Source organism: Equus przewalskii, chromosome 9, assembly GCF_037783145.1.
Source record: "Equus przewalskii isolate Varuska chromosome 9, EquPr2, whole genome shotgun sequence".
In the NCBI taxonomy this organism is placed as follows: domain Eukaryota; kingdom Metazoa; phylum Chordata; class Mammalia; order Perissodactyla; family Equidae; genus Equus; species Equus przewalskii.
Genome location: NC_091839.1, coordinates 37,860,037 through 37,932,125, shown reverse-complemented (window position 1 = coordinate 37,932,125; position 72,089 = coordinate 37,860,037). Strand labels below are relative to the sequence as shown.

Below are 72,089 nucleotides of genomic sequence, written 5' to 3'. Positions count from 1 at the left end.
TATACTTTTAATGCTGCTTATGTATATGTCAATCCTTTAAACTTAATAAAAGGAATAACATTTCTTTCCAAAACATATTTTCCCAAGTAGGGTGATATTACTCTTTACCCATGCACGATTTTAGGTATATCGGCCTAAACTGCATTTTATAGTATTTCTTCTGGCTGAGCTTCTGTTTTTCTCATTCCACCATAGAGTAAGTTATCAGATCTAATTTTGAAATACGAAAGCTATTATCCAAAATGCACCCATATTTCCAGGTGCATTTTATGGAAGTGTAGAACTATTTCTCAGAAGCATAAAACAGTTGTTGAAAAATGCTTTAAAATGCTAACAAGTTGGAAGTCTTATGAGTGGAGCAGGGTCAAGCTCAGGGGAGTGGAACCCGAGGTCCATTTGCCCCGGGCTCACAGGCACGATGGGCCTCAAATCTAGACCTTTGACAGTCTACAGTAAAAAGAACATAATACATTTTATTTTGAGGGTTAAAAGCTTTATTTTATTCCACATAAACATTTAAAATATACCACCTTATTTTAACCACATTTGGCATTTCTTCACTGTTTAATATACTGTAAGCCTCAGAAATAGCCCAGACTCTCTCACACTTAGAGCTGGAGGAGAAGAAAGATCTTCAGGCAGCCTTTATATTCCAATACACTCGATCTGCAGAGCTTCAAGCGGGAACATCAGTGACGAAATAAGTTCTCTAGTGATCAGACTTTTGGAAAACTCACTCACGTGGCTGAAAGTCGTGAGACTGATTGATGGCAGAATCTCAGCTTAACGATTTACTAGTAGGAGTCTGGGTTCCAGCTGATGCACAGGGCATCAGTGAGTTTAGACAAAGGACAGGAGGGAGGTTAGGAAGCCTGCTGAGGGAATCCCATCGTGCACAGAAAGCAGTTTGCTGATTTTATATATTTTATTTCTTTAACCAGCATTTGTTGAATACATAAAATATTCTGGGTTAAACGCCAGGTGCTGTTCAGAAAAGGTAAAATAAAATAAAACAATTGTTTCAATTTATGGAGTATTTATACCATGTCAAATATTTTGCAAACACAATCTCATCATATCCTTTAATTATTATAAAAACATGAAAGATTACAAGGTCCACTTTAACAAACGAGAAAATTGAGGCTCAGAGAAATAAAGCAAATGGCACAATCACACAGCAGTAAGTGACAGAATTAAGAATCAAATCCAGATCTATTTTTCTGCAAAACGCTAGCTCTTTCCATCACATCATGCTGCTTTAATTTAACACAGGGGTCAGCACTCCAAGGCCTATGTTACAAAATCCTGCCTTTGTAAATAAAGTTTTATTGGAATATAGCCATGTTCATTTGTTTACAGATTATCTGTGTCTGCTTTCTCACTACAGCAGCAGAGTCAAGCAGTTGCAACAGAGACCATACGGCCTACAAAGCCAAAAAATATTATCTGACCATTTCACAGAATAAGTTTGCTGAACCCTGATTTAAGATACGATCTTTGCTCTTAGAAATATCAATCTAAAATGGAAGAGAGACAGGAAAACAAATCATTAAAATACAATTGAAAAACATTCCTATTACACATGGCTACCTTAGCCTGGTTCTCAGGAAAACAGACCCAAGGCAGTTTATGTGCTAATACTTTATCAGCAAGTGCAATTCCAGGCTAGCAAGAGTGAGAGGGAAGGGGAAGAAAGGCAGGGAAAAGGGGAGGCAAACACTAAGTAGTGCATTACCAAGACCAGCCACAGGGTCTGAAGAAAATGCAGCTGGTTGTCAGTCAACGTGGGATGTCTCTAAAGTTGCTGTTTGGAGCAACTGTCTCTCGGAACAGCCCTCAGGGGAAGCTGTGGCAATCAGTGGTATTATAAGATAAAGTGAAACAGCAGCAGCTGGGGCTTTATGACCGTGACTGCCCAGGCTAGGAATCGAGGTAACACCTGAGAGCTAGGGGACAGAAAATGTCAAACAAATAGGGACTGGTGCATTAACCGGTCTAGCACTGCCCACCCTTGCACCTCTCAGATCTTCTCTGACCCTTCTATGATAACCAGATCTCACACAAGAACAAGACGTCCTCACTTCCCTCCTGAGAGAACAGATGCAAGTCTCATCCTTGAAAATAATGGCCACTTGCAATCTCCTAGAAAGACGACAATAGGGTTATCAATCTAAGCTATAATGCTGAGGCTACAGCAGTTGCTCTTGGAACCATACCTGGTAGTTATCATCTCCCTCCTCTGCCTCATCCTAGACTTCCCTCACTTTTGGTCAGCATTGTGCTGACTTAGCAGAATTAGACAGACTATCATTCCCAAGCGGTCTAAGCCTCAAATTGTCTTGCTATGTTTGATGGAGTTGTTCACTCACACTTATCACTGGCCACAGAAGCACCGATAGACAATCCAGTGACTTCCTTGGGTAACCGACATAGTTATTCTAGACCCTCAATTTTGTAGACCTAACCCAAGTTCCTCACGGTAATTAGGGTTAACTATCCCAGGCTTTGTTGGTTCACTGTTACACTTGATACAAAATGGCCAAGTGGCAATCGCAGCTTCCAGTTCAGTGGATCTTACTTTGTCTCCTATAGGAAGCACCCCACCATCTATGACCAAGGAACTTTAATTTAACAGAGCATCAGGTTGGAGGAAGGAGAATCAGCAATTCCATAAATGGGTGACTGGGAATGATGTCAGAAAGGATCAATCTTACTCCCACCTTACGTTAGTTTGGATCATCCAAGAAATGTCCCCCTCCAAAATGGGATTATTTGTACAATTTATTTATTGGGGGAAAAGCCTGTGATGGATAGTGGGAAAAGGAACTGGAATAGGCAGTGAGAGTGAGTGCAATGCAGGTCTGATATCTATGAAAGGAGACAGGGAAGGCATGATGCTATCCTTGCTACATAAATGCAAATTGCTTTTGATTCTTCCTACGGCCGGGAATCAAAGGAAAGCATTCCCCAAATTAACAGCTGCATTCCAAGTGTCAGAGTCATGTTGATGCTATGGCAGCTGAGAGAGAAGCCACCAATGCCCCCATCACTACTACACAGGCACATTAAGTTTACAATAGACCACCTTCATGGACTGTGATCCATCTGGCTTTTGCAGAGGTCTGGTAGGTAAATTGAATGGAGACATGATGAGACCACACTTGGCATCTTTTAAGTGATAGTGGTGCTAATTTCTTCAGTACCTCTTAGGATGTTGTAATGTTTGTGATATGTTTATCCTGGCCAAGGAGAGCCAGGGATTGGTTACAGGAGCTTTCAATTGGTCCTTCTGTTCAAGAATTCTATCAGCTGCTAAGTATATAGTTGGAGTACAACTACAGGTTGGATCTGTGAGCCCACTGGACTCGTGATGAAAACACTTGGGTTAAAAGTCCATATGTTATCTGACCTTCATAAATCCCCGCTCTAACCAGAGAACCAGCATGGTATTTCAGGTCTCCAAGTTTCAGCCCTTATATCTTACGGTACTCAAAATGTCTGGGTATTCCACAGAGCACAATTACCTTGAACACAGGGCCATTAAGGGAAGGACCAGTGTATATTTATCACATGTACTTGAGGCGGCATTTCAGGTTCTTTTTCAAGAGGACTGGCCTCTTGTTCAACAGCCTCTGGTTCTGTGAACTATCCTATATCTGGAAACTGGGTAAGGTACCATAATTTTTCTGTTGCTACAAGTGACATCTGCATTCTACTTGCTGAGTATCAATTGTTTTTATTATACAAATTAAGTAACACTCCAGTCAACTTCCCCTCTATCTTAGCGCTAAGAAATCTGTAATCTATTAGCCATCATCATAGGTCTATGGGTCAAGGCTCACTGGTTGCCATTCTTGTCTTGCTGTCCATTACAATAATTATGTCCCCTTACCTCTGATAATTAGTGCTGTCACCAGCCTCTGTTATGAAATCCCATCATCCTCACTGACATCGAGGATCCAAGTTCCATGGCAGAATCTCTCATTGTCGCAGCCAAGCTCCTCAAAGATATTTGGGGTCCCCTTCACCAATGCATTTCTTATTGCTTTAGAGAAAGAATTGCTCTCTGTTGCTTTCAGGGAACACAGTGAGGTGCCCCACATAGTAAATCCATCCACTCTAAGATTTCCACCACATTGAGCCTTCTGACCATTTCTTTAATCCTCTGACAAGAAAGTTCCAGAATCAATACCTCATTTACTATATGCCATTGCCATGCCCAAGCTTTAAGGAGCCATCTCAGTGAATTAAGGCCAGCTATAGACATACTTGGTAGAACACACAAGACTCAAAGAATCCTGAGTCATGTGTGAGATCTCCATGACAATGAATTTATATGTCCCCAAGACAATGAAGTGCACTTAGACACTGCAGCTTCCCCTAGTTCACCCCCTCAATATTTTCATGTATTCCCATGTATCTGCTTGCACATGTGCATGTCCCAGTTCTGCAATTCTTTCGGTATGTAACTGCTTCTTCTGGAATCAGCCTTGCACTTCTCTGCTCCTGGTGTATTGAGATCTGACCCAGGTTATTGTCTGGAGGCAATAAAATATGGTGCAGGGCAGACCATGATGACAGCAAGCATCATCTTCTGAGGTGCCTCCTTTAAGGTGAGGTCATACACACTCTCCAGGTAAGGGAGGCTGCTTGCCTCTGGCAAGGAGTAAGGACCTTACTTCTGATGGCTAGGGGATTCAGAGAAATTGGGGGTTCATGGTTCTCAAGCTCATTCACACAAATGTTCTTATCCTAGTTCTCAGGATCCCAACTCTTTCCCTGTCAGAGTTCCGATTCAGACATATAAGAATGATTGAGGCAATATATTTAGTTTTCTTTGCAGATTTGTCTCCCTTATACTCAGATCAAAGGCCTGAATTTCAGCCTAGTCAGCCCCATAGCTGCAGGAGATGAAAGTTTTTCTAAAGCTGCCACAGGTCCTCTGGCTCTTACAACATGACAGAGGTTAAAAGTTGTCTTTAGCCTATAATTCTTTTTTTTGCAAGGCTTCTGATGATGTCAAAAGCAGCCACACAACAGCACAATCCTTATAATTATCATCATTCCCGTAATGTTAAAGTGCAGGAGACACAATGTTCTAATGCTCTGTCATCCACCTGTACCTCAGCCCAATTAATAAGAGGTGAAAGCTTCAGTAAGTGCAAGGCCACAGCACACCAGGGGTGCTACCACAATGCCTCTCATATCAGTTTCTTTTTTTTTTTTTAAAGATTGGCACCTGGGCTAACAACTGTTGCCAATCTTCCTCTTTTTTTTTTTTTTTAAGAATTGGCACCTGGGCTGAACAACTGTTGCCAATCTTTTTTTTTTTCTTTTCTGCTTTATCTCCCCAAACCTCCCCGTACACAGTTGTATATCTTAGTTGCAGGTCCTGCTAGTTGTGGGATGTAGGACACCGCCTCAGCGTGGCCTGACGAGTGGTGCCATGTCCGCACCCAGGATCTGAACCCTGGGCCACCACAGTGGAGCGCACGAACTTAACCACTCGGCCACGGAGCCGGCCCCCAGTTTCTTTATCCTGTGCTTTCTACAGCTTTTTGACTCAAAATCTGATCCATGGACCAGCAGTTGGCATCACTTGGGAGCTTGTTAGAAATGCAGAATCTGAGACCCCAACCCAAGAATATTGAAGAAGAATCTGCATTTTATTGAATTCTCTGGGCAATTCTTATGAATATTAACATGTGAGGAGTTTTGCTCTAGCCTAAAAGAGATCCTGAAACGAAACGAATATGCTGCCACTTTTTTGGAGAATACAACCTCAAGAGACACCAGAAAGGGGAGGAGGAAACAGGCAGGGGGAAAAAAGGAAGCAAATGCCAGAAGGTGCGTTGGCAATTCATCACAGCCTCTCAAGACAGCACAGGCTGGACAACTGGTCACGTGGCTTCTCTCCAGAGAGTCTACATGGAACCATAACAGCTTGGAACTGTCTGTTTTGGGGAGGGAAGAGGAGGCAAAGTGAGCAATTGATTTGCTGGTTCATTTCTATTTTCAGTCTTCTGCTGGTCAAAGACTGACCCAACAGGCGTTAACTGCCCAGCACTTCTGAATATAGTACCAGGCTCCTCCAAGCAGCTACTAGGAAAGCCAGAGCTTCTCCATGAGACCATGTCTGGGTGCTGGAGCAATCAAGGACTCCAGACACACAGGAAAAGATTCTATTATGAAAAATCCTGTCTTAGTGTGCTCAGCCTGCCATAACAAAATACCATAGCCTGGGTGACTTAAAAAATAGAAATTTTTTCTCATAGTTCTGGAGGCTGGGAAGTCCAAGATCAGGGTGCTGGCCAGTTCAGTTCCTGGGGAGAGCTCTCTTCCCACTTTGCAGACAGCCACCTTCTGTGTCCTCACGTGGTAGACAGAGAAAGTGAACTCTCTGGTGTCTCCTGTTATAAGGACAGCAATCCTGTTGGATTAGGGCCCCACCCTTATGACCTCATTTAACTTTAATTATCTAATAGCTCTATCTCCAAAGATAGTTGGGGGTTAAGACTTCAACACATGAATTTTAGGGGGACACAATTCAGTGCATAGCAGATGTAAATCCATGAAAAAAATCAGCATCTTAGAGGAAACAGTGTAGTCAGATGAAAACTTTCTAAAAAATCTGTTATTAATAGTCACAGAGAGGATAGCTATTATTACAATGAGATGAGAGATAGGAGATGACCGTGCATTCATAAAGCAAGACAGAATTATTTTTAAGTGAAATATTTAGAGAAAATATAGAGAACTTGGCAATTAAAATATGATAGCAGAAATGAAAAAATTTATAGAAGAGATGGAGGATAACATTGAGGAAATTTCCAAGAAAGTCAAGCCTAAGGAGAAGTACATGAGGCAAAATAGGAGAGAAAAGGTAAAAACAATTAACAGGTCAGTTCAGCAGCTTCAAAAGTCCAGCAAAAGGAATTTGAGAAAATGAGAAGAAAAGACATAAAGATAAGGGGAAAGTTCACAAAGTAATCCAAGAAAATTCTTCATATCTGAAGGACTTGAGTTTCTAGATTGAAAGGGCCCATCCAATGTTCAACATAATAAATTAAAAAAGATCTACACCAAGGCACATCACCGTGAACATTGGGAACAAAGAAATTACAGAATTTCCAGTGGGAAAAGCAGCTTACATACAGAGGATCAAGGATCAGAAAACTACATCTATCAACAGCAACATGGAAGAGAGAAGAAAATGACTATAACGTATATAATAAATTTCAAGGAAAATTTATTTTCATTCTGAAATATATTCAGCAAAACTATCAGTCAAATGAAGGAGTAAAGCAAATGCATTTCAAACATTCTCTGACAAATTTTACCCTGTATGTTGTTCTTTATCAGGAAGCTATGGAAGGAAGCGTTCCCCCAAATCAAGGCAGTACAGCAAGAAATAGGAAACATGCAGTCCAATCAATGCAAGATCCAGTAACAGAGACAGGAAAAGGGAATCTCCAGGATTCCTTTGATCCTAGAAGCAGAACTGCACATAGAGAGTAACCAGTACATATTGGAAGAGGTCGCAAGGCTCAGGAATATAAATCTGGCAGAAAGTCCTTTTAATGTGTTAAAAGGAGGATTTGACATTTGGGTAACAGATAAGCTTACCCGTAATAGCATTTCTGTAATGATATTATAAATACTGAATACAAGTATAACTAAAATTATGATATAAGTATGTTCCAAGGAGCAGAGACAGGAAGTGGGCAAGTGAGTGGTGAGGGAGAGAAGGGAGAGGTGTGAGAGAGGCCTAAGTTTTCATCTTTCATCTTGAAAGCCAATAGATAATGCCTTAATAATAAAAAAAATTAAGAATTAGCAGGATAAACATGAAATTTGGAGATATGAAGGCAAATCTGAAATAATCAGCAATAAAAATAGAAAATTATTTCCACTGGGAACTTAGAAATAGCAGAGACAGTGAACTCCTGTTTTCATAACGTCTTGTAGAACTATTGCATCTTTAAATCATGTGCTTCTATAACTTTTATAAAAATTAAAGCTAAATACAAAAACTGAAATCTGAAAAGCATGTAACGTAATAAGCTATGAACAAAGAGCTAAGGAGTGAACAGTGAATAACTCTTGTGACGGGAGCGGGGCAGCAGTGACATTCATAGGAAACCAGCATTTGATATCAATATTTAAAGATAAATACAAGCCTGACAGGTAAAAAGTAAGTGGAGGGATATTTGAGTTAAAGGGAATAGCATGTGCGACAGAAACAGAGGCTTAAACGAGCCCAATCTTTCCGAGAATGTGTGAAGTTTGCGTGTGACAGCGATACAGGCACTTGTGAGGAAGTGATGAGGTATTTGCGTGGAGATGCAGGGAGGCTTGTAACACTGACATAGACCACAATTTGGACTTCATTCTGCAGACACCGGGAAGCCCCTACAGGATTGTCAGCACGTCGGGACGTGTCTTAACTGTGCTGATCCAGGTGATCCACGTATAATGAAATGGAAGAGGGACTGGAAGACACACTAAGAGGCAGGGAAGAGCCCACAAGGATCAGATTTTTCCTCATCAACCCATTAGATGCTCCAGGCACCTTGACCCTTTACCCATGCGAAGAACACACCATTCAAAATTCTCCTTACGCTACCCTTTCAATTTATCATGTCCAAGCTTATACCCAAACTTCCCTCATTGCTTCAAGACCAGAACCTCCAGAAGGTGCTAACCTCTTTGTTTACAACAAAAGAAGGCACAACTATCTTCCTTCCATGGGTATTAGCTCTTACATGGCAGCAAAACCAAGCTCTGAGTCCAGTTTCTGTCCTCAAAGGAGAGATAGGGGACAGCAAATCTTTGCTTCAGAATCCAATTTCTAAGCCCTAAATATTCTAAGTTTCTAAGTTTGACCTGCAGGTTTACCAGGCTTTTCAACCTTGAAAAGCCTAGGGCTTTGGTCTTAGCATTCTGAGTCCTGACCTCCTTGTTCTGATCCATCTGTATGTGCTGGATTGCTTGTTAATCCTTTCCTCCTCTGCCTGGATATCTGACCTGCTGTCCTATCTGACCGAGTGTAACTGCTGGTCCTTGACGACTGTACCTGTTTTGCTTGTTCCATCCTTACCAGGAATCCCTCCGACCAACTGTCATTGGCCCCCTCATCATAAAGCAAGGACTCTCTATTCTTCAACCAATACTTTTTAAAACATAAAGGAAGTAGTAATGAGGACAGATGACAAAATTCTAACAAGCAAAGTAAAAGTTAGAATTTACTATCATTAAAAAAATATCTTTCTGTTGTTGACTTCTAGTTCAATTCTGTACGGTCTGAGAATATACTTTGTCTAATTTCAATTTTATTACATTTCTTTAAGGTTTGATTTATGGTCCAGAATAGTCATTCTTGATAAACATTCTAAGAGTACTTGACTACATATTTTTCTGACGTTGATGGAGTGTTTTATAAAAGTCAATTAGGTCAATTTTGTCTTCAGTATTGTTTGGATCTTCTATATTCTTACTGATTTTCTATCTACATCTTAAATCAATTAATGAAAGAGGTGTCAATTCTTCAACTATACTTGTAAATCTGTTGATATCTTCTTTCAAGCAAAGTTTTTGCTTTATGGATTTTGAAGCTCTATTATTAAGTACACAAACGTTTATCATTATTATATCCTCTTAATGAATTGACCCCTTTATCATTAAGAAATGTTTCTCTTTATCACTGGTGATATTGTTCTTCAATCTGCTTTGATGTTAATATGGCTACTCCAGCTTTCTTTTGATTAGAGTTTGTGTGGTATATCTTTTTTCATTCTTTCAACCTGTCTATGTTTTCTGTTTAGAGGAGGATTCTTTTAGACTGCATAGAATTGAGTCTCACTTTTTATACAATCTGAGAATCCCTATATTTTAATTGGTATGATTAGATGACTTATATTTAATATAATCTTTGATATGGTTAAAGTCTGCCATGTTACCAGCTGCTTTTTATTTGTTCCATTTATTCTTTGCTGTTTCCTCTTTTTTCTGTTCCTTTATATTAATTGAGCATTTTTTATTATTCTCTTTTATCTCCACTGTTATTATTTATACCCCTGTTTAAAATGCTTCAATGGTTTCCACAGCGTTTAAAATTTAGATACTTAGCTAATCAGAGTTCACTCTCAACTGGTATTATTAGTCTTGCACTCCTATACTTTGTGTTCTTTTTGTGATATGTTTTATTTTTATATAATACATTTACATAATACATTTTACACAGTACATTCTCACTGTTCTTGCTTTTTTTTCTTTTTAATTTTGGGTGAGGAAGATTGGCCCTAAGCTAACATCTGTTGCCAATCTTCCTCTTTTTGCTTGAGGAAGATTGTCGCTGAGCTAACATCTGTGACAATCTTCCTCTATTTTGTATGTGGGACACCACTACAGCACAGCTTGATGAGTGGTATGTAGGTCTGCGCCCAGGATCCAAACCCATGAACGCCAGGGCGGTGAAGAGGAGCGTGCCAACTTGACCACTATGCCACTGGGCTCGCCCTCACTGTTCTTGCTTTAGACCATTATTTATCTCTTAGAGGAATTAAAATTAAGAAAAAATGAATTATATTTTTCGCCCTTTAGTTTATTTCCAGCACTCTTCTTTTCTTTATGTATATTCAAATGTTGGTCTGGTGCCACATTCCTTCTGCCTGCATAGCACTCCTCAGGATTCGTTGCAGCACAGATCTTCTGGCAATACATTTTCTTATTTTTTGCTTTTTGGAGTCATTACATCTTATTCATATCTGAAAGCTATTTTTGTGTGTATAGAATTCTGATAGGGTTTTTTTTCTTTTTTGGCATTTTAAAGGTGTGGCCCTTTTTTGTCTTCTTGTTTGCATTATTTCTGGTAAGAAATCTAGTGTTATTCTTTGATTCGTTCCTCTGTTAGTAATTTGTCTTTTGTTTCTCTGACTGCCTGAAAGATTCCCCTTTGTCCTAGGTTTCCAGTAGTTTGAATATGTGTTTATATTTGGTTATTTTGTATGTTTGTTTTTATCCTGCTTGATATCCTCTGAGCTTCTTGGATCTGTCACTTGGAATCTTTGATTAATTTGGGAAAATTCTCACCCATTATTTCTTCAAACATTTTTCTGCCCCATTCACTCTCTTCTCTTCTGGGATTCCAATTACATATGTGTTGTATATACATATGTTCCAATAACATATGTTAGACTTTTGATATTGTCCCACAGATCTTGAATGTTCTGTTCTGTTTCCCCTTCTCCTCCTTTTTCGGTTTGGGTGATTTTTATCAATCCATCTTCAAGTACACTGATTTTTCCCTTGGCTGGATTGACTCTACGGATGACTCAAGTAGGCAGTAGAGTCATTCTTCATCTTTCTTTTGCTTTTTTGATTGGCACCTGAGCTAACAACTGTTGCCAATCTTCTTTTTTTTCTTTCTGCTTTTTCTCCCCAAACCACAACCCCCCCAGTACATAGTTGCATATTTTAGTTATGGGTCCTTCTAGTTATGGCATGTGGGACGCCGCCTCAGCATGGCCTGATAAGTTGTGCCATGTCCACGCCCAGGATCTGAACCAGCAAAACCCTGGGCCACTGAAGCAGAGTGTGTGAACTTAACCACTAGGCCACGGGGCCGGCCCCCTCTTCATCTCTCCTAAAGTGATTTTTTCCTAATATTTCCATTTGATTCTTTCTTATACTTTCCATCTCTCTTCCGATATTATCCATCTAATCATGCATATTGTCCACCTTTTCCACTAGATTCATTGACATAGTAATCATTTAAATTTCCTGTCTGATAGTTCCAACATCTGTGTTATGTCTGAGTCCAGTCTGTTGACTGCTTTGTCTCTTGAAATTGTGTTGTATTTGTTTTTGCTTCTTTGTATACCTTGTAATTTTTGTTGAAAGCTAGACATCTTATGCAATACAGTAGAGACCAAGATAAATAGATTTTATGCATGGAAATGGGCATACGTTTTCTTCTAGGCCTTTAGTATCGGGGGTTGAGTCAGTTTTGTCAGGAGTCTAAATGGGTATGGAGGATGTTGCTGCTAATGTTACTCTCAGTGAACCATATGTTTCAAATTCCCATAGAACTACTTTGTGTTTAGGGTGGTGGCTGGTTTGCCAGAGGGTTTTCCTCAATATCTGTCCCATCCTCAGCTTTAGGTCTTTCCTTTGTTCCTTGCCTCAGATGGGTCTCTCTACACACCCTTGCCCCTCTGCAAGCAGTAGTCTGCTATTAGCTGTTGAAGATTCTTAGTCTGTGTTTTAAGGGAGTTGGGGAAATGCTTATTCTCTTGCTCTCATTACGCCTCAGTTTTAGGCAGGAACTGTGTCTTTGGGTTGTAGGGATGGGGTCTTCTTGGTAATCCTGCCCTGCCCCAGCTGTAGAACACATCTAATGGTCTAGGACCAGAGTTCTTGCTCCTCCCTCAGAGGTAAGGATTTCTCTGTTCTCTTCCACCAGCTGCAACGGGTCTTCACCAATACCCCAAGTGCACCAAGGGTTGCTGCCCTTTCCCTAGCAGCTTAAGGCCTTTGTTCCTTAGAAAAAAATATAGAAGGACCCAGGCAGGCATTCCTGACCCTCCTACTGTGGCTGCTCTTCCCCTTCCCCAGATCCTAGGATGGCTTTCTCAGGACTCTAACCCTGCCCTCACTGTTTTTAGTGAGAGCTTCTTGAGGTCTGTGAAGCAGAGCCTGAAAGCGATGCTATCTCCCCTTTTGTCTACTGCTTTCAGGCATTCTGTATTCTCACGCTATCCCACACTTGGCCTTCAGCAATTTGTTGAAGTTTTTAGCAGACTTTTTCATATCAGCTTGTGCAGCGTCTGGTAAGATCAGCCCCAGGTAATCCCTAATTGCTCCTGCCCTTGGAGGTACCTGTGTTTCCTTAGATTTTGGATTAATTGGTGGTCCTGTGATCTCAGATTTCTGATGGCTTCATTTTTTGTGGCTGTTGTAAGTTGAGAGCGATGCTCTTTCCAGCATTCTACATACTAAGCAGCATGAAGATTTAAAAATCATCTCAGATGATTATGAAGCAGGATGTCTGCTTCTGGCTTTCTTGCACTTGCTCTTATTTCTGGGTCCACCCAACTTTGGCACTTTCAGTTTTACATCTCTCTGGTCCCATCTCCCAGCTTGATGAGCTCAGCATTCATGCACGGCTTTATCCACTTCAGTTTTTATGTTCCATCTTCCTCTCTTCTCATGCAGGAACTCCTCATTTCACATACAAGTGAGATCATACAGTATTTTTCTTTCTCTGGCTTATTTCACTTAGCATATCACCCTCCAGGTACATTCATGTTGTCACAAATGGCAGGATTTTCTTCTCTTTTATGGCTAAATGATATTCCATTGTGTGTGTGTATCTATCTACACCACATTTTCTTTATCACTTCATCCCTTGATAGGCATTTATGTTGTTTCTATGTCTCAGCTATTGTGAGTAACACTGCAGTGAACATGGGAGTGCAAATATCTCTTTGAGATACTGATTTAAAAATGTGTGTAGCATTTTATTTGGCATGTTTTGGTAATCATCAACATGATCGCAGTCTCCTTTCAGACACATTTTCTGTATTCACGTTAGCTTCAAGCATGCTTTTAGTAATTAAATCCTTCAAATTAAATGCATTGGATACGTATTCAGTATTATGCTTTCCCTTATTAACATTTCTATTCGATTCATGCATACTGTGCACCTCAACACATGGAGGCATTATATTGTAGTGGTTATGTGGGGGGAAAGGGGGAGCTCTGGAGCTAGAGAGCCTGGATTCTAACACTGGCTCCATTACTTACTAGTTATGTTACTTGGGACGTTATTCACCTCACGAAGGCTTAATTCCCCTCATCTGTAAAAGGAGGCTAATGATATTCTCTATTACACGGTGATTAAACTAGACTAAGGTAGTAATGGCTTGACTATAACTTCAGACAAAAATAAGAATAGCTATTTTGTTTATTATTGCTATTATTATTATACTTACTCAGTTCCAAGTAATCTAAAGATTTTATGTATATTATTTAATTTTCAGAACAATTATATTAGATCAATATTATCACAGATAATATTTTACTTCTCTTAATATGCAGACACAATTTTAAAATGTTGTTATTATATAACCATAAAAAATACATTCAGTAACTACGCCCTGCCTAAATATAATTACTGGATTAGAATATTTGTAAGATATATTTAAATTTTATTTCTCAAAATGCTGATTTGATTACTTAGTCTTGTAGATGCATTATTTAAACATAGCATAACTTAAAGGAAGACTTCATTTGTTTAATAAAGAATATTGACAGTGTTTGTTTTGGCTTCCAATTAAATTCTTTAGCTAACATTCACATTTTTTATTTTAATAGATTTTTGTAGTCTTTCCTCAAACACGTTCTAGTGATTTATATTCACTCATCACATTAATGAAATAAATGTTAAATGATTAACTTAAGTGTTTATTTTAAAAAGTGACCACAGGAAAATATTTCAGGAGACAAATTTTGGAATGGTACCTATTCAAAGAGAAAGAAGGAAAAAGCTTTGTGGTATGTAGTATTAAATTCCACTGTCCCTGAAAACAGTCATCAAGCCTTTTATATTTGCTCAATTTATAATTTATAGATGTCACTGGAGTGCCAACTATAAAAACATATTTTGGAGGGCTGCTGGAAGTTCGTACAGGCAGTTTTTATTATTGCCGGATACATTAATTTACGTACAGGCGTACAGGCTATTTGCCTTTGGATAAATAATATGTATGCTCTGAGTCAATAATCATTTATTTGAGGACGAAACACTGAGGTGAATGCTGCTATACCATTGGTATGTTATTTCATTAACTCCTAAGAGCAATGCACAGAAGTTGGCTTTATTATTACTCCTATTTATACAGAACAGGAAACAGAAGTTCAAAGAGGTTGCATATCTTGACAAAAGCTCTTCAGCTTCAAATACTGAAGAAAAATCTGTTCTGTTGCTTCTGCATCAGGAGGCGATGAAGTCTTAACCAGTGAGTAGAGTGGTAGAGTGGGCCCTTTGTTGTTGTTGTTCTTTCCAGCAATTCTTCCTTTAGAAAACTCTCTCTCTTCCATCCCCAAATGATCCCACTGTCTTCTCTCTCTGATGTTCTATAGCATGGTTCTCCAAGTATGGTCCTGGACCAGCAACAATAGAATTACATGGGAACGTGTTAAAAATGCAAATATCCTACACCTCCTGAATTAGAATTGGGGCTGAGGCGGGTGTGGCCCAGAACTCTGTTTGACAAGCCCTCCAGAGGGTTCCGATGCACACTGAGGTTTGAGAATCACCACTCCACAGAAATTGCTCTCTAAATGATCACTGTCAGTCTTAATTCTAGATCCATTGACCTTAATCCTTGAGAAACTTTCCTCCTTGGTGGCATTTAATAGAATTTACCACTGACCTCAATCTTAAAACTGTCTTATGTTGTTTTCTAGAACACATTATTATCTGATCATCCCTTTTGAGACATCCTCACCAGCTCTCCTCTTCATTCTTAAATAAGATTTTCTAAAGTTCCTACATCCTCTTTTCACCTCTGCACGTGCTTTTGACTGTTCGTTTCATCAACTCCCACAGCCGCAAGCATCACACAGCTAACTGCTGACTTGCAAATCCCCATCGCTTCCCTAGACCTTTCTATTAGTTGAATTATTTAGACATTAACTCAACATATGTTTGTTACTGTGCAGCAGGCACCATCGAGTGTCATTTATTGAGGATACCCCAGGAAAAAAGATAAACATGGTCCCTGCCCTCAGGAGCAGATAAGTGAAATTTGTAAATGTCTGTAGACTATTAAACCTTGACGCTCTGAAGGCATTATCTCAAGATGCTCTGATTTAATAAAATCACCTTTCTCCCGCAAATTGATATTCCTTTTGAGTCAGATGTCAGTTAAAAGTATTATTACCCACATTGAAACTATCTGACTCCTCACTTTCCTTCATCCTAAATTTACAACCAATCCCCCCAAGTCTCCTTGCTTCTTTGAAAACATCTCTCACAAGCATCTCTGCCCCTCATGGCCAATGTCTTGCGTCCTGTTCTCATCTATACTGTAGGAGATTGTGGTCTATACTATACTGCAGTAGATTCTCACTTTTTTCTATTCTTTTTCCCATTCAATATACTTTTCACAGTGTGGTATATTTTCCTAAGATTAGAGATCTTGACATATCTTTGTCCTGCTTAGAAATTCACAAATAAACAACACACTCTAATGGCTCCTAACTAACTACAAAGACCAAACTCTTAACTAAAACATTTAAAGTCCTTCCAAATGTGGCTTCAACTTCCTTTTCCAGTCACGTGTGCCAGCCTCCCTGAGCTCCTTCCCCAATACACCACCCACTCTCTCCGCTATGGCTCTCCTGAGTAAAGTCACCATGTGGGGACTGACCTTATCAACACTTTTTCTCCGGTGGTACCCCACATCAGGACCCAGCTCCAACGTCATCTTTTCCGTGAAATCTTTCCCACTTCTCCTAACAATCCTCCTCCAAAACCAGACAAATAATAGCTCCCTCTTTCACTCTCCTAGAATATTTTGTTGATGTCACTAACAATGCCCCACTGGATTTTAAACAACTGGAGAGCAAGGATTATACTGATTCATTTGTGTATGCCTGGTATCTTGCTCAGTGCTTGGCACATTAGTAGGTGTTTAATAATAGAGGGAGAATTGATCTAACTCAGCTTTCATATGTTTGATTTCCATGTTGCAGCCACCTGGAAGCAGAAGAATTTTAAAGGAAGACAGTTCTATCTTCTGGATGCAGGCACACTGAAAGTTGGAAGAGGTGGAGCTGACAAAGAAAACAGTCTTGTTAGCACAGTCCTCACAGGCAGGGAGTTGTGGTCTCCTAGATGACAGCACATATAATCATAGTGCTTTATGGGGACGCCTGTTAATCACAAAAATGTTAAATCACATTTTATATTTTCTGTTTAAAGAGTAGGGAAATCAGCTATGTTTTGTTAAATAAGTATTTCAATAAAAATATCAGGACTTTTAAATTGCACTTATATCACTTAGGATTGGGTTCAGCAAATAAATGAAATACCAAAATAATATTGGCTTTAAACTATGGAATCTCATTTCTTTCCCACATACCTGTTCTCATATTGCAGCCTGGCATGGCACACTGAGTCCACGGTGAAGTGGACTGAGATTCGTCTGTCCTGTTGCTGGGCTTCTCAGGGCCTTCCCTCTCAAGGCAGCTAAGCATATCGATGATGGAGCCCCAGCAATTATGTCCATGTCCCAGTTCTTTCTCTTTCAGGCTTTCCAGAAGTTGTCACACCACCTCTGCTTACATTCTATTGACTACAAGTTAGCAAACGACCACACCCAGCTGCAAGGAGGCTGGGAAACGTAGTTTCTATTTCAGGGTTCATGACTCCATCTAAAGCTTGTGGGTTCCAATACTAAGCAAGAAGGAGAAATGGTGGTTTGAAGACAACCAGCATCTTCTTAACCAGTACTTTAAGCTTCTATTTTCAGAAGCATTCCCCATTATGTAGTTTCACAATCTCATTCTCCAACAACCCACAAAGGAAGCATCACCTGTGAATGACTAGTGCCCCTCCCACATCTGCATTGATAAAGTGTCACGGTACAAAACAACTTTCAGAATATCTACTCCAGCGACAGTCTTTAAACTGTTTATTAATCTATAAAGAGGTAAGACCAAAAATTGAGAAAAAAAACACTTAAAGATTCATAGTAGTTTGACATTCTGTGACATGCAAGCCCATGATCAGTATACTCATCTCACTGAACTGAGTGTAGACCAGTTCAATTGTCATTTAATTCACTTCGTCAGTCACATGCGGCACAAGCTGAGTGATGTCACGTACACCAAGGTCACATGTCAGTCCAAAATGGATTAGAAATTTTAAAAAATACTCCTTCACAGAAAGTTTGAGAAGCACTGGTCTACACCAATTTAAGGGAAGTGCTGGGGCCAGAACCTGGGGTTCCTGACTTCTGGTCCAGCATCAGCTGCCTTGGTCCTTCTCTGCTCTCACATGCTGGCACTGATGCCATCAACCCACATCTCTGACCACCTAGCGAGCTCCGAGCCATTCCTAATCGGAGCTCTAAACCCACTGAGGGTGCTTCTGAAATCTGCTTGGCCTGTGTCTGGACTCCAGTGTTTATGCGGTGGGCCCTGTGCAACTGGGTTCTCTGGGCCATTTCACCCCCAGCATTTGCCTTTACTCCCTCCTATCTTATCTTCAACGCCATTCTGGATCCTGCTCCAACCTGCATAAACTATAGAAAACTATGACCCTAATTCTAACTCTCACTCAGTGTTGAAAATGTTCATTACCTAAATGCCACCACTGCAGTGCTCCCCATTCCTCAAAACACACACACACAGACACAGATGGGAAAAACAGTTTAGACCCAACTCACTTTCATTTGAATCAATGGTCACCCTTTATTGGTCCGACCAAGTGGTTGAATTCTCTGAGTTTTTGTTGAATTTTCTCAAAAGTTTAGTTTTGGTGATTGTTCACATGAGTAGTTTTTACAGACGATTTGATAGGGCAGCTCGGTTATCAAGTTCCCACGGAATTCACATTTCAGACGCTGAAGCAATTCTCCAGGACTCAACATTTAAGATGGGAATGGGTGAGCTTTCCTTTAACACACTTTACAGCCTTCTCTACTTCTGCAGGTGTCTGCCCTGCCCCTGCCTCAACCTCTGCTGGTGAGCAGGCTCTCACAAACTCTCCTCGACCCGGTAAAAGATAAGCGCCTGATGGTTTCCTGCAAGTGCTAATTTGGCAAACACTTTTAGAGAACTGATCTAGAACCACCACCAAGTGCCACATCCTACTATAGTTAAATTATGTTTCCATCCACACAGTAAATGACTTTAGCAGCTGGAAGCAAACTTTGGCCGGGGGGTGGGGGGCTAGATCTCCACCAAAATTCCTGTTTTCACATATACTTATGGTGCCAAATAGCACACCAAAAAACATCACCTCCACACCACCTCCACCCAAAAGCCACCTCCACCCAAAAGAGTTGTTTCCTGTTGGATTCTTTCCTCATGCTGCAGTGCAGAACCACGCAGTTCCTGTGTGGATGTGGGGTGGGGAGCAGATACAGGAGAAAGCAGAGAGGAGAGAGTACAAAATCAGGGCCTCTCTGCCTTGACCATTATGTTATGTAGCACTTCACCATTTTAAAGCACTTTCAAATATACTGTCTCATCGGATCCACACAATCAGTTAATGTATTTGCCAGGGTCTGCATTACTTTATTTTTCAGTTGAGGAAATGGAGCCTCATAAAAGTTAAAGAACTTCCCCAAAGTCACACAGTCGGGAAGTGAAAGGATCTGCACCAGAACAACCTCTCAGCTCCGACTCCTTTGCTTGGCCCTGACTCCTACTTGGACATTTTTTGACATTTCTGTCTAAAAGAATATCAGTCAAATATTTTTACCTACATTTCCTTTGGGTATTATCCTTGGTTCGTCTCTGAGCATGCTTTCCATGCCCTGTTAATACAGCTAATTTATTTTTGATTTTTCACACAGTTCATTTGGCTATAAACACTGGAAGGTGTAGGCCGGGTCTTCTCTGTGGTCAGCACAGTTCACAGCATATGTCTCCTGGCACTCGATGGATCCCCATGTAGTTCCCCTCTTTGGCTACAGCCCTCCTTGGGTGCTCTGAATATGGCCAGTGAACATTAACCAATCAAACAGTTTCTAAGGGTCTGGCAGGCCTTCTACTCCCGCACAAGTTCAGGAATGAGAACAGTATGTCAGGCTATTTTCAACAATAAATTCAACTGTTCTAAGACCGGACAACACAAAGGTTTCTCTAGACTCTTTAGACTAGAAATGCAGATCAACATGCAATGTCCATCATCTCTGCTGGAAATGGAAGATTTCGAGTTTTCTTCTCTTAACTATACTTCTCATCTGGAAAATTTGAGAGTACTGGTGTTGACCCAACTATCCTAAATGGTATTACAATATACTGTTCGGTGAGAAGGTAACATGCAAGAGAGTGTTGGGAAAAGAACTTAACAAGAAGGCTGCAACCACTTTAGAAGTGTAAAACGCCATCCACAGGGGAGTTGGGACGCTAAAACTTCCATCAAAGCACATGAAAATGACATCAGCGGTCTGTTATCCCCTCATAAATGAACCAGACCTGGGCAAAGATGTTCGAGCAACGTCAGCCCTTGTCAAACCCATAACAAAGTCTGACATCTGTTAAATCATTAAAGATACAAATAAAATGTTAACCAAGACAGAGAAGGAAGGGAGAGTGCTGATAGCATGTATTAGGATTAAAAGTAAAAGGCCAGAAAAGACATGATTAATTCCTGGGTTCGGAAAAATCACTATAGCTTGTTGGCTAAACCTCCCGAAGTTCCAAGTCACTGGAAACTACTCTGGTAATAAAAACACTATGGAAATCTGTAATAGATGGATTTAGGGCTTTTAACACTTCTGTGGCTGTTTCCACAATAAGTGGATATCCTTTGGCTCTTCACATCCTCATCTTCCTCCAGACACCTCATTTCAATTCCACGGAATGTAATTCTCTCTGACCTCAGAGGGAACCTTGTCCTTGAACCAGCTCTGTAAGAGCAAAAACCGAATATTGGCCCACAGTACTCATGCTAGTTTTTATACCTGATTAAACAACGGATTCTAACTTCTCAGTCCTTTGAGTCTGGGGCATCCCAGCTTTGGAAGTTCCCCTGTACAGAAAGGAGAGGAGCTTCCCTTCAAAACTTGTGATGGAGAAAAAGCTAGGTAATCATTTAATTGTCTTATTTCCATTTTCCTGGGAAAAAAAGAAATACTACATTTCCCAGATTGCTCTGCAGCTATGTGGGGCTTTGGGATTGATTTCTGGTCAAGAGAATGTGAGCAGAAGTCACAAGTGTCACTTCCCGGCTGAGGAAATTAAGAACGGGTACACTCTCCCCATATGCTCTCTCCCTTCCACAGCAAACATGGAAGTCCAGATGGCACAGCTACAAGAAGGGGTCAGCCTGGGTTCCTGTGTCACCAATTGGAGGAAAGATGCCACCTGACCCACACAGGGTTCTCATTTAAGTGAGAAGTAAACTAGTACTGGGTTATTTCACTGTCATTCAGGGATTTGATCCTGCGATTAGTGTTAATTTCCATGACTAATAAATAACTTCTAGAATGTTAGAATTTTCTGAAATAAATAAGCCAGAGAATTATAAGATAAATGCACCATAAATGGATGGGGATGAATATGCATCCAACTGAGCTCAAGAAAATCTAACTGGTCTGAAGGGGAACGGAGACCAGCCTTCCTATGTGCGTGCATAGGGACTTCCTGCAGCTCTGAGAAGAGGTGCAAAGGAAGTGCCACTCCACACCCTTGGGCCTGCCAGTGAAGGAGGGGACCTTCAGAAGGGATGGCCAAAGTGCATTAGCTCACTAAAAGGGACTTTCCCTGCTATGTGGGGGTGGGGCTGGGGAAAGGAGAAGCAGGAGAGTGCACAGCAGGAGGAAAAGGCAAGTAATTTGGACCACCCTAGCCCAACTCCACACAGGCAAGAAGGGAGCACTTCAGCAGAGCCTCTAACATGCAAGACCCAAGCATGTACTCAAGCCCGGCATTGGGAAGTTGGGGTGACCATGGAGATAGTACCAGCAACCAAGGCAACAGGCAAGTTCAGCAACTTGGTGGCAGCCAGCAATAGCAGCTCCAGAAGCACTAGAAACTCCAGAGGCACCAGTCTTCCAGAGAAGGAGTGCAGGAATGCTGTGCCAGCTGGCCCAGACTGAGGCTCTGGCTGGGCCACAGCAAGAAGGGATGCTTGGGTGAGCTCCAGCTTAAGGTGAGCAGAGGGGACTGAGGGAGGGACAGGGCTGCAGACCCCGTAACCCAACTGGTAGAGGAAGCAAGGAAATCCCTTTTTGTGAGAATTTACTGTATCTTTCTCCCACCAGGGCTATTCTAGAAAACAGTCTACTGGTTCTGCCTGTAGCCCTATTCTGGAACCCATTAAAGCCAAGAGAAGAATCCACATGCATACACTTTAATGAAGTATAGCTGTCTTCTCACTTTCCTCCTACCTCCTTTTCCCTGCAAGAGCTCCAGGGAGTTGGCAAATGTGGCCAAGAAAACCATGCCACAGGAAAAGGCAGGCCTCTGTGAAGCCCTTTCCCAGGACGAGGTGGACCCCGTTGCTTGTTGCACACCACACTGCTCGACACCCACTATCTACTCTCATTAGGTGGGGAAAATTCCTTCACGAAAAGCCATCAGAAAGCCTGCTTCCCTTCTGCCATATTTTGTGAATTTGCTAAGGAAAGGAGCTGGAAATTTGTTCTGGATCATTCGGCCTGTAGCCCACAACCAACAAGCACAAGCGTGACTGTGTGCACCCTGGCTGACATGGAGACACAGCAGGACTTGACAGAGAGGGGGGCCCATGTGCACCAGTCCCCCAAAAGTTTAGTGGCCTCTGCCACACAATGGAAGAGTGTTAGCCTGCACTATTTTTACATCAAATTAGTGGATGCTACGAATAAAGGGTCAAATTTTATTTGCTCAAAAATGTTCATTGGGTACAGTGGTGCAGAACACTGGGCTAGCTCTTTTAGGAACGCTGTTGTAGATAACGTTCCTACACTCACGGGGCTTATGATCTAATAGAGGAAATAAGAAATACTTTTCAACAATTTTAATGTGAGGTAGGATGCGTTACATGCCTAAATGACAGAAAAAGAAAATGCCATGGGGGCTAATTCAGAGCAGGATGCGATTACTCTCAGCTGGCAAGTGGGCTCGGGACCATAAAATGTTGGTGCAACACGGCAACATTGGGATCATCTCATCTAAATGCGTCAGGTAGAAGCCAAAGGTTATAGACCAAGTCTCCAAGTCTTTGCCCACCCTGTATGTCATGCTGCTTCTCGGCAGCTTAAGCATAGAGCTGCCTCAACCTGAAACACACTGTCTGCTTTCTAAATTCAGTCAATCATTGCATAAACATCATGAAGACTATGACCTTGGGAAGCTTACAATCTAGTAGAACAGGTCAAACATGCACATACACATCTCCATACCTTTCTAAGATACAACTAACATTGGAAAATATAATATAGAAACTTAGATACACTAGACTGATATTTAACCCATGATCAACCTGCAAGATTTAGCAGGAGAAGGGTGAAAGTTTAATGGGTACTGAACAGGTAAAAGAGGGAAGAAGGAAGAGAGACAAAAAGAGAAGACCTCTGGGAGGCCAATCGCCCGACAGTCTTAGGTGGCGGATCCAGGACAGAGAACTTGTCTCCACAAAACCTAGAACCACTGTTGGGTCCTCAGCAAGTACTCAGTTTAAATGCTCTACACAGGGAGAGGGATGACAGGGGCAGGAGAGTGTCACCTTGTATTTAGCTCTTGCCCCAAACCCTCAATATTTAGGAGAATACTGACTCTCTGTAGTGACCTGCCAAACTGGAGTGCTCCAGTCCCCTCCAAAATAACCCTCAGAGATTTGTCCACCTCCTCTGGAGCTCATTCATGCTGTAACTCATCCCGTATCAGGGGGATCCAGACAGCTGCCATCCCCTCAGGTGACTAGGAGTGTCCATTGGGGACCTGTAGCCTCAGGGACCAACCCACTCATACCCTTGCTGGTTCAAGGCTAGGCCCATCTCACCAACACTCTCTTCTCTCTCCAGAAATTTAACCACTACGGGCAAGCAGGGAGGGTAAGGGAGCTCAGAGACCTTGCTCGCCTAACTGTACAGACGGGTCTTCAAGTCCGAACTTTCGCCTTCTCATTTGCTCTGAGGTCCAAAAGTAGAAGTGCCCTTGAATGCTGTGTAGCTGAGGAAAGAGAGAAAGGAAACTAACGTTTGTGTCATGTTAATGACAATAAAAACAGCAATAACAGCCTAACACTTATAAAAAGTTTCTTGGTGTCAGGCTCTGGAATATCCTCTCTTAAGCCTATGGGATAGATCGTCTCCATTTTATAAAGAAAACTGGGTCTCACAGAGAACGATAAAGTGCCTTGCCAAGGGTTATAGCAGAATACTTAGTGCAGAAGCCAGCACTGAATTCATCTCTCTCTGATTCCAAAGTTCTTTCCAGACCAAATTGGCTCTCCGTAGAGAAGCAGCTTTAGTCTAATTGTAACAAAGAAAAACAGCCCAAGAAGAGCGTCTGAGTGTGTTGGGGCTTGGGGCAAGGGGACAGCTGGTCTCCCAAATGGAGCAGCATGTAAAACGTACCATTGTTGCTGCTCCTAATATCATCTCCACCATCACTATCACTTTAGGGCATGTATTACTTACTGTAAGGAACTGATACGATTTCCCTTTGTGCTCAGTGAAGATCATGTTTTGGTTTTTACCCCTGCTGCTAGGAAGCTCAGAGACAAATCTAAAGCTTCTCTTTAATCACTGTCTAGTACTCCACATGCATATCAGAGTTCTTATTTTCTTCTCATCTTGACCTTGGATTGTGATTTCTATTTTACCTGGTTCTAATCTTTTACTCGCCATTTGCATATTTATTTATTATATGTATTCTCACGAGACTCCTCAAAACTTTAGTGGAATAATGTAAGGTATGCATGACATTAATTTAAAAAATAATTTACCTGGGTAGAGCTTTCATCTGTAGCATCACACAGATTCTTTAGTCCTTTGAATTCTATTGCTAAAAAATCTGAGGAAAAAATCAAGACACCATCTGGCTGCTTTTGGAAAGACAGAGGTAATCAAGTCTTTGATCTGCTCTGCACATGGACCGGGAGAGGGAGAGAGGACCAAATCTCCCTGACACAGACTAACATTTGCTTTATTAAACAAGTGTCTTGTATTACACAGAGAGTAGTGCATTATGTGGATGCACAAGAAAAAATATGATGAAAAGGAGATACTGAGCATACCGAGGACTTTGGGTTTTGAAACATTAACATCCCAGCTGTTTCTAATAATTTTTCTCTAACTGCAAGCTTATTTCCACAACATGTACTAATGTAACTGTAACTGCCCCAAAATGGTTTTCATTTTTTTAAATGAAGTCCTAGAAATAACTAAGCAACTGAGAGCCCATAGCCATCTTAGATCACTACCTCATACACAGGTTATTTCATATTCATTTTTTTTTTTTTGGTCTACTATGATTTAAGATGGGAATAGTTTGCAACAGTCGACCTACTTACAAATTTGTGAAATGTTGCTTTCAAAACAGCAACAAACCAAACCAAACACCACCACCAAAAACCAAAGAGAACCTCACTAATGAGAAAAGTCAAGATGGTTAATCGGTGGAGTGCCTAGGGGTTTTAAACGGGAATGGCAGTGGGAGAGAAGCTCATTCCTCGCCCACTGTCTGGGGCAATGATAATGGTAACAGGTTGTGGGAATTGACGGGGAAATAGCCACTAGTAGGCCCAGGGCTTGGGGAAATTTGTCTTTTTTATTTGAGGATTAGTTGGTTTATATCATTAAAAAACTCTGGGATTAACCTGCACTCAAGTGCAAAGAAAATGTATATTAAGATTCCTTGCAGGTTCCTCTTTCTAATTACCTATTATTTTCAATTGTTTCTCCCCATCCACGTGGATGCTTCCTTTCCTAGGTGGTTTTACATTTTTGTAAAGAGTCGGGAGACTTCTTCCTTTAGAGACCATTTCCGCGGAGGTTTGACAGTCAGAGGCCAAGGCTTGCTCTCTGGAGCTGCTCAGAGTCGCCTCCATCGCGTCCGCACATCAGGACAACCTGCAGAGCTTCCCTTTCAGCCTGGGTCCCGTCGGCGCTCCATCCTGCTCCGGCCGGGCTTCCGGAGTCTCCCGCGGCTGCTGCCCGCGGCCAGCTGGCCTGGTCGGCGCCGCGCCTGAGCTGCGGCACGTGCGGGGCGAGGCTGCTGCGCCACGGGCCGGGCTCGGGGCAGTGCGGCCGACGGGCCCCAGGGGCGCCCTGTGCCCAGCCCGGCCCGGGCCACGCCCCGCGGCCGGGAGGATGGCGGGCTCCGCGGACCCTAAAGAACTATGAGCCCCCTTCCTCCCGGAGGTCGCAGGCCGGGGCCTGAACGACCCCAAACCTCCGCCCCGAATCTGGGCGGGCTGTGAACAGCTACACCGCGGGAGGGTTGACAGTCTCCTGCCAACCCCCCTGATGCGCCTCCCCGCCCCGAAGATATTATGCCACCACCCGTCCGGCGAGCAGGATCACTTCACAAATGATGGGCGGCGCGGCGCCGCGAGCGGAGCGCAGTCGGCCTCCCCCGCTCCGAACCCTCCGGAGCGGGCGGGCCGCGGGCCAGGGCGGATTCGGGTGGACGCCCTCGGGGGAGGAAGCGGTGGGCGGTGCGGCTGCCAAGGTCAGGAAGCGCCCGGGTCCGCCGGGACCAGCGCGAGAAGGGCCTGCGCCGCGGAGTTCCGGAGCCCGGGGGTAGCCCGGGCTCCCCCGGGGCGCGGCCGCCCGGCCGCCGCAGAAGAGCGGGGCCCGCGCCACCGGGAACCAGAGCGCCCCGTGGGCGGGAGTGGCACTCACTTTGCTCTGTAACCCACTGTTAAAAGAAAAGTCTTAATTGCAAGGCACGGAAGACAGTAAGAGCCGCCCCTCCGCCTCTCTACGCCCTGCTGGATCTCCGGCGGGAACAGAGGCGAATCCGCACACGCAAGCACACGGGCCGCACACGCTGTGGCTGGGGTCAGGGTCACCCTCAGGGCTGGCCGGTCAGGGTGCTGCGGTCTGATGGGCCTGGGGATGTTTCTGAGGGTCTTGATGCTCCTTCTTACAGTTCTCTTCCGAGGAGCCAGGCGCCACGCCTGGAGAGTGCCGCCCAGGGGCCAGGCTGCGCGCCCTCCTCGGCCGGCGGGGGCAGGCGCAGGCGCGGCGCGGGCGCCCGTGCTAATCAATAAGGCTCGGCGGGCTCTGGACTGCAGGGGGCTGAGAGGCCTTTTCAAGACAGACGCCCCGAGAGATGATGTATTTATTCTTCGCACTTACTGTGCACTTAGCACCGAGAGGGCTGTTCTTTGCACTTATCAACAGGAACCCGCGGCTCCGCGGCCCTGACACCCTGGGGCCTCTGAGCGCGAGTCCGCCAGTTGCCGCGCGCAGCCGCCGCCGGCGCGGGTCCCTGGCTTCACCTTTCCAACAGGTGGCGAGGCGCCCCCGCCCTGCTTGACCCACGTGTCCCGGGGGTGCCGCGGCCGGCCACCTCGCTCAGAGGCTTGGGGTGCGGACTCGGCGGGAGCCGGCGTTCCGGAATGGGGCGTGTGCACCGGGAAGTGAAAATGCAGTCGGGCTCCAGACTCGAAGCGGCTAGAGCGCCGCCGCAGAGAGCTCCCCAGGGCGCCTGCCTTGATTTCCCGTAAAAAGGGTTTAGTCGTTAATAGCTGAGACAAATCTCCCTTTCAAGTGACTTAAGCAATCGGAGAAACTCCTCTAGAATCTAAAGAGGGTCGGAGATTGTTACTCCCTGCTCAATTCCCCCTTCCCCGCCAAGTGTGCCTCTCTAGTCCCCCTTGATTTCACTCACACACACCCCACTGGAGAATTCTCAGTGATGAATGAGGGGGTCGTTCAGGCGTGGCCATGCCTTTCTCCCCCAACATACTCCTTTTTCGGATAACTTTGAATCCGGGTCCGAGTCCGATCCCCGCTGGGACCTCCGCGGCCGAGCCCCACTCTCCCGGGCCAGGCGAGCCCAGCGGCTGCTGAGAGTCGCGGCGGCAGCGGGAGCGCGGCTCTGAGCGCGCTGCTTCCCGAAGCTGCCGCGACCCTGATTTATGCGCCTGCCGCTCGCGAGCACCCCAACGCCTTGGCTGGGTTAATTTTTGTCGATTGTTCCTCATCACGTTGAGATAGTTTGTAGCTTGGGGAGGGTTTTATTTATCACCCTGCACATTTGAAATACAGTCAGACATAAAAATAACTGACTCCGGGACTCTGGCGCAATATTGGAGCCGTCGGGGAATAATTTGGCTAACTGACTTGGAAGTTTCACCTTCTAAACAGAAATGCAACTCTCAGTCAAACTGTAAATCAGATTGTCTTCGGCAATGAAAAAAAAGGCACCAAACTCAGAAGGGAACGGAAACAGAATGAAAGAAAACGCAGATATTGACCAAAGCAAAAAGAGCTTCAGAAACCTAAACTGGGTTTTAATTTTAGACGCAGAGCCTTGTCGAGAAGGTGAATTCCTAAATGTTTTACCCGCCCGATCCGCCCCAGAGATTCTAAGTTGCCCCCGGAAACTGGACTGATTTTTTAACTTCTTTTTACTGTTATCGCTGTTTTGTTATTAAATAATAATGAATAATAAATGCTATTTTGGGGGTCCCCTTGAAGAGCCCTAATTATAAATGCTGACGAGGGGGCGCAGAATGGCCTGGGCGGGATAGGGTGGGAGCTCAGGGAAGCGACCTGAAACTTGGAAAAGAAAGAAATCAGAAATTTCCCTGGCACTTTCCTTGTTCCAAATTTCTGTGAATAGATGGAAAAGAACCGGAAAGTCTTTTCTGCGCCCCAGGGATTTCTCTCCCCCATCTATCTGGAAGCCCTCAATAATGAAAACTCAATTTCTTACCTGTCCACATAGACCGAGTAGTCAAAAGCCCGGCCAGAACTAGCCTTCAGTAAGGCAGGAACTGTAAAAGAAAAGAAAACCCATAGAAGCGACCACGCAGCAATTGATCACGAAGGGGAACTCAAAACACGACCAAATAAAACTTCTGCCCTAGAAGGGAGCGTCTGCTATTATTTTGCTTCATTTCTCCCCTCAAGTAAATTTCACTCTAGCTCAGCAAAGCGGGGATCAGCCCCGTGGGTTTCCCTATGCCTCCACAACCGAGATCTGAGGATGGTTATCTTGACGCGAACCCACAGCGACCTTACCTGTAGGTACCTGCCCATCCTTAGGGTATTTAAACAGGTATATGTTTGTTTAAACTTCTTTTTGAACAAGACCATTCACATAACTTGCTTCTAACATTTCTCCAAATAAACTGGAACGAGAGAGCTGTGACTCTTAAAATCCACAAATTAAAATTGAATTTAAAGATACCACAGGAAGCTTCAGGTAGGAAATTGGAGGGATTACTTTAAAATAACTTTGAAGGTTTAAGGAAAAATACTTTGGTAGTTTATAGTACTTGGTATCCATTGATAATATGGAATATGTAATATTAAATTATGATTGCAGTCAAAACATGTGGTTTCAAAGGCGTTAAATGAAATAAGATTAGATCTAATGTTTTGATAGAAAAATGATCAGCAAGTAATTGGAAATTTTTCTCAATAGCACATTGAATTGGTGGAGTTTTGACATTTGCATGATCCAATTCTTAATCTGGTGGCTTTTATATCGGCCCCAAGCTGGCTTTGCCCAGGTTGACATCTCTGCTTCTTCGGAGTGGAACTCAGCAACTGCAGCCTGTTCTGCTGACGGACAGCTCCTGTGTTGTGAGTAATCCCTTGCCAATGGAGGGTCTGCTGTCTGTTTCAGTATAACCAACTGGGAAATTAAAAGAAAAATGTTTGCCTCTCTACATATTTATTTTTATTTGTTATTGCTTTTCTTTATTTCTAACACATCAAGATGAGTTTTTTCTCTTAGAATCCCAAGCCACAAGTATCTCCAAAAAAATGTATATTTCAAAGATTAAATCTACAGCTGTAATACATACTGTGAACCCTATAAAATGCGTTTACAATGCTGACTTAAAGAAAGAAATTTATAACTTTCATATGTACCTTCCTTGTGCAATAGGCAACTGCCATATGTTTCCGACTTCCATAATGCAGTTTTTCCTGGACATCTGTAGCAGGTAGTGAGTGCTTCTTAAAGTACATTTTATGTAATTTGAGAAGGAACCCACACCAAAGACTAAAGGTTAACATAAAAAAGCACAAGGCTTTCTAGAAATGCTAGTTATTCTAAATTTACATCACCTATTATGCATGGCCTGAGATAGCTTTTTTCCTCCCCCTCTATTCAGGAGACTGCATTTGGAAATGCAGTAATTCAGAAATGCAGTATTGCATATGCTCAGTATTCTTTACAAGCAACATTTCCAAAACATCTAAATGTTTTTGTAGTGTTCCTCTTTATTATTCTTTAGCCTTTTGCTTGAAGATTCCCATTTGGCTCTTTCTGAAAACCCAGGTTGGAAGTATATTACAGTAAGACTATTTTATTTGAGATGAAGTTTAATATTTTTACATTGAAAAGGGGAATAAACACCCTAAGTTCTTCTATTTTCCACCTATCTTAATTGTTCATGATACTCTTCTTAAAGGATGGGAGAGTTCACACAATTAAAGGTGAAAACAAAACAAAACCAAAAGTCAAGTAGAAAAGTCATAGTTTGTTGTCAAAATTTTGCACATGTGTTTAAATGTAGGGTTCATTACCAATGCTAATACTATTTTTCAATAACGAACTTCTTTTTGTTCAGTTCTCAGTGCTGGCTTTAAATGTCTGTTAAAAGTCCTTTCATTCAGCTGAAACAGAAACGCCTCATCTGTCAGTACAAAAATATGAATAAATTCCAGGCACATTCTTCATTGTTTGTACTTTCAGCAGATTATATAAATGTGCACAAAATTTCCACAGCTTAAGAATTGTCGCTATCTACAGATGTGAAATATGAGAACAGGGCCCAATTTACAGCCAATTAGAGAGGGCAATAATTTTTATGAAAAGCTAAACATCATATCGAGTGATTCTTAAACAGAGTCTAAACAGGGATTCTTAGTTCCATTTTCAATTCATTTTAGTAAACCAGCAGACTCAAGATCATCTTTGAATGTAGGAGAAAATAGCATTACTTATTTAATTAAAGAAATATGAAGCTGCATATTTTAAACATCGTTTTATATAGCATAAGATATTAAAATGCCCATTAACTATTTAAAGAATGTTATTTAATTTCCTCATTCATTGTCTCCGTTAGATTTATGTCAGAACCAACCTGTTGCAATTTTGATATCAACAACGTCCAGCTACCCAGCTTTGGGTATTCATTTACATCCGGATGTTAATTTCGTTGCCTCCTTCAGGCCGTCTTGTATTTGGATCAGGTATTAGTGACAGAGACAAATGTGCCCTTCTTGGCCATTTCTGTTGCTAACCCCTCACTGTAGGGTTGTAGGAGTAGTGAGGGTCACTGAATGAGAAAGTGAAGGCGGCAGTTTTTCACGCACAGGGTGAGAAATTATTGCGGTATCACCCGGAGGCAGAGCAGATACTGCTGGAGATTGGCCACGAATGGGGAAGCTCACAGCCCCAGCCTAGTGAGATTTCGTGGGATCGCTTCACAGGTTCATTGCTTCCTCACCGCTCCCTTGTCTTGGTCAGTCAGAGACCCCTTCTCTCCCTTCCTTTCCCATTTCCCAATCTGGAGAACTTGGAGGTGAGAGGGAAGGAGGAGTGAAGACAAGCTTACCCTCAGAGCACATTCTCCTTTAGCTCTCCCCAAACCTCGCACCTCTCCTATGCCCCAGCGACAGATGAGAATTGATTGAAAACCCCACAGTAGGAGAGAATCTCTCCGGGCCCGAACTGAGTTTGGGCGCTGCGGAGTCCCGCAGAGCTCTTCGCTGGGCTGCGCGAGGAGTTTTTTTGTAGGGGACTGGTTCTCAGTGGATCCGAATCGAGATGAGACTGATTGTTGGAAGAGAAGAATGATGAACAGTCGCCAACACGTGGGGGAGGGGCTGTCTGTGTGCGCAAATCCGAGACAGAAGGAGCAGCGGGCAACTGCGGTTCTGGATCGCTTTCTCCACGGGGCCTGGGTTTGCGGCTGCAGCCGGAGACGCGGCGGGAGGAGGCCCGGAGAGCGCAGCGGGCCCGCCCCCGGCCGCCTGAATTTACCAGCGCAGCCTTTGTAAACTTACGCAGGTTGTAACTTATTATTTTTATTAACCAGATCAGAGGCAGAGGCGAGAAGAAGAGTGTGTGCAAAGAGAAGGAGGAGAGTGGGAAAGGAAGGGCAGAGAGAGGGAGCCCCAGCCGGCGTGTGTGGCGCTGCCTTGTGACTGCGGGCGGCTTCTGATGTCCACTGCCCCCAATTAGGATCTGGCTCCTTCACAGATTAAGTTACAAATTAAGGCAGCCAAATAAGTAGCCCCCTTGGTTGGACTGTACCCTTGCTCGCCCCTACTCTTTCCTCTATTTCTGTATTTCTCCCCAGGTTAATCTTTCAGCTAATAAACATTTTCTTTTATGCGTGGGAAGGAAGTCAGGATCCTGCCTGTTTGGAAATTCGGGGACCACCTGATGCGCCTCGAGTTCAACGGCCAAGAACAAACGCTCCTGTATGCCAGGGCTCACCTCCCCGAGTCAGGTCTTACGTCTGGGAAATCTAAACGTAAGGGTTAGAAATTATTATGGCAATTGCTAAGCGTAAAAGAAAAACAGGAAAAAAAAGTCTATCTAGTGAATGAAATCCTGACGCTTAGGATTTTTACATTTAGAATTAAAAAATAAGCAATTGTTTATAATACAAGTAGCTTATGTCAGGTAAGATGAAATAGCAAGCTCTCTCTAAACATGTATATATGGTTTACAGTATAAATAGTGTAAACAGACTCTAGGCTGAGAAGGCACAGCAGGAGCCGACAGAGAAAATGCGCTTTTTTTAAAAAAGAATCTTTTGGAACTGTCCAATTTTAAACTGCACCAAGAAAAATAAGAGGAACTGGATATGCTTTTTAAACGTCCGCCACCCCTCGTTAGTTTTGCTATCTGGCTTGACACAGATTCCACTGGGTACCGCTCTCCCAGACCTGGGGACTCAAGGCTCTTCTGTCTTCCTCCTCCCCTCAAGTCCCTGAGACAGACCCACTCTGAGAACGTTCTTCCCTGGGTGACTTTTATTTGAAATAGAGCTGGGCTAATCCTGCCAGAGGCCTGACAGTTTAATTCAGTTTTAATCGTTTCCTTAACGTAGCTCATACTGGGAAAAGACATTTTCTCTCTCCAAGTGACGAGAGGCAAACACTCCCGGTACATACGCCCCCACCCACGTGTACACGCGCGCAGGTGCACAGACGCGCACAGACACGTGTACACGCGCACAAGCACCGCACCCCGCAGAGCTTTTCTCCCTCCAATTCGAACCCTGTCCCCCTTTCCTTTGCTCTCTTGACTATCAAAATGCAAGGCCCTGGCTCGACCCTGGCGCGCGCATGCCACGCTTTTAAGAAAACACCTTGTAAGGGTGATGGCTTCACCACCACTCCGCAGGCCGTGACTCCGCCTGCCTGCCCCTTTCCGCCTTCCTTTCCTCTCGCGCCCGGGAGAGGTTCGGCGCCTCCTCCCCCAGAGCGAAGGTCAGGGTGTGCTGGGGTCTTCGTCTCTCTGCTTCACGGGGTCCGGGGCAGCTGGTTCTGCCGGGACCCGGGGCCTGAGCCGGATCCCACGCGAGCCCAAGGCGGCGAGCCGCGATGGGGCTCTATCGCTGTGGTTCCCAAGCCCGGCCTGGACCTGGACTAAAGGGACCAGCGCCTTCGTCCCGCCCCCGGCGTCCAGCGCACATCTGGATTATTTCTAAGGGCCACGTTCCATCTGACATTGTGGGTGTCTGTGAGGCCTGGCTTTCCAGCTAGTCGTCCACGTGAACACAAGTCCCCGGGTGTCCGCTCGTTGCCAGGTCTGCGCCGCTCGCTGCCCCGGGTAAAGGCGGAAGAAGGGGCAGAGGGATGCAGGAGGCCCTGGGCTGTGCAATCCTGAGAGCGCCCTGCAGGCCCGTGTACTCGCTTCTAACTCAGTTTGAGCTGCGAGGCATAGAAATGGACAAGAACGCGTCCACAAAGCCGGCTTCGCGACTGGAAAGCCGCCTTCTTCCTTGGCGGCCTCGGGTTTCTCCGGACGAGCAGCTCCTCCTTCCCCTGACGCGGGACCCGAGCTGGCCTGAGGGCCCGGGCGACTCCCCCCGCCCCCAACCTCAGCGCCTCCAAGTCTCCAAAGCCGCCAGGGCTCCTCGCGGGAGCCGTGGGGCACTCCTCCTTAGGGTCCCCGAGCGCTGGGCCTGGAGCTGGGCGCTCCGTCCTCGCAGGCTGCTCAGGCTGCCTTCAGACGCCCTCGCTGCGCGGAGCTCCGGGCGCGGCCTCCTGCCACGTCTGCACTCCCCCCATCCCAGTCCCATTCCTGGCCCAAGCCCTCCAGGCGGCTCTTTGCTCTCCCAGGCCCGCGCGGCCCGCGGCTAGGCTTCAGAAACCGGGTTTGCGCTTACTTTGTAGGCTATGCTACCCGCCCAGGGCGCCTGTGGAGCTTGGAGGCCCTCCGGGGTCCGGACAGCTCCGGACCCTTAGCTAAGCCTCCTTTTACAAGTGCAAAACAGCTCCTCCCTGTTGAATCGGCTTCTCAAACGTTTAAAAGCGGCCTCCTCCGCAAGGGTGTTACCCAGTCTTTTTTGACCCTGAGGCTGCGGGGCCCGCCCGGCGGCGAGTACGTGGATGCCTCCGGGCACCGCCCGCTCAGGTTCCCGCTCTTCTGGTCGCCTCCGGGGCACTGCGCGTTCCCCGAGCTACAGTAAAAAGATCGCAGTGGCAAAGCTACTCTCTGAATCACTCTACCGAAAGCTTCGAGAGAAGTCAGAGGTACTAGGGCACCCAACAGTCGTGGAGGTTGAAATGAGCGAGGGACAGAAGAAAACAATCCCTTGTCGTGTGTTTTATATTAAAGATTTAAGAGTAATATGCATCATGAATTTTATTCTACAAGATTTGCTCTATTTAGAGATTTGCTTCAAAACCATCTTTTTAAAAATCCTGACAAAAAGTCGAATTGAAACTGTAAAACAAACTGTACGATTACATGGTTAGTGTTATTCAATCAAAAAGCGTTGTTCTTTTTAAATTAGTTTTAAGGAAACATGTCTCTTGAAAAGCCTGAGAAAAGAAATGGCAAATTGTCAAAAGCAGGGCAAATATGAAGTATGTCAAATCACAGATACATTTTTAAAAACTGCAATGGAAATTTTATTGCATCTTAAAACATTTCACTTTGCGAAATTTTTAGGGGTTTAAAAGCTAGTCCGTATTATTAAAGACAAACAGAATTAAAAATCCCACGATCTACGTTTTAAATTAAGTATCATGCTTTGAAAGAAAAGGGAGGCATCGGAAAGGACGTGCTTTGTCTGACTGGTTCACATGAAGAACTGAGCGATAATGTAAAATTTTGCTCTCCTAAATTTAAAGGATTTAAATGCATCTTGAATTCCTTCTCCCTCCCCAAGAAAAATCCATGGAGTGAAACAAACAAATAAATAAACAAATAAGTCTAATGCCATGCCAGGCGCAGGAATGTTTAAATGAGAAAAGACCGGCCTGGTGGCTGTGAATGGTCTCTCCACTTCTCAAAATGTTCTGAGTTGTAGCAGTATTAAGTGACAAAAGGGTAGGACGGTAATTTAAGGTTTCTTGAAAGATTCTTGATATTCTAACTTGATGATCATCTCGGTTTAAAGCCAGGAGCCTCAGCCTTTCCAGGTCCTGGACTGGAGCTGGACTGGGCTGTGGGAGGCAGGGAGACTGACCAGGTTCAGCGCCGGGGGCTGGCACTTCCAAGCCAGATGGCGGCGCTTTTCACTCTTGGTTTTTTGCAACCTTGTAAGGAAGTGGGCGCGGGCTGCGCGGTGTCAGCGCCTCCTAATTGGCCGGCCGTCTCGGTGATTGACAGGGCCCCGGTCTCCGCCCCCGCCGCTTTATTGACACTAATGAGCAAGTTCTTCCCACCGCTCTCCTGCCTGGAAGTGCTGACAGATCAAGGCAACAAATTTCAATTACAATCCCTAATTTGTGTCCGCAGAGTGTTTTTTACCCATGTTAGTCCTCTCTGGCGCATCAGTCGAGGCAGATCTTGGAGCAGCAGGAGGAGGTGGAGGGGGTGGGAGCGAAGGAGTGCATCAGTGAGAGAGCGCGCGCGAGAGACCGAGGAAAGGAAACTTGGCGGGCGCGTCGCTGGTTCCTCGGATCCCAACCCAAGCGAGAAAGAGGAAACGCCAAATTTGTGTTTGCCCGCGGCGGGAAAGGGGTCAGATCTCGGCCTGCGGGAGGCCCCTAGAGTCGTTCACATTTTGGTGGGGGCAGGAAAGCGAGTGTGTGCGTGTGCCCGCGTGAGTGTATATGAGTGAGGGGCGGGCGGGCGCCGGCGGCGGGGATGGCCGAGAAGCGGAGAGGCTCGCCGTGCAGCATGCTAAGCCTTAAGGCGCACGCCTTCTCCGTGGAGGCGCTGATCGGCGCCGAGAAGCAGCAACAGCTTCAGAAGAAGCGGCGAAAGCTGGGCACGGAGGAGGCGGCCGAAGCCATAGATGATGGAGGCAGCAGCCGCGGCGGCGGCGCGGGCGAGAAGGGCTCCTCTGAGGGAGACGAAGGCGCTGGGGCGGCGTCCGGGCCCCCCCGGAGCTGCGCAGACCTGGAGCGGAGCTGCGGCTCCCGTGGAGCCGCGGGTGAGTCGGCCCCTTCCTGCCTAACTTCTTCCCGGCGTGTCCTCTCCCGGGTCGCGCCAGCCCGCACGGCCCCGAGAACCTGAACTTCTGCGAGTTGTGGGCGTGCGCGCGCGCGATGTCCCTAAGTGCCGGAGGCAACTCGCCGCACTCTCACTGGCCATGGGTGTCAAGGCACAAAGCTCGCCACCGCCCTGGCCGCTCTCGCTGTGCAACTCGGGTCACCCTGCCGTGGTTAAAATGCCGCTTCCAGCCTCGCTTCTGGGGCTGCCGCCGCCTACTCGGCGACCCGCCCGCTCAGCCGCTGCTGTTTGCGGCTCTCGGCGGTGCCGATCTGTGCTTTCCGTATCTGCCTCCCTTGGGGTTCCAGCCAATGGGTGCTCTTTTTTCTTTCCTAACTTTTAAAAGCATGGGGGTGGGGGGAACGACGGCATAACCCCCCCCGAAACCGGAACGAATGTCCTAAACCGTTAGGGCAAACCAGGAAGAGGGCGGCGTATCTGCAAACGTGGTTTCCCGAGGGGTAGCTGAGCGGTTCCCTTCCCTTCCCCTCCCGGTTCCCCCTGCCAAGGCCGACGGCGACCGCGGGCTTGCTTTCTGCGCTCCTCTGGCCCCTTTGCTGCTTGGCTGAGAAACACAGGGAGGCCGGGCCGGGGAGGTCGGCAGGAGAGAAGTCTGAAGAACTTTCTAGGGGATGCCTCCGGCCGGGCCCAAAGCGAGGCGCCTCGGACGCCTATCGCGAAGGGAGGCCCAGGCGCTTCGTGCCGGGCGCGGGGTCGCCAGGCGCTTTCGCTGCGTGCGCTCCGGGCCGCCGCGGGTGTCGGGCTCTGCACTGGGGATCTGGATTCAGGAACCCATTTCAGGCTCCGTAGGGCACGCAGCCCAGACCCCAGCGGCAGCCCGAAACTTATTTTGGGGCCTTGACAGGGCGGACGCGGGGAGGGTGGAGTGGACGCGGCCCGCAGGCCTCTTTAGGACTCCGGACTTGGAGGCCAAAGGGGACCCACTTGAGCATCGAGTGTACCTTTGGCTGGCAGAGCGGGTGTTTACCCCTGAGCCTGTTTGATAGAAGGACCCGATGGCAGGAAAGCTGCCCGTTTGCTCCTGGTCCTTTTCTTCTCCCAGCCGCCCTCGGGGATCTGTCTCCCGTCAGGCTTCCCCTCTGGAGTCCTCACCGGGTACCCCTCTCTGCCCTTTGCTGCCCAGGCGGCTGTGAGGACGGCTTCCTGCAGGGCGCTGCTCCCCTGGCGTCCCCGGGAGGCTCCCCGAAGGGGTCCCCGGCGCCCACCCTGGCCCGGCCCGGGACCCCGCTGCCCTCGCCGCAGGCCCCGCGGGTGGATCTGCAGGGAGCTGAGCTCTGGAAGCGCTTTCACGAGATCGGCACGGAGATGATCATCACCAAGGCGGGCAGGTAAAGGGCGAGCTGGCGCAAACGGCCCGGCCCTGGGTTAGGAAGAAGGGCCTGCAGCACGGTGGGGGCTCTGGGTAGCATTTTCGTACAAACAGGACAAGGCCCCAGGTAGTGGTTCACTTTTGAGACTAGCTTTGCCTCCCTACCCCAGAGTCCAGGCGGTGAGGGGCTCTGCCCCGCCGCCCTCCTGCTGGATGCTGGGGAGAAAGAAATCACCGTCGTTGCCGCAGCTGTACCGTTTCGGTTGATATTCCGCGTGCAGGGTAGCTACGGATTGGTGGTCATATTTATGTCTGTCCAGGGGTTTATTTGGGTTCTAGTTAGCGTTTCTGAAACTATGGGAGAGATCATTCCACAGTTCTTAAAAAAAAGCAGTTTACTCTTTAGCAAACTATGATTTACTTTTTCAGATTCAGAACTTCCAGGTTGATTCTTTATCGAAATATTTCCTGGCAAAGTGAGAACGTACTGTGTTGTGCTATTTTGATGTTAGACTAGGATAAAAAGTTACTGGAATCATCAGTAATACATGCTTAATCCCTGCAGAAATAATTACCCTGATTTTTACAAACCATTTTTGTAGATCCACAGTTATACATTTTTTTTCCTAAATGACATCCAACACATTAGCCTAAATTTGCTGAAGAATACAAAAAAAATTTGTAAGAAGTTATATCAGTTTTTTGCAAGTGTGAAATTTGCACATCCATTAGGTAATAAAATAAATGGATTTGTTTACCAAATCATATTAATTTGAGGAAGGTACAGGAATATTTGCATTTTAAAGTTTTCAATTTATTTAGTGCAGTGAAATTATGAATAACATCTTCCTTAAAAGGAAGTTAAAAAAGCACACACCACTCTTTCATGGAGTGTACATGGCAGAAACCTGGATAGCATAAAAGTATCCAAACTTATTAGAAATTACAAAAACATATTTTATTGAATCCATATGCTACCTTCTACATTTTCACAGAGCTTTTATTAATGATCCAAATTCAGTCTTCAACAACACAAAGCAACAGTTGTCTTATAAAGGATGTAGTTAAAGGCCTCTACTCTTTATCTTACAGGTGCACTGAAATAACACTAAAACAGCCATCGTATTAAACTGTTCTCATGCCTAGTTAGGAATAATGGACTTTCTTTTCTCTGGAAGTGGTCTTTAACAGCATTATTGTTATAGAAAAAAATTGGTAAATAACAGTGCTAAAATTTGTGTTATAAGGTTAAATTAGCAAAAATTAGATTAACTGGAAGGGTCCTAGACATAAATCATTAGATGAAAGTTAAAAAAAAGAAAAAAAAAAAAGAAAGAAAGAACTGCTCTATTTGTTTTTCCTATACAATAATTTGCAGTTATATTCCTTACTACTCTGCTCTTTTAAAAAGTTAGGTGCATTTACTTTAGCATCTCCTTTGATATGCATCTCTGGAAAGCCAAGAGAAATGTGGATTTTCATTTGTTTTAATTAGCGAAGTTTTGAGGAAATGTGGTTAAATAAGAAAGTATTTTCAGGGTTTGGTGGGGAAAGGAATGATTTGGTAAATATACATTGTGTTTAGTTTCTGCTTTCAATAAAGAAGTTTTACTATACCTTTCAAATTTAGAGCAACTTTTACACTTCACCTTTACCACACTGCAGACAGGAAGTCCTGTCTCAATAAAGAACATATTGTTTGGTTACAGCATGGCACATTGGCTCCTTGTGGTTTTTTATAACCCTTTTAAAATTTCACGTTATAATATATTTTATCACTTTTAGAAATTCAAATTTTCTATTCCTCCCATTTGGAGCATTTTATTATCTGTGTTTTTAAAGCAAATATGCTTACTGATTTTTATTTAAAAAATAAAATACTTTCTTTAAGTGCTATTGTTCCTTCAGTGTACAATTCTTTTGCTTTTAGCTATGCTGACATTTAGGTAAACATGGAACACACGTACAGGGTACAAGAAATTACTTTAAAAGCCTTAGTTTTGATATGTCCTGTGTTCTGAGTCTTTGAATTATATTACCAAAGTGAATACTATAAATTCATACACATGAAAAATAGAGATTTGAGAGGTTTCTTTGCGTTTTCATTCTCCATGTGTAATCGCAAGCAAAAACAAAACCCAAACCGTCTTTCCTCCCTTCCCTTGTACATAGGCGCATGTTTCCAGCAATGAGAGTGAAGATCTCAGGATTAGATCCTCACCAGCAATATTACATTGCCATGGATATTGTGCCAGTGGACAACAAAAGATACAGGTACAGCCATCAGATGGATACAGGAGGATAAGGAAACGCTAGGATTTTACAGGCTGTGCCTGTTTGATCTGCTACGACTGTGATGTTTATTACCAGAAGCCTGCAGAATTCCCAGATCCACACTCCAACCCCTGTCAGTTCCAGTAGCCCAGATGATGCCTTCTCTCGCAGGAAATGTGAAAACTTAATTTTTGTTTTGCTTTTAATAGATACAGAAATGTCTTTAAGTATTGAAAACTTTTAATAGGGGCCAGTTTAGTGTTGCTAAACTAAATGTATCCTTTATATTTATTCATATTTTGATTAGAATTGAGAGGAAATACTAAGTTTGCAGATATACATAATACAAAATGAAATGTTTCATTTTCTTCATGATTTTTTGATCTTTAAATAAATTCTCTTTAACTTGTTACATTCAAAATCTTAACTGCAGGCTTTTTTCCTTTAATTTGAGAAAATTATTTATATTTTTTACAATTAACAAAAATAAAGTACCATATTCATTACAATATTAAGGCATCCGTAAACTAGCAATGAGTTTGGCACCTTACCATTGTTTTTTGGTTGTTAGTTACAGTAACTTTTTTTAAAAAACCTTCTGTAATATTTGGAGTTTGAAAGAGAATATATTTATCTAGTTAGGATAAAGTTGGAGAAGTTATACATTCTTCAGTTTCAAACCTACTTCTGCTCTATTTCTTCTGTAAGTAAGCAAATAAGCTATTTTCAATGACAATGCTTTTTACTTTCCTAAAGAGTTAAAAATGCTAACGTTTAAAAAAGGAAATTTTGAGTGGAAGATCAGAAGAAGCTGCTTTAAATTTTGGTCCTCTTTGTTTCTATTTTTTAAAAAACAGCTAGAGCATTTAGTAAGTTTTCAAATGGAATCAGATTTGGTTTTTCCCACTTTTTAACACTTAGGGAGTTGCTCTTTTGAGATGGGTTTATGGTGTCAAAAGTATACAGATTTAATTAGTACAGGCATATATGGAATACTAAAAAAAAGTGGGTCATAAAAAGGACAGTTTTATTTGTGTTTTGTGTATAAGTTGTATTACTTATTTTAACTAAATAACTCATTAGGGAGTTTTCTAAAATTATCTACTGTGTGACAGAAACTAGAAGGCATTGAAGTTTATTCTTTAAATAGACTTGGCTTAAAATCCGTATTCTAATTTGGGTTTGATGCTAAGGAAAATAATGTAATTCTTAATGAGCTTAGAAGTTATTCCTTTGTCTTCGAAGTTTGTCTCCTATTTCTTTCTCAAAATTTCCTCCATGTATTTTGGGTGGTTTATTTTACTTAACTGATTCCTATTGTTCTCACATAAAGCAAGAAGAATTTCAAGTGTTAGTGTTAAAATGCCAGATTTTAAAAGATCAAATTGTAATTGTAAAACATAAATTTGCTTTCACTTACCTTACTTTTGAAGAAGAAATTTGTTTTTTGCATTTGTATTTAGGATGTTTCACACAGAATATATAACACGTAGCATTTATTCTCTTGGTGGATGTGGATGTTTGAGCTATTCAATATGCATACCTTTTGAAGATTTTAATGGGGCATATTACTCTATTTTGGTAATATCTATATCCATAGTGCCATTTTGTTCTTGCTTTTCTAAGATTTGCATTTTATTTTCCAATTTTTTTCAGCAATAGTAGAAAACTTTTTTGGTTCATTCTTTGCTGTCAAAGAGTGGCATTTGGTCAAGTTAAAAATGAGCGTGATTTATTAGAATATCAAATTAATATTCACAAAAGCACATGCACTTAGGAACTTGCTTATTGAAATTACATTATATCAATTAAGTTGTTAGAATTAGTCTTAATTTTGTGATTATGTATTTTTTCCTAAGAAAAGAAATTAAACAAGACGTACAGAGCTCAAAAGAGAATGAAATACGTGCCTGTAGTTGAAACAAAGGGCTTCACCAGAGATGTTATGAAAATATTTGTTGCTATTTTAAAAAGCAATTTTCATACTCTACAGGTAGAATTTTCTAAGACTGTTTACAACTTGTTGCTTTAAATTGTATGCCGTATTTTAAAACACAATGGAAGAAAAATGCCTAAGTATAAAATTTCATTTTATACTCTTTTCTAAGTGATTCATCGATATACTAGTTTCTAGTTTTTGAATTAGTGTATTTTAAATTAACATTAATAAATGATAATTTGAATATAGGATTAAATATTATGATATTTTTTACTTGAAATATTGTTATTTAAATATATTACTCTTATTGAGTCAATACTTTTGACATATATAAACAAACAGAATGGGATGTTTTGTCTCTTAATTAGGGAAGTAGTACTAATTAGATATGCCATCATTTTCAAAGTTTGATTTGTATTTTAACTAGTGCTATGTGAAAACTAAAGAATTTTATTACAAAGGTCAAGAAAGAGAAATACAAGAGATAAAGACCTGCATTTTATGATTATACAGAATTTAAAAATTGAACTGAATACTTTATCCTTAATTTATAGTGTAATAGAATTAGAAAAAAGTTATAAATTATATTGGATAAAACTTTTTTCCTATGAAAATAAGAGTTATTGGAGCTTCTGACAATTTCCCCTTGCCTTTCTACCATCTATCCCATCAGCCTGTATGTAAGCCTAAAATGGGAAGTGATCCTAAAGGAAATGGGACACTTTAAGATAAAATTCTCAAGTATTTTTGAGATTTACTTAAAGGTGAGCTTGACAACTTAATAGTTCCTTTATGTCAACTGACTATCCAGCTGAAAACAAAATATCTTAATACAGACAGAATGTCTAATGTGAATAAGTGTAATTCATAAGAACTAAAATACTTACATTTATGGTGGTGATAGCGTGTATATCTCACTAATCCTTAACATACACTTACTCCGAGTGGTCAGTAGGCCACTGCTGCCTTACAGAGTTTATGAAAAGTGCTTGAAATCTTATTTTATATGAATTGGATATAAAGAGCAAATCATTGTATTTTAGACTTTGAAAAGGATGGTGCACATTTTGTCTGATTCTACTGAGTTACAAATTCCAAGAAAGCAATAGTCCACATACTGGTGTCACTGCCTTCTAGGTATGTTTACCACAGCTCTAAGTGGATGGTGGCAGGGAACGCTGACTCCCCGGTGCCACCTCGGGTGTACATTCATCCAGATTCGCCTGCCTCCGGGGAGACTTGGATGAGACAAGTGATCAGCTTCGACAAGCTGAAGCTCACCAACAATGAACTGGATGACCAGGGCCACGTGAGTAGATTGCCTCCCTAACACGCCACCGTTGGAGGGTGCAGCCCTATCTACACTGTGCCCAACTGAAGGAAATGAACTTTTTAAAGATTATGATATTCCTCTCCTGGTAAATCAGCATGTGCATAATCTGTGCAAAATCAAGGTTATATTTGCATCAGAGACTATGCCCGGGGCCCAAGTATTCTGTGAAGCATTTAATAGGTTAAAACTAGATACAGCATTTGTACCGGAATGAAAGAACCCCTGGCAGACGTTTTTAGCCAACATTTGTTTGAAATCCTGTGAAGTAAGTGCTAATTATTATACTCTGAATATGAATACTTGGGAATTGGGTTAACAGGGATAATGATTTATTGTGTACTGCAGATCCAGCTCTTTTCCCAGCTGAAGCTCATTGCCTCTCAGTAATGGTCCAGGCTTATGCTGTTTGTGCGTTCCATCTGCAAGCTCCCAGTTGTTTCATAATGACATCTAATGTGTCAAAATATGCTACAATAATAATTCTTTTTAGTCCTAAAACTGCTAAATCATGATACGTAAGTCAAAGTCAGCCATTCCAATAATAACGTCATTTTTAACACTTTATTAATTTTTATGCAGTATTGCTCCTAAGCAAAATTTTAATAAATAAATGACTCTGGATACATGATGATTTCCATTCAAAGCTAGCATTTCTGTTAGCTATTTCTATTACTCGACAGGGTTTTGGTTGAGGCAGGATTGAAATGCCTTTTGAAGAGTACATCTTATGTGAAATGAATATCAACTAGTTCATTTCTCAAAGGGGTGACAGTAAGATAGCATATTTATGAGCATATCTTTTAAAATGAAAATGTTAACTGTCACAAGTTAGTAAGACAGTGATGACAGGATATTATTTGCAAATTGCTAGACAATATCTTACTCAATTGACCTTAATGAAAACATTTCCGTACGAATTTCATTGTGGTACAAATGCAGAATGTAGATTTTTAAAATGTATCTCTCTCACATTGCCAGTGCTTTCGTCTTTTTGTTGCCTTTTATGATTTAAACAGAATCAGAAAAGTAACATAGTAGATTTCATTTCTGAATCCAACTTCATGCCCTATATTTTAGTGCAAGACTTCGTTTCCTTTCTTTTTATTCTGTATTTATACAGTCAAGTTGTAACAATTATTTTTTATTTGACTTCGGTGAAAGAGCAGTAGTTTCTGTCTCACTGAAGGAGCTGACTGTGAAATGTTGCCAGCATGTCCTTTGAGAGGTTCTTTATTTTCTTGGAGTAGAAAATTTAAAAATAAATGTCAAAAGCTTAAATATACTATACTTTTCTGAGTTCTACAGTTTGTGAATATATTTTTTAAAGAGATAATTGAGTCTAAAGACTCTACACTGTCATATATAAAGTAAAACTTCTTTTAATAATTTAAATCAATATAGTCATTTTATAATTCTAATTCTTTCAGAACAAATTTCTGGCTTTATATCTAACATATCTTTAATATTAGATATAGATCTAGCAATTTATCTATTTGATGTTAACTTTGTAATTTTGCTAGACTTTATTTAAAACTGTATTCTCCAGAGAAACAGAACCAATAGGTTATGTATAAATATATATATAGAGAGATTTATTTTAAAGAAATGGCTCTCATAAGTATGAGGCCTGGTAGGTTTGAAATCTGCAGGGCATGTTAGGAGAGTGACAACCCAGGGAAGGTGTGACGTGCGCTGACTCTGAAGGCAGTCTGGAGGCAGAATTCCCTCTTCCTCAGGGACCTCAGTCTTTTTTCTTAAGGCCTTCAACTGATTGGACAAAGCCCACCCATTATAGAGGAGGATAATCTGCTTTACTCAAAGTCTACTAATTTAAATGTTAATCTCATAAAAAAAAAATACCTTCACAGCAACATCCAGCCTGGTGTTTGACCAAATATCTAGGTACCATGGCCTAGCCAAGTTGACATATGCACTTAATTATCATGCAGCATTGTTTAAAACACAAAAGAATAGATTCAAATTGAAACTCAATTGTTTATGCCTAAATAATTATAATATTTCACTATTAAGAAAAAAAAATAGCAGAAAACAGGCAAAATCTAGAGAAGTGTGTCATCTACCAGTGAAATTCTTCTTTTAAGGTTGTGGCAGGATATAATATTTTAATGTTGTTGTTAGTACTGTTGAGTCGATTTCAACTCCTAGCACCCCTGTGGACAGCAGGGTAGAACCCTGCCCGGTCTTTTTGCACCATCCTCTCCCCTTCCGGCGCTCTATCAGACGATGCTCCACTGGTGTTCATAGGGTTTTCATGGCCAATTTTCTTCAGAAGTGGGTGGCCAGGCCCTTCTTCCTAGTCTATGTTAGTCTAGAAGCTCTGCTGAAACCTGTCCACCATGGGTGACCCTGCTGGTATTTGAAATACTGATGTCATAGCTTTCAGCATCCTAGCAACATGGAGCTGCCACAGTGTGACAACCAACAGACAGACGAGTGATGTGGTTCCCTGACTGGGAAATGAACTCAGGCTGTGGTGGTGAGAACGCTGAATCTTAACCACTAGACCACCAGGGCTGGCTAATACTTTCATAGGGGGAGGTAGTAATGTGTGTGGGGAACAGGAAGAGAAAGATATGTACCTGTGCATTTTAGAAGCAAGGAAATTGCCTTTGCAAGTGGGAAAAATGTACGTATCAGATACTAGAGGGGAATGTAGGATGGAAAATGCTCTTTTCTGTTATTTATTTTAAAAACTTACTTTCGAAGACTTTGTGAAATGTAGTAAAAGATAAGAAGCTAGTCTCTGCCTTCAGGAACCTTCCAGCCTAGATGGGGAGAGAAGACATGCACACGGATAACTATGCTGTCAGCTCAGAGAAGGACAGACACCATAATCCTCCAGCCAGGAGAGACTGGCAAGGCTTTGTGCAGAAGGTGTCTGTGGTGTTTGTTTACTCAGTTTGATGAACCCAAATAAGGCTAGTGATTAGGCATTTGTTTCTTATTCTATTATTGATGTGACTCGGGGTCTAAGAAGACAGTAGGACCACTGGATGGGAGTTTCTAATTCTTTCCTGATGCAGAGATCTCGCAGGGACTCACCCCTCTGTACTTATATGGTTGACGCCACTCCCTCCCAACCCAGTTCTAAAAGCAGTGGCGCTAATCCCTAACTAATCAAGCTCTAGACTCAAACGAAATGAGAGGTGATTTGCTAACTTGCTTTCTAAATTGTTTTCTTACTTTTTTTGGTCCTCTCAGTTCCCGGTTTTACTTTCCTAAAGATGCATAAACGTTCAACATAGTGACTTGAGATCTCCATGTAGACCTGGGACTTTTATTAAACACAGAGTGATTGCATGACTCAAATCCTCACAGGCTGTGACAGGGCCCTGGAGGGCATGAGACATGAGATCATGTGCCATTGAAGTTTTCTCCAAAGTGACTTTTCATCTTCTCAAAGACCAGGGATTGTTTAGAGAGGAACATTGGTGAGAATCTAGAGTGGAAATGTCCCACTGCTCTGCAGCTAAACTTTGAATATTGTGAAAACTTTATAATCCTCACTTGCTTCTTAGGGAATCTGTAGCCAGATTTATGTTGGATTGTACACAAACCAAGACTGGTCCTTGGGCTGCCCATGAGCAGATGCTTAGCATGTGTGGGTAGGGTATTTCCTCCTCATCATGTGCGTAATTCCCTATTCATCTGGAATTTTCCATCTGGAGGGAAATATTTACATGAGTATTTTTCCAAAGAATTAGAAGACATTTAACAGGTAACAGTGCACCTTAAGCCTAGGCAGGACTTGTACCCACAGTGCTGTGGTGCTTTGGAAGGAAGCACGGCCAGGTGGCCACAGCCAGGGGACCTGTGGGACGGCCTGTACTCCCAGGGACTGCTGAGGAGTCAATAACATAGAGTCACTCTAGCTCTGGTTTGTCCTCACCCTCTTCTCACTTATGCTCGAGAGTCAGGGAGGGAGAAAAGATATTACACAGGAGATTGCTCAGATCTCCCTGCTGGAAGGAACTTGCAACAGCTTAGCGGGCCAACACATTCGTGTTGGAGGGCAAGTCAGTTCCACTCTCTGAGGCTTGGCTTTCTCATGAGTGATATTGGAACCAGAGGATTTTGAGTGAGTCAAATGAGCTGAGGAACTTGAAAGTACACATTTGAAAGGAGGGCTTTATATATAGCGTCACGTCTGAAACAAAAACAAGGTCACCTTGCTGTGGAGCTTGCAACCAGGTGTTACTGCCTTGACCTCTGCCGTTTAAAGTGAGTCAGGATCTGGTATCACCAAAGTGCAGGGAGCCAGGTTTTTGTTATTTGCTCCTCCTTGATCCTTTGCTTGACTTGTTCCAATGCTGGCATTTAGGTCATCTAGAAAATTTCCAGAGTCAGCAGGTAGTGTTTCCCTATTGAGCTGTTTTGTAAGACTGGACGCAGCTGGCGTGTCTGTCAAACCGCAGACACTTTAGCCCCGTCAGATCAGAAATAAGTAATATCCTGCTTCTTTCAACACAAACCTAGGTCTTTAAAGCAGAAAAAACACGTGTTAACCTTCACATGGGAAAGCACCCGGTGTTTATGGACATAGATCCATGTGACTATTTGTGCCAATAGGTAATGCCAAAAAGAAAAAAATACCCTCCATCTAAACAGAACAGAGAACATGGAGCATGCAGATCAGATATAATGATCTGAGTTTGGGTAATGGGCATTATTATTGTGGTTTCCTTGTTTATAAGGCCAGTGGCTCTCCTGGTTCTACTCGTTGAATTAAATAAGCAAAATTTTATCGACCACTGGTCATTGTACGTTTGATAGTTCATTAAAAAGCAAATAATGCTATTTTATAAAGAACTGAGGCTTGTTTAGCATTCCCTAAAAACGGGGATGTACTAAATTCTTATACATAATATTGAAAGTATATTATTTTGCTTGAATCATCTTCAGGTTTCTATGGGCAGTTGCCCTTTAATGTGGAAACATAGGCATACATTGGCTATTTCTGTACCCTGCCCCAATATAATCTACTTTAAGTCATTTAAAAAACCCAGAAGGATATAAACAAGCAAATACAATTAAAATTTGTGTAGCTATGGAGAAATCTGCTTGACGCAACAAAGACTTCATAAAACAAGAACCTACTTTTCATTGACTAGTAAATAGAAACTCAAATCACATTTTGTTTCCTTCATTCCAAGTCAGTTCATTCTCATCTTCTGAAATTGGCTATGAACTCATTTTTATTTGTTTAATGTAAAGTAGCTTTCTCCAATTTTTCTTCTGCTCTGGGATTTGCTGATCATTAGGGTTATTAGAATTAAATTTTCCTTCTGTGTTTTTAAACTTTTTATCTGACTCACAGCAACATATACGTTTTATGTCATGACCTCGTGCACACACACATATACACGCAAAAGTAACAAGGTTTTGGCAATACAGTACTTATCCTTACTATAAGCAGCACACTCTATTTTTCTACTTTATTTTATAACTTTATTTCTTTAAAAAAATGCCTGGTGGCAACCCTTCAAGTTGATTTCATGAGCCACTAATGGCTTACTGGAGTTCTGTCCTTTTTTAGACATGGAAAGAAGCTTTTCCAGAGTTGCAGATTTGTGTGTGTCCGCAGGTGGGGATGAGAGCTATCATCCCCACTCACTTTTTCTTCATACTCAAGCTGCATCCCCATCAAGCAAGTCTGGTGGGCACGAATGTTAGATCTGCTGTCCAGGCATTTCTGCCACTGATAGAAAGAAAACGTTAGGGTAGCAAAAGAAAAAAGAAAAAAGAACCCTGACCACAGCACTGGTTACTACCAGAGGGTAAAGACATCCTCTTCTGGCAGCAAACATACTCTCCAGGTAGCAGGCTGTTTGTGTTTCGGCTGATTAAATGTTCTGAATTTGGCTTATTAAACTGCCTGCATTCTGAAAAACTTGAGGTGGGTCAAACAGTGTGTTTTTCCAAGACTTTTAAAAGTACTTCTCCTCCAAACTCCTAATACCCCAAAACCTGAATTCAAATCTAATAGCTCAGGAAAGACATAGGTTTGCTAACTAAATTCGTTACTGAATACCTGAATATGGAAGACCAGAGCAAATAGAAAATCCCACTGGATGAGGCTATTTCTTGACCCCACTGCCTCCGCCTCAAAAGGAAAGAACACATAAAGAAAAAATTCACCCACAACCCCATCTTCTAGAAACGATCACTGTTAATATCTTTGTATGGGTCCTTTTTACTATCTATTTTTATGTCATTGTGACAGTTTGGATCCTTTTTTACCATTTAAGATTTAAAAAGTTGCATTTCATTATGTGGTTAAAAATGTCATGAACAGCATTAGTAATGGCTGAATAATACCGTATCCCACTGTGTGAACTTTCATTTACCTAACCAGCCTACTCAAGTAAGTAGTTTATAGTTTTTCCACTGTTATAAAGGGTGTGATGCAAATCTTTGTTCACGAAATGCTTTTCTGGATTTGGAATATTTCCTTAAGAGAAATTCTCAGAAGTGGAATCATCGGGTAGAAGATGGTTGAACCGTATTACCAGATTCCCTTAGCAGAGTCTGAGGGAGCCAGCTTTTCTATCCCCGGGCATCTGGGTTTTGGAGGCCTTGTTGTGACGGAGGCACGGACACTGGGCTCTCCAGGCAAAGCAGAGACTTTGTGAGCTGCACGCAAGGCAGACCCAGAAGTATCCTTAAAATCCCGTTTGTCCTTGAATAGACATACTGTGTCACTAATAGAGGAAAAATGTTCTCTAGAAAACCTTGGTGTGCAAATACTTATTTTTAGGGGATGGGTGTGGTGGAATTTAAATAATCATTTCAATCACATTTTTAGTTTTATTGGTTTGGACTCTAAGTTCCATTCGGCTCATTACAAATAAAACGCTTATGAATTTATCCTCGTATTTTCAGCAATAGACAATTTGATGTTAAGTTCACGTGGTTGTAAACAGGGTTCCACCAAAATAATGATTTTCTTTTGTATTTTTATGCACAACTTCCCAGCCCTCCCTTTCCCAAAATAATAGACTTTATTAAATTGACACTTCTGCATCCTTGGAAATTTTCACTTCCAACTGGGATTTATTTGGCATGTTAAATATTTAGTCGTGGTGTTGAGATTGGGCAGAAGTTCCTGATAAATTTGGCTTTTCTTTCCTTGACATAGATTATTCTTCATTCTATGCACAAATACCAACCTCGAGTCCACGTCATCCGTAAAGACTGTGGAGATGATCTTTCTCCCATCAAGCCTGTTCCATCTGGGGAGGGAGTGAAGGCATTCTCCTTCCCAGAAACTGTCTTCACGACCGTCACCGCTTATCAGAATCAGCAGGTATTGTTCTCAGAATTGGTATCTTTCTAGACTTTTCATTTCAGGTGTAAATAGAAAGCTTTTCTATTATATATATATAATCCTTTATATATACAATATCTAAGCTTTTCTATTGTATATATTATATATATATATAATCCTTTCACTGTATCCAAATGTTATGAATTGTCACAAAGCAGTTGCCCTATATGACGTCCAGAGTATACAGATTCTAATAACAATTCTTTATCCATAACTCCTCAAGTAGTCTACTCCAGTGAGGATTTCTTTAGACAAGAATGTGTCTCATGACTGATGGTGTAAGTTTACTTTCCATTTTGAGATGTTGTGTCATGATGCCGTAATTAACATTGGAAAAGCTGAGCATTGCCTAGGAAATAGACATGTAAAATACGAAACGTGATTTGTAAAGCAGAGCGTGGGATTCGGTAGCTCAGTTTATTTTAAAACTACAGTTCATGTATTATGAAAAATATTTCAGAAGCATTTATATATATAGTCATTTTGGTATAGTTACAAAAAGGGCGATTTCTTTCAAGATATGCTTTCGTTGTGCTAGAGGGTGCTGGGCAAGCTTATAGTCTGAGAGATCAGCGATGGTGGAGTAGTCCTTTCAGAAAATTATAAATAATTTGAGAAGTGACATATGTCTTTTTATATGTGTAAGCATGAACATTTCTTTGAGGCTGTGTCAAGTAGGTAGAGAATTTAATGGAGGCAATTATCTAATCCATGCAATTCTGGCCAGTTTTCATAAGGAACAGCAATGTAGTTGACACTGATGTGGTCGGTGGTAGATTTTCTTTCTTAATTTCAGTGGTCAGCAGAATCATGTTAGGTCCCCACTTCTCCTCACATTTACATTCATCGCAGTTAAAATTTTAAGGCTTTATAATCCCTCTGTTGTGGTTTCTGTTGTTTTGAAGCTTCGAAGAAGATTCTGACCCCATCCTGCGTGTCCTCCTTCAGGGCTGAGTGGCTTGAGGCTCTCGCCCCCACGGAGACACCAGCCCCACAGCCGAAGCTGTCTGTCCTCACGTTCACATTGCCATGCATCTATAGAGGCTGTTAGGAAGAGACATGAAGTCTACCTTTAGGAGGGCTGGAGATAAGGAGGAAGATATTCTTAAAATGTGTTAGGTGCAGAAAATGATTTCTTTTTAAGGAAAAAGTAATGCGTGAGGAGTAAAGAAGAGAAGCATTTAGTACCTTTTTAACAACCCCAGTGCATCTTCTTTTGCTGTCTCTGTCTCTCTCACATATACACATATAAACAGTGTTATATGTGTGTTTTCTCCCATCTTCTGTGATACAGTAAACAGAGGCAGTGGGCTGTTGGTACGTGCTGGTGACTAACACCGATTAGCAAATGTTGATAAATCAATTAGGAGGGTGGAAAAATCAGAAGGTGGCAAATTGATAATGATAAAATGCAATCATGTTCATTTTTTAACTTCCCACTACTCTTTTGAAGAACTTAAGGAAAATTGGTAAGCCTGGTGGTTAACAGCATGGGCTCTCAAGCCTGGGGTCCCAGCCTAGTCCTACTGCCTAGTAACTTATGATTGTAGGAAACTTAAACCTCAGTTTAAAAGAAAACATAAAGTTGGGATAATAGCTACACGTAAGTTGTCATGAAAATTGAATGAAATAATATGCGTAAAACTCCTAGTATAGCATACATGGTATGCACTCAATAGATGTTATGTTAATAATAAAAATAATGATAATTGTGATATATCTCTATTTAGACAAGTCACCATTATATAAATCTGTACTCTTTAAAAATACTATTTTAAGTAAACATTTAAATTATTTAATGTTACTGAACATTTAAATGAACAGAGAATCGCGCTATAATGATTCATAATGAATTCCTTCAATGACATTGTCAGACATGGTGGATTAATTAGCAAACCCTTACATTATATCATTTATAATGTAGTTTTATCCACATGTGAAGACAATACCACATGGAGCACATGTATCTTAGGTGTTGCACAGATGAATGGAGGATGGCTGAGCACACACAGGACCATATGGGGGATTGCAGATGACTTTCCAAAGATGCCTTTCTTGCCTTAGTGTTACCCAACAATGTTCATCCTTAGCCAAGTGGTGCAATCAGAAGTATGTTCATTAACTTTGTGCATTCCACTGAACCAAGGAACGTAGAAACAAAACATGATGTGCCTCTTAGAAAATGGGCTGTCAGTCCCTTTGGGCAAAGTGACGGTCTGGTAAGAAATGGATGGGATGTTATTTATTAGTGTCAATTTTAAGATGGTGTAGCTGAAAACAAGTCGCTTTTAATGAAAACACTTAGACCACTTGTAAAAGTTTCCCCCCAAATCTTGAGGTCTTAGTGTGCAAAAAGCTGGTCAATAAATTAGAACTGTAGCTAAAGTTATCTTTTGGAGCTGGCCCCATGGTGTAGTGGTTAAGTTCAGCACACTATGTTGGCAGCCTGGGTTTGCAGGTTCAGATCTTTGGTGCAGACCTACAGCACTTGTTAGCCATGTTGTGGTGGCAACCTACATACAAAATAGAGGAAGATTGGCACACATGTTAGCTCAGGGCGAATCTTCCTCAGCAAGAACAAAATAATCTTTTATTTCTACTACAGGTATAAGATTTACCCACCAGAACCTTCACATAGTGGTTACCTCTGGTTAGACATTCACTGTAATGTGCTGACTAGGTCAGGACTCCACAGATAAAAGAAGAGAGAGTAAAACTTTCAGATGAGAGCCACAAAGACGATTCAAGGAGAGACAAAGAAAAATACGGAGGCAGGAAATTTAAAGGAGTTATTTAATTCTGAAGAAGACAAGGCTTCGTAGGAGCCTGACAACATTCAAGTGTATAAATGGCTGTTAAATAGTGGTTGGAGATTAGCTGTTCCCTGTCACCACTGTTGCAAGAGAAACAGGATTAAATCATATCACAGAATTAAAGGGAAGAACTCTAGTTCAGAGGGATTGTCGCACAGGGCAAAGTGTCCACAGATGATTCAGAATCTCCTTCTCTAATGATGTGAAAAGCAAAACAAACTTTTTTCTATTTGGAGCTTGAATAGAGGTGGGAGTGTGTCTTTTTCATAGATGTTCTAGGTGATTTCTGAAATTTTCTTCTAGCTTTGTTGCTAAGATGATAAAATACCTGGGAAATAGGGGAGAGAAACACAATAGAATCCTCTGACAGTTAGTTTTGGAATTACTTGTAGCTCTTCCATCATTTCCATTTATAATCACCTTGGCATTTGTAATAAGATTTGATGTGATCTTTTTTTCTACTCTGCAGATCACTCGCCTGAAGATAGATAGGAATCCATTTGCCAAAGGCTTTCGGGACTCTGGACGGAACAGGTAGCATTCTGGTGGTGATAAATATATCTGATTTTTTAATTGTGAATTTTCCATTACAAAGCAACCAGTTTAATTTGCTGACATGGTTTTGCAATCATTTCTGATGAGGTTAAATTCGTTAACACTATCGGATGTTGGATGTAACTTATTTAGGGTGTAGAGTTGTGACCCGCATGTTCCTAATGGGAACTTTGATGTGCAATGCTGGGGTGAAAATGGAAGCTCTTGGGGTACAGAGTGTGAGCTGCCTCTGAAGGGTCCATGGGGAGCCTGCCTTACGGGCCAGGGGCTTCAGTATCCCGTCAATATCTTCTCTGCATCTGCTCTGGGTTTAGAATTAGCGATGTTACAACCATCTCTTGATTCTGCCTTCAGAGTATGATGAAGTCTCTTGTTCCCTCAGACTTCTAACTAGAATATGAAACCGCTCCCCATTGCCAAGAGAGCTGATGTTCTTTAGTTTCCAAATTTGTCTTGGCTCGGCTGACAGCCACACACTTGTTTATTTTTTCTGTGTCGTGTTTTATGGTGTTTGTACTAAGTGGGAGAGCTACAACAATGAATTCCACTCTATTAATTTTATCAAAAAGCAGATCACCCTAGTCTGTGTGCCAAGAGTTTTTTTGAATTTATTGATATGCTTCTCTTCCAATATAGTTTGGTGCAACATTTTCTAAAATAACTGTTGATTGTAATAGACAATAATAGACAAACGTTCTCCAAATGCCTTTTCAGGGTAAGGCTTTGACGTAAATGTTTTTAAGAGCATTTTGTTTTTAAAAAGACCTGTGTGTGTGATTTTTATTACTTTATTCCAGAAATTATTCTAATACTCCATGAAAACTTGATATTGATAAGCTGTGTCTACATGAAGTCAAATCCCCTATTATCTTATTTTAGGGACAAGTTCATTTAAAGTTTTAGAGAGAAAGCAAGCTGGTGGTAGTCCAGATTTTTAGTTCTTTCAGCTGATTAATTGGAGTAGGTAGGTATAGACACAGACTGTTTCTCAGAATACATTCAAGTGCTTGCAGAATCCCGATTTCATCTTCATATAGGCATTGTTTAAACACCGTGCAATGTCAGGACTAACATGCGACTAAAATGCATCGACAGCAGAGCAGCCTTTAGCTCAGTGCAGATAGATCGACAAGACTCACTACTCACAGGGCTTACCTCTGAAGTTCCCCGCTCTGAAGGGAGAGTGGCAGGTAGCCCTGAAACGCGGTGTCTGCTGTATGCAAAGTATTCTGTCTTTTTACATGTCTGTTTCAAGGAGGAGAAGAACTTTGCTTGGCTTTTGTTATCTTACATTAGCTCCTGGTTGACTTTGCTTTTCAGAGGAGTTTTTGAAAATCGAACAATTTAGTAACTGAGATGGTCACTGGTGAGGTGACTGAAGGGAGCTTTGGGATGACTCCTTTTCCACTGTGACAAATACTTTGATGGAATCTTCTTGTGGTTTTGGTTATAGAAGAATAGTATTTATTGCTTGCAGTTCATTTTTCTTAAGCAGAAAATAAAATATATTAAAACTCGCTGAAAGTCCAGGAGGGCGGCACTGCAGCTTGGAGAGACAGCCGGGAGCTCTGTCCGAGACCTCCTGGAGGGCAGCTCTGGCAGAGGCCCCACTGCTGTTCACACTGCTTGTACCCTATTTGCTCATTTTGAAGCAACAAATTAAAACGTATTTTTAAAGGTATATTTTTGGTAGGTAATAATAATGAATAAACCTTCTACAAGGAGAAGCGTGATGATAAGATGCATATGACAAGTTTTCGGGAAGAATCCTAGATTTGTCAGCATAATGAAAAGATATTTGGTTTTCAAAATTTGGTCAGTGAAAAACATGACTGGCATTGGTGAAAATGAATTCAGTCCCTTGTTTGGTATGGTAAGGTCAAAATGCTAAGTTTGATATGAATTTTTCCTTCCTTTTGGCTGTTTCAGGAGTATATTAGCGTGGCATCATGGTGCTTGCTACTATTTCTTTCCTGACTCTAAAACTTTTAAAGTTTTTTAATGGACATACAGAAAACAATGAATTATATATTAACACTTTTAAAATTTTGTTAAAATTTAAGATTTTTATTTTGCTCCAGATGTTTAAACAATATCTCAGTACAGGGAAAACATGTTGAGTCTATTCTTAGCTTTCTTGTTAGTGAAATGAGTAGTTTTACCTTTTTTCTCATTAAAATTACTTGTCCTGCTTATCACAGATAAGCTCATCAGCGCTCACTTTGGAATGCTAAATATCTATAAATCAAGATTGCCCATGTAAAAAAATCTGATTTTAACACTTTCCATTGATAAATGCAAAAGACACTTACATGGAGAAGAGAGAATTTGGTCAGCTTTAAATATTTCTAACTTATGTATTATTTTCCTTAAGATAAAACAGAGTCTGAATTAGATGTAAGCCTTGGAAGGTGCTTGGTGTTGAGGGCTTGGGGAGAGGGCGTGTTTTTTCCTGTATTAATAGAGAAGAAAACCCCTGAGAAGAAATTCAATACATTTCTTAATGATTCCTGGTTCTGTTGTGTTGTTGTTATTGCTTTTTAAAATAGATTCTATTTAAATTTTTCCCCATACATGAAATAAACAAATTGAGCAGGACCAGAAATAAACATGGTCTTGTGACTTTTTTAAACTTTATAAAACAATTGCTTTAATTAAAAATTATCCCTTCCTGGCTGTTTATGGTTCTACAGCCTATTTTATAGGAATCAGTAGCTTCAGCCCTTAAAAGCTCTCCTGCAAGACATTCGCTACGTGAAAGAGAATTTATGTGCTGAGAATAGCTTCATTCTTCAGTTAGGCCTTAGGTTTGACCCTATAAAATTTTTTACTCAGGAAGGTACAAAAATTTCTTCTCTTTAAATACGTCAGGAAAAACAACCATTTTACTAAATAAACTTGGCCATTTGATAGCATAAATTAGGGTGGTGATAAAAAGTGGAAATTGTTCAAAGGCATCTTGTATAAATTATCGCCTTCGCTACACTCCTGCAGGAGGTGCCTTTTATCTTTTCTTTAACTGGCCAGGAAAAGTCTCCATTACTGGAGAAAATGAAGGCTTTTTAAAAAAAAAGTCCAGATTCAGCTAATAAATATTTTATAACTATTTCCTGCAAAATAGCCTGAAATCCTTTCTGGAACTTGCAGTGTGAAATAGCAGCCTCAAGAAAAACATGAATAACTTCAAATCAAAGCATTTGTAGATATGTCACCTAAGAGCATCTCTTTAAAGCTTAGGGTTCTATGCTTGTGATGATCAATAACTTCTCCCTAAGAATTTGGTCCACAGATTTGTATTTGAAGCATAACGAAGTTTGCGCTGCTAAAGCAAATAATGCAGTAATGCTCATCTCTATAGTTAGTAAATTTCTAAGTCCAGTGGATACTCATTACTTACCTCTTAGTCAACTCCCCTTGAAACCACTCCATGACCACTTTGGTATCCTTAATATTTAAAACTGTGATTACTAAAACTCATCTATGTGATAATTAAAAAGCAGTTTTATATAAAACTGTGTTCTAACATTCTTTTGCATTTAAAGAAGGTTGTTTCTGGAAAGTCATAAAAATTTAGTATTAGCACAAGATAAATATAATCAGCTAAACAGCACCCAGCATTCATTAGTCAAGTATTACATGCAACCTTCAGGCTGCATGGGGTTTGGGGACTGACCAGGCTGCCAAACTGCCCTCAAATCAATACTTGAATATCTATGAAATAGTACTGAGTGGCGTGATCTTGGATTTGGCTGGAAGTCACCTACAGAAATGATGTCTGGTTTGGGAAAAGTCACTTTGTAGCAAAGAACGTTAGAGCTAGGAGAGGATGCAGAGTTTCTGTATTCTGATCCTCACTTCCTGTGAAACTGAAGTCCAAGGAGGTTAAAACATTTGCTCAAGGTCACACAGTGGGTTTTAATGAGTTGCAGTCACGGCCCAGTTCTCCGGAACCCCAATCCAGTGTCCTTTCCACTAAATAGTCCTGTGGCTGTGGCACACTGATTACATGCACAGCCAGACTCTGCCCCTCCCTCTCAGAGCAGCCCACGTGGGGCACGTGCAGGTCCACTCTGTGCCCTGCTCTCCCCTTGGCAGCCCAGCACGAACACCTGTGTGGGGATGCTGACGGCTCTTTGAAGCACTCCCAGCACAGCACCCCCCTGAACCTGTGACTTCAGAGATGACTCAGCCCCATGGGTGGACTCACGTGAGGATGGTTCATGCACTCAAGCCTGTGCATGCACACACGCCACCCATCCACACACACAGCTGTCTCCTTCCATCACTAAGATGGGATAGTCATGCGCCTCATGCAGTCATGACAGAAATCAACAAATTAATGGAGACTATACTCCAAACATTCTAAGGAAGCAAATTTCATGTGTAAAACCTTGGAACAGAAGGGCAGATGACATGGTTTAATCTGCACAGTCACTTGCCATGGGTGTTTAGAGAGCTTTCACCATGTTGTGTAGGTGGCACGACTCTGTGGGGCAGCTTCCTCTAGTCTTAGTTCATAGTCATGACTTGGGGATGCAGGAAATCCAGAGGAGGGAACATGTTGAGTCTAGGCTATTAAAGATAGGTTCTCTCTTTAATATCTGCATTAAATACAGATTGTCTGTATTAAATAAAACTGTATCTAACAAGCACAAGAGATGTCTGAGTATTGTTTGACACTCAGGAAGCAGACATTCCCCACAATGGAGCTGTTTCTTGAAAAGCACAATGTTATCTAGATTAACAAATTGCTTAGGACCAAGGTGGTCAAGGGAAATGTAGTGAGGTCTGGAGAATGGGTTATGGAGTGAAGGGCCTCATTTCCAGAACCCAGAGAACTCAGTTATCTGATATAAAGAGGGGAAGACTCTGAATCACGCATGGTAGGAGACTTATGTATCTAGTTAGTGTAGTTGTCCTTGTTTTAAAATATGCATATATCATGTAAGTAGTCCGTGACCCACTTATCCTGTCTCTTTACGTATCCATTCATGAAGTGTATGTAGGGGCCTTAACATCATGTCTGATACTGATCCTAGCTGCATATCCCAGATTGCCCTGTGAGATCTCCTTTCTGCCATCCTCCCACACACGGGACTGCGAGGCCAGTCCTGCTCACCCTGGACCTCCTGTTGCTGGAGGGAGAGCCCACCCTCACTGCCCTGGGTGTGGAAGAGATCGTGCCCTGAGAGAGAAGTCTGTTTCCTTTGGATGAGTGCTCTTTTAAGCTGGCTGCCAAGGCACCGAAAGATGGCATAAGTGCCTCTCAGACAAGAGGTGGCTTTCCAGGGACATGCTTTTGTGGTAGAGCTTTCCTCATCAGATGGAGAAGTAATGTAAGTTCCAGAGCACAGCAGAGCCTTGGACTCATCAGCTAGGATGGAAGCTCTTCACCTCAGCTCCTTAGCCCAAGGAGACAGCTTTTTAACCCCCGAGGCTGGCTTAGTTTTCTGAGAACAGTAGCAGGACATCTTGTTGGCTTCCATTCTCTAGTGCTCCTGGTGGCAGAATAGTAGCCCATCTCTGAAGCGTTTCTTTCTGCTTGTGCCCAGCTCCTAACCTGCCAATGTGGGGGCCTTGTCAACACCAGTGGTGTGTTCTGAGCTACTTATTACTGGTGAAAGCTCCAACTGCTCCTAACTAGGCTTCTTTTGTCCATCCCCATCCTGACTCTTCCATTTAGAATGGGTTTGGAAGCCCTTGTGGAGTCCTATGCATTCTGGAGACCTTCATTGCGGACTCTCACCTTTGAAGATATCCCTGGAATTCCCAAGCAAGGTAAATCACAACGTCTCCTGGGTCACATACACAGCCAGTTCCTGCCAAGAAGCTCAGGCACTGAAAAACGCACAAGTCACTATTTACATGTACAATGGCGACCCCGGCACTAACATTGTCGTGTTACAGGTTCCATCTCTCTTCTGTGTGGTATGGAGATGAACCACGAGAAACGGCTGTTGTGGTTGTAGGTTAAGTCTCGGATGTTTTAGGCTATCTATATATTTCATGACCTTTACCTCACGCTTAAATCTCCTATTAAAATTACAAGTGGACTAGTGGGCTCTGGTGCCAGGTGCACCTCATGCGAAATCGCCAATGCCCGTCCCAGTTCACCCTGTCTTGCCAGCTTCTTTCTTCTCTTCCTTCAGCAGAATCCCCTCTAGGCAGGGTTATTTTGTTGGGTTTATGATGAGAAGTTCAGGCCCACTCAGGCAGACTTCCTTGGGCTCACCTCTGAGTATTTCCCACAAGTCAGGGCTGGTGTTTCCTCAGAGGGAGCTGCCTGCAAAGGGATGACACTTCCTTCTCTGCTCAGTACGTAGGACTCTGGCCCACCCCTGCCCTCATGCTCTTTACAAGGATCCTGCCCAGCACCCCGGTGAGAATTTCACATGCTGGGTTTTAGGTAATTATCATTGGTTGAATTGGGCTTTTAGATTATTTTCAGAAGCTATATAAAACACTGTCACTAGAGCAATGAAGGTTTTACAACCTGTCCAGCCCCTTGGAATTCTCCTCCCTGCCTAAGTTCTGTCAGGTTTGCAAACATCAATCTGCCAGCAGATCCAGAGACAGGGAGCCAGCCCCACCACCATTATTGATTGGAGGAAGGTTAACCACCCTCTGTAAGTTTCACAGGGCTGTTTCTTTGCTGAACTTCTGCTCTTGTGTTAACATGTGATTCACCAACCTGTTTTCTGGTTGGAAATGCAATTTTTCAAGTTCTAGACTATTGCCTATTGCAATAGCCAAGCCCTGCATGCTATAGTCACTGACCACTGACATGCACAAGCTTGCAGTGGGCAGCTGCAGAGATGTTTGAGGCTGGATGTGCCTTTGACCAGTTTTGGCTCTTTCCTTTGAGTTCCTTCTTTTTTCTTGCAAGAAAATATATTGATCCAGAGCAAGCTCTGCTAAAAGAAAGGGTAAAAGGTGGTTAGAAGAGAGGCAATGGATACACTTTTGGAACAAGATGCAGAATAAGATGAAATTTTTTTTCTGTAAAGTTGCTTGGAAAGTCAGTATTTGTAATATTTATTAAAGTAAATGAGCTAATTGAAAAAGCTAATTGAGGGAGAAAATTCTATGTGGTAGTGTCCTAACACTTCTGCAATAATAATATAAAAAACCCATCAGTCCCTGGGGAGATAATTTGCCTTGAAAATATTGAGAGGATCTGTGTTTAAAATATTTCAGTCTGAATTCACTTCAATAATTCCTTGAGAGCCGAGACTATCTCCATTTCATCTTTATAGCTTCCCTTGTCACCAGCCGTGCCTAGCTCGTGTTTACAAAATTGAAAGCAAAAGACTGCTGTGGAGTCAGTGCTCTTTACGTGTCACCTTGTTTTGCAGGAAACACAAGTTCCTCCACGTTACTCCAAGGTTCCGGGAATGGCGTTCCGGCCACTCACCCTCATCTTTTGTCCGGCTCCCCTTGCTCCTCGCCTGCCTTCCATCTGGGGCCCAACACCAGCCAGCTGTGTAGTCTGGCCCCGGCTGACTACTCCGCCTGTGCCCGCTCGGGGCTCGCCCTCAACCGATACAGCACATCCTTGGCCGAGACCTACAACAGGCTCACCAACCAGACCAGCGAGACCTTCGCCCCGCCCAGGACTCCTTCCTACGTGGGCGTGAGCAGCGGCGCCTCGGTGAACATGTCCATGGGCGGCGCTGACGGGGACACCTTCAGCTGCCCACAGACCAGCTTGTCCATGCAGATTTCGGGGATGTCCCCTCAGCTCCAGTACATCATGCCTTCACCCTCCAGCAACGCCTTTGCTACTAACCAGACCCATCAGGGTTCCTATAACACTTTCAGGTTACACAGTCCCTGTGCCTTGTATGGATATAACTTCTCTACATCCCCCAAACTGGCTGCCAGTCCTGAGAAAATTGTTTCTTCCCAAGGAAGTTTCTTGGGGTCCTCACCAAGTGGGACCATGACCGATCGGCAGATGTTGCCCCCTGTGGAAGGAGTACACCTGCTTAGCAGTGGGGGTCAGCAGAGTTTCTTTGACTCTAGGACTCTAGGAAGCTTAACTCTGTCATCGTCTCAAGTGTCTGCACATATGGTCTGATGAAGCCATTAAGTTAAACTACATTCGAATCTAATGTATTTTCTTTCTTCCTTTCCTTTTTATTTTTTTTTTTTGAAAGCAATAGGATAAGAAACTATCAGTAGCTTGTAAAATGTACATATAATAGAAAATGAAGGCTCACTGACTTGTTTGACTTTCTCATGGTGAGACTGTAATTATCTATGGTATAGATGTATACTGTATATAGCATGTGGAGTTTTGTGGCCAGCAAAACCACATCCTCCCTCTATTTTTTCTCCTCGTTCATCCAGTTGCATAGAGTATTGGCATAAATATGGTATTTTTAACCAGAGTTCTCAGATTCTTTCAAAAACCAAATGGCAAACGTAAAACTTGGCATTGATACCAACCATACTAAGACTTACAACTTAATTTATCAGAAGGATGCTCTACACAGTTTCATACTTGAGCGTTGATAACCAGCAATAACCAGCACACAGAGACTAGTGATTTCTGCTTTTCTTGGGCGCATGTGGGAACCTACTGCAAAAGCCAGTTGAAGTCTTAGTATTGGTTCTGAGGTCTTTGTGATTATGAAGGATTAACTTTTGTCTTCCTGCTTGTTCTTATTTATCACAGATATTAGGTGACCTTGGGTCTATAAGAATCCATAACCCGTAGTAATTGTTTTCTTAAGGAAGATGGAGAAGAGGCTTGTGTTTTTTTTTCACTTTTCATTGGGCCTATAGAGGTATTTCTTCATCTGCGGAGAATAAATTTCCAGTATTTTGGATTTTTTGCTTATTTTATTAGTTTAAGTAGACAATTAAAGAATGTTCTATACACATTTTTAATTTCAAATTTTCACCAGGGAAGGAATATGTGGTATGAGTGGAATGGCAAAAAGAAAATAGATCCACCTCAAATTCTTGGATGCCAGTGAGAAATGTCTGTCTTTTTAAATCAAGAGGAATAATATCATCAGGTAGTCTTTGGACTTTGTAGTGTGTTTTCCCATTCAGGATGTTTTTCCATCTTGCTTTGAGATTCCTGACCCATGGTCTATCAGTAAGGAAAAAGACATTTCTGCTACTTATGTCTCGAAACTCCTACAAATTCAGACCTCACCCTTCCTTAACCTTGTCCCTCTGTCTGAGTCTTTCCCAAAACAGATCAATTCTGGGCCTTTACGGTGTTAAATAACGCTGTAAGGAATTTCAGGGGGTTATCTCCAGCAATCTGTCTTTTGGGGGTTGTAGTGCAAAGGCCGAGGCCCATTCCTATAAAAGCCTCTTGGAGGACTGGGGAGGAAGATACTAATTATGATAAAGGAGCTATAAAACTTTTAACCTCAACAGCATTTTTAACCTTGAAACTGGAGCAATGAAAACACCATTATTTTTTTTTTAAATCCCTAAAATAGTGTGTACGTGGTTTAAGTTTTCAAAACAAGTAACTTTGATAGCACATTGTGAAATGAATAGGAAAGGCTAAGAATGCATAATGAGGAGGTTACCTATGTCTGTTGAGAAACTGATACAATGTGTCTGTCCGTTGACTCATTGCATTTCACATATTTGCTGAGCTAAAACTGTGATTTCCTTTTGGTGCTAAACAGAATTGCTTTAACTCATCCCTAGTTTAGATGGGGAAAGTGTATGACTCCTGGTTTGCCTCTTTACTTTAAAACAGCACTGCTGTTAGGTATTTAGGGGGATTACTCTTTGAACAGTATTTGCACAGGAAATGATCTGTTTATAGGTAATGACAAATTTCCTCACAGATCCTGTAACAATTCGTCAAATTAGGATTAATTTTTAGATTTAAGGTTAGCATGAAGGGACATGAAATATTTCCAAAGGCAGGTCTGTAGAAGATTTTGTGTATGGCATGAATACCTTGACCAAGATTTGGGAAAAGTCCTCATGAGAACATCCCAGCCTCAGTGCTTGGTATAATTCAAGGAGAACAAGAAAGTTTTCCATCTTGAGAAAACACAGAAAGTAATGATCTATACCCATATGTATTAATAAGGAGAGCATTTTCCTTTTTGCGGTTGGTGATTTAAGTTGACACCATAATATGAGTAGAATTTTTTATTAATCTTTTTTTTGGTAAAATTTAGCAATATTGTACAAATGCTATTTCCTTTAGGTTTTACTGTAAATATTAATCACCATGTCACTTCAAAGACTAGTCTTTTATCCTTATATTAAATGCCATACATGCATTGATAATTATAATTATATATCTGTATTTTATTAAAAAAGTGCCTAAGAAATTATATATTAAAGTGTGTTACTAAACCCTTTTATGACTTTGGAGGGTAATCATTTAAAATGTCTGTAAGTGTTGTTCCAAGAATAAGCACACACCCCAAACACAAACTCTGTAGCTTTCAATTACAGGGCATGGAGAAATGGGCCTGGTGTTCATTTCTCACGTGTTAAATATAATTTCTTACCCTGACCATGTCATTGAAGGTGAAGCCCTGACAAATGTTGAACACATGAAAATTCAAATGTGAGAAGAGGAGGGCAGAGTGGGATGTTTTGTTTCGGGTCCAGGGGAGAAGGGCAAGGATACAAGAATGAGCTGCTTGTACCACTGACCAGTGATGACAGATCACTTCTAAGCCCCTTGACTGGAAAACATTCCAAGGGACATTGTGATGAGGTGAGGTTGCGGCTATCACAACCAGTCACATTTTGAAAATTAACACTTGCTTCCATACAAGCTCCCTCCCAGGGGTCAACATCTTTTCACGAGCGGGGCACCCAGTTGCTGACCCCAGATTTCTGGAATGTAGGGGGTCAGGAGACTTTGGTGGCCCCCAGAGGAGGTTGGGGCACAGTGTTGCTGATATAGCAAAGGATCATACTCACTCTTTACATTCATTAGTGAAATTTTGAGCAAAAGGAATCTCACTTTTAAAATGTGAATACCTTAGTCATCGTCCACCATACTTAAACCTATCAGCAGCTTACACCATAGTGTGAATTTGATAAGCAGAAGCTTTGGAGATAGCTGGAGATTTTATTAGGTGAGAAAAGTAATTTTTCGAATAAGGCAATTCTGGGAAGATTTCAATAGGGAGGAGAAGGTGCAAGAAGAGGCATCTCAAACCAAAGCTGTCATGGAATCATTAAAAATAGTCGTTTCATGAGCTTCTTTCAGGAGTCATGACAGAGTTCATGGATGCTACGCCAATGCTCTCTCTGATTAGACATGTTTGTGAAGAAAATTTTATCTCAAAGTGTAACAAGTGCTGGGTTTCCTCGTGAAGAATGCATTGACTCATCTACATAAAGCTTTTCCTAAGCCTTCCATTGGAAATGAAATAATCTTATTAAGTTATTACCATGCTGTGTTTTACTTTCATTGATCACATTCTTAAAAATATCTGCTCAGATAAGTTGACAGTGAAGTTGAATATGTGGACAGTTAAGCAGACATACAAGATTGCAGCCTTCCAGGAGGTCAAAGCTTAGAAACATTATCAGTGATGGAAGTGAACCAAAAATACATATTCAAGTAGAGAAAGATCCAACAGATATAATAACTTGGTATCCCTCTACATGCTGATAGATTTTCAAATAATGTTTGCTTTCTTTCAAGTTTTGGTGTGATGAGAACATCATTTCCTTGAGCTTTAGGGAACTTGGTTTCAAACTATGGGTTCCCAATTATGATTTTGAGCAAAAACTTAACCACTTTAGGTCTCAGTTTTCTTATGTGTGAAAGGAGCAGCTGGGATGAGAATTTTTAATGTTCCTTCCAGTTTCAAATTCATATGATCGGGGCCGGCCCAGTCGCGCAGCAGTTAAGTTCGCACGTTCCGCTTCCGCCGCCCAGGGTCCTCCGGTTCGGATCCCGGGTGCGGACATGGCACCGCTTGGCAAGCCATGCTGTGGCAGGCGTCCCACGTATAAAGTAGAGGAAGATGGGCACAGATGTTAGCTCAGGGCCAGTCTTCCTTAGCAAAAAGAGGAGGATTGACAGCCGATGTTAGCTCAGGGCTAATCTTCCTTAAAAAAAAAAATTTCATATGATCCTAGTGTATAAATAATATTCAGTTTAATATTAGGAAAATACTTTTATAAAACTATTATATCTTTTGGAATATATATTTATATTTTTGGACACATATCTATATCTCTACAAAGAACATAATACCACCAGGATTATTTAAAATTTATTGTCTTATTTAGAACTTACTGTTTAAATGGAACTGTGCATTATTTAGTTATAATATGTAGGACATATTTTAGTATTTTAATATTTGAAGGAAACTGTACTTAATGTATTTGCTACTTTATAGTGAACAGAAAAAGATATTAATAAAATTTCCTTTTCATGATGCTTTAATTGCATGGCATAAAATTAACTCACTTTGGAATAAGTATGGCATCTAGTAAAATATCTAGACATCATTCCAAGTCCATTTAAAATACATTTCAATCCTCATGGAGAAAACACTTGAACTTGTCTTTTTGAAGAGTTTTATTCATGCTGAGACTCAGACACAATAATATGAAACAGTTGATTGCTCTGCAATTCGTTGACTTTATACAAGGCTGGATCAACATACACATCCTATGTCCATGTTTTAAATTATATTAATTAGGTCACTAGAATAACTTAATTATAAGCCCAAGACAATTTTTCTAAATAACAGCCTTATTGAGATGTAATTCATAAACCATACAATTCACCTACTGAGAGTGAAAAATTCAATGGTTTTTAGTATATTCAGAGTTGTGCAACCATCACCACAATCAATTTTAGAACATTTTCATCATCCTGCAAAAAACTTCATGCCCATTAACAGTTGCCTCCATTTTCTCCCACCCCTTCATAACCCCAAAGTCTTAGGCAACCACTAATCTACATTCTGCCCATAGATTCGCCTATTCTGACATCTCATATAATGGAATCGTACAATATGTGGTTCTTTGTGACTGGCTCCTTTCACTTAGCATAATGTTTTCAAGGTTCGTTCATGTTGTAGCATGTATTAGCATTTCATTTCTTTTTATTGCTGAATAATATTCCATGGTAGGTATATACCACATTTCTGTTATCCATTCATCAGTTGATGGACATTTGAGTTGTTTCCATTTTTTAGCTGTTATGAATAATACTGCTAAGAACATTGGTGTACAAGTTTTTGTGTGGACATATATTTTCATTTCTCTTGGGTATATGCCTAGAAATGGAATTGCTACGTCCTGCTGTAATGTTTTGAGGAACTTTCAGACTGTTTTCCAAAGTGGTTGCTCTATTCTGTGTCCTTACGAGCAATGTGTAAGGATTCTGACTTCTTTATATCCTTACTAATAGTTGTTATTATCAACCTTTTTTTTTTTCTTTGATGAGGAAGATTCACTCTGAGCTAACATCTGTCGCCTATCTTTCTCTTTTCTTGCTTGAGGAAGATTAGCCCTGAGCTAACATCTGTGCCAGTCTTCCTCTATTTTGTATGTGGGTCACCACCACAGCATGGCTTGATGAGGGGTGTAGGTCCATGCCTGGGATCTGAACCCATGAACTAGGGCTGCTGAAGAGGAGTGCACTGGACTTAACCACTATGCCATGGGGCCAGCCTCCTCAACCTTTTTTCTTGGTGAGGAAGATAGTCCCTGAGCTAACACCTGTTACCAATCTTCCTCTTTTTGCTGAGGAAGATTGTCCCTGAGCTAACATCTGTGCCAATATTCCTCTATTTTGTATGTGGGATGCAGCCACAGCATGGCTTGATGAGTGATGTGTAGGTCTGCACCCAGGATCCAAACCCATGAACCCCACGCTACCAAAGCGGATCACGAGAACTTAACAATTATGCCACCGGGCTGACCCACCCCCCCCACCACAACCTTTTTGATTATTGCCATCCTGGTGGGTGTGAAGTGGTATCTCATCATGGTTTTCATTTGCATTTGCCTGATTACTGATGATGTTGAGAATCTTTTCATGCGCTTTATTGACCATTGTGTATCTTCTTTAGGGAAATGTTTACTCAGATCCTTTGCCCATTTTTAATTGTGTTCTCTTTTAATTATTGAGGTTTAAGAGTTCTTTATATATTCTAGTTATAAGTCTCATCAGCTTTATGATTTGGAAATATTTTCTCCCATTCTGTGGGCTGCCTTTTACCTTTACTGATGATGTCCTTTGCATCACAAACATCATTAATTTTGAAAAGATCTAATGTAGATATCTCTTTCTTTTGTTGCTTGTGCTTTTGGTGTGAGAGCCAAGATACTGTGATGAACTCTTTTTTTTTTTTTTTTTTTGAGGAAGTTTAGCCCTGAGCTAACTGCTGCCAATCCTCCTCTTTTGGCTGAAGAAGGCTGGTCCTGAGCTAACATCTGTGCCCATCTTCCTCTACTTTATATGTGGGATGCCTGCCACAGCATGGCTTGCCAAGCGGCACCATGTCGGCACCATGTCCGTACCCAGGATCCAAACCGGTGGACCCTGGGCCACCAAAGCGGAACGTGCGCACTTAACCGCTGCGCCACCAGGCTGGCCCCTGATGAACTCTTTTAATCTGCCTTTTCACTTTCTTAGCAGTGGTAGTGGTAACAGAAGAGCATTTTTAAAGTGATTTGGGATGCATAAATTTAATAGTACTTGATAAATTACCCCTTATCCCAACATACCTGAAATGTTGTTTTGGGGGAATAGTTATACATCCTTCATTATCTTAAAGAGAAGGTAAACGGGATCCCAAAGCATCATGAAATTCTTACTACCATAGGTAAAGTTTGGCCCTTTCAATATTTATTCAATTATTAAATATTTATTGAGTATCTATGTTTACTTGGCATTGTTTAGACATTTGGGGTAAGAAAACTGAAAAAAAAACTTTTAGTGTCTTTAAATGCATTGTAAAAGTTGAAATGCTGTTTCCTGGAAAGACTCTTCATACTGCAGTATATCACAGTTGGCAGGAAAAAAAGTGTTGCTTCGTGGCTTCTCTGGGAGTTGGTGCCCTCACACTTATTGCAATGTTCCTATCACAGATGGTCACTGCAAAATACTTGCTCATGCGCCAAGGTACAACAGGGTTGCATTATCGCCTTCGCTCTGAGTTTGTTTTGTGGTTTTCTTTGGAAACCCTAACATCATTTAAATGTAATTTTTTCAATTTAGCCCTGTTTACAGAACTGTAATAAGATATTTCTCTATTAATAGCAGGAAGGGAAGACCTTGCTTTTTTAGGGTTTTGAAAAACTCCTGCACTTTTTTCTTAAAGGTATTTAGTGAAATGGATTGCAGAGATTTGCAGATTCCTTTTTCTTAATTTGCCTAAATGATTTTCAAGGGAAAATTAGTTGAACCGTATGTTTTTCAAACAAAATAGAAGCTCTCACTCAGCAACAATAAAGAAACTCCTAAAAGGCACTTCTATCAAGGAATGTTAACAAAGTTCCAGCAGTTCCTTGCCTTGGGGAAGGTTGGCTCAGAATAGTGAACATCATGGCGGCTCCCTTGTAGCGTCTGCTGTTTTGTTTTTTCTGAGTACGATGACCCCCGTGTGCAGGGAAGAGAGGAACTAGAAATTGCATGTGTTTCAATGTCTGCTGTGTACTGTTTTACCTTGAGCATACTGAGAGGGTGGGGAGACAAATATAAAAATTTAGAGATGGTCCTCAGAGATCAAGTAGGAGAGTGGTGTACGGAGAAGCAAGTGACCTTCAGAGGTAACAATTTTGACCCATCTACAAGCTTCAGACAAGATTTTCAGCAAATTGAGTGATAGTCTCCACCAATGACATCAAGCATTTTCAAGCTTTCCGGTCTTTCCTCATGTTTTTCCCTCAGTCTTGAGTGTCTTTTACACTAACATTCTCATTTTTTAAGGACTTACTCAAATCTTTCCTCAGTGAAGCTTTCCGTTTTCCATCCTTCAATCTTCCATTCCCCAGGAGAATTACACTTTCTCTCTAAAATGTTGTCACAGCACTCTGTGTGTATACTTCGCTTAAAAGAATATACGCCATTATATGCTTTTCATGTAGGCCAACCAGCCCAACTATAAAGGGAGAGCCACAAGCAAGGGAGCTGTTTCTTGTTTATTTTTTGCCACAGCATCTGGTAAAGATCAAAAGTGATTAATGAAGGGGTGGATACATGAATCAATGTGAGAATAAATGAACTGAAAAATGAATGAATTTTGTAGAGCTGGAATGGATTCTCAAATTTGGTAGTCTGGAGATTTTGATTGCTGAGCTGCCAGTTTGCCCTATTCAGTAGAGACACAGAGGGCTGCAGCTTCCTCACACGGAGACAGGAAAGGAAGGGCTTCTTTCTTTCTTTCCTTTTTTTTGTTTCAGTCTGCTTGAGCTGAATCTCTTGAATAGAGAATTGCGACTGACAACTAAATAGATGTTCCTCTCAAAACTGTAGGCAGTTTATCATCAATATCTTCCACAGCTATTAGGACATTATGTAAATTCTAAGGGGAAATACCCCTAAGGCAGGAAAGTGTTACATGCACTGGGAGATGGTTCACTCCAGGCGGCCTCAGCGGGCTCAGCTGGAGCTTCAGGCAGTGACTGTTGCAGTCCCTAGAGTCTAGTCTAGGGACGACAGAGGAAAGTGAGGTTTCCCACATCCTAGGACGTGCAGCTAGCCACAGATGTCTTGTTGATTGCAGTGCAAGACATCAGTGGGGTGCTGGGAAGCCCAGGCTTCTCAAGACAGGGCCATACTGTATCCTGGTACTTATGGGCCCATGGCTCTAAAGGGAATGCTGTGTTAGGTTAGGAAGATGGTTACTTCTAGGTTATAGTTGCACATCCCTGCAAGTGAGTTGATAGTGCAATAATTATCATTTCATCTAGAAAAAATGCTTGTTTTTTAACAGAAAAAATAAGATTACACAAGAGTACCTACAGATCTCTCCTATTCCCATAGACTAGAGGTGCTCTGTCAAGAAAAAAATGTGTCCTTTCTTGGTGGAGACTCAAGACACTTTGGAGAAACCCCTCTTTCCTATGAGAAAAACCATAGCGATGGCTGCTGACCCAGCAGCTGGTGCCGTCTTAGGGATGGGCGGGTTCCACAAGTGAGGCACTGCGTTTGGGGGCTCACATGCTCCTTCTTGCTATCTGTCCATTCCTTTCTCTATGGACTACAGGAGAGCACTTTGTCTCGGTTTTCCCTCAAATCTAGTGGTAAGATCCACCTGAGAGGTTGGGGGTGAAATAGGCAGAGGCCGGGGGAAGGGCACATACAGAAAGCAGGAGGCCACAGAGACTTCACAGAATATCTTGCCATAGCTCTGCTTTGGTGGTACGAGGTGTCTGCCCAGATTCACAAAACTATATTTTGCTTCTGTTTTTTCTATTTTCCACATGTGTGTGATGAATCTGTCAGAATCCCTGGGAAGGGTATGATGACACCCCGAGGAACTAAGGCAGGCGTTGGCTTATGTACACGAAGCTCAGTCATTCACTCATCCTTGCATTTAGCATTTGTTGAGCTCTCGCCAAATGCAGTCCTGACATAATGGAGTAAATGTTAAAACAGAGGTAGTACCAGGAGCTGTGGGGACATTGGAGGATGTGACTACGGTTATATGAGGGAGAGGAAAGGGATCAAGGAAGCTGTAAAGATGAGAGGCTGTTTGCTAACAGCCAGGGAGAGGTGGTGGGAGTAGGAGATGAGTATTCTAGAACAGAATAGTCCAATGATCCAATAGAATTTCCCGTAACAATGTAAACATTCTCTATCTGCGCTGTCCAATACAGTAGCCACGTGTGGCTATTGAGCACTTCAAATGAGGCTAGTTTGATTGAGGGACTGAATTTTTAATTTTATTTAATATTAATTCTTTCAAGTTTAAATTTAAATAGCCACATGTGGCTAGTGGCTACCAAGTTGGACAGTGAAGCTC

At 42.0% G+C, this 72,089-nt stretch overlaps 1 protein-coding gene and 1 long non-coding RNA gene across 2 annotated transcripts; one reads left to right on the top strand and one right to left on the bottom strand.

The window, feature by feature from the left end:
* Nucleotides 1-14,451: 14,451 nt before the first annotated feature.
* On the bottom strand, nt 14,452-31,804 carry LOC139085551 (uncharacterized). Its single transcript, XR_011543910.1, has 4 exons — nt 31,481-31,804; nt 28,621-28,681; nt 23,799-23,898; nt 14,452-15,165 (listed from the first exon to the last, which is right to left on the bottom strand). It is a non-coding gene; the product is annotated as an uncharacterized lncRNA (long non-coding RNA).
* Nucleotides 31,805-35,751: 3,947 nt separating this feature from the next.
* Nucleotides 35,752-64,492, top strand: TBX18 (T-box transcription factor 18). The gene is made up of 8 exons (XM_008513913.2): nt 35,752-36,490; nt 37,694-37,898; nt 40,052-40,153; nt 43,230-43,401; nt 50,585-50,752; nt 54,056-54,120; nt 59,825-59,919; nt 61,497-64,492. The coding sequence occupies exons 1-8, from the start codon at nt 36,202-36,204 to the stop codon at nt 62,219-62,221; spliced, it is 1,821 nt and encodes a 606-aa protein (XP_008512135.1). The 5' UTR covers nt 35,752-36,201; the 3' UTR covers nt 62,222-64,492.
* The last annotated feature ends 7,597 nt before the right edge of the window (nt 64,493-72,089 follow it).

What these genes read in the sequence shown, in the direction of transcription:
- TBX18 (XM_008513913.2), top strand. Translation starts at nt 36,202, where the DNA reads ATGGCCGAGAAGCGGAGAGGCTCGCCGTGCAGCATGCTAAGCCTTAAG. An exon ending in ATCATCACCAAGGCGGGCAG is followed by an intron (nt 37,899 to 40,051) that starts GTAAAGGGCGAG and finishes CCTTGTACATAG; the next exon opens with GCGCATGTTTCCAGCAATGA. An exon ending in GTGGACAACAAAAGATACAG is followed by an intron (nt 40,154 to 43,229) that starts GTACAGCCATCA and finishes ACTGCCTTCTAG; the next exon opens with GTATGTTTACCACAGCTCTA.